The sequence below is a fragment of the Dreissena polymorpha genome, chromosome 2, assembly GCF_020536995.1.
Source record: "Dreissena polymorpha isolate Duluth1 chromosome 2, UMN_Dpol_1.0, whole genome shotgun sequence".
Classification (NCBI taxonomy): domain Eukaryota; kingdom Metazoa; phylum Mollusca; class Bivalvia; order Myida; family Dreissenidae; genus Dreissena; species Dreissena polymorpha.
In genome coordinates, this window is record NC_068356.1 from 94371380 (window position 1) to 94442657 (window position 71278).

General features: G+C 34.9%; 4 protein-coding genes and 1 non-coding gene across 5 annotated transcripts in view; 3 read left to right on the top strand and 2 right to left on the bottom strand.

The window, feature by feature from the left end:
* Positions 1-2352, top strand: part of LOC127870365 (leucine-rich repeat-containing G-protein coupled receptor 6-like) — a 3744-nt gene extending 1392 nt beyond the window's left edge. Inside the window, exon 2 of the mRNA XM_052412986.1 lies at positions 466-2352. Coding sequence (XP_052268946.1) covers positions 466-1734 — 1269 coding nt within the window. The 3' untranslated portion in view covers positions 1735-2352. The remainder of the gene's footprint in view (positions 1-465) is intronic.
* A 7580-nt stretch (positions 2353-9932) lies between these two features.
* On the top strand, positions 9933-10014 carry Trnaa-agc (transfer RNA alanine (anticodon AGC)). Its single transcript has one exon. It is a non-coding gene; the product is annotated as a tRNA-Ala (tRNA).
* A 13616-nt stretch (positions 10015-23630) lies between these two features.
* Positions 23631-31156, top strand: LOC127870366 (gastric triacylglycerol lipase-like). Its single transcript, XM_052412988.1, has 7 exons — positions 23631-23740; positions 24483-24684; positions 26029-26249; positions 28699-28857; positions 29668-29739; positions 30424-30492; positions 30940-31156. The coding sequence occupies exons 4-7, from the start codon at positions 28816-28818 to the stop codon at positions 31108-31110; spliced, it is 354 nt and encodes a 117-aa protein (XP_052268948.1). The 5' UTR covers positions 23631-23740; positions 24483-24684; positions 26029-26249; positions 28699-28815; the 3' UTR covers positions 31111-31156.
* An 18987-nt stretch (positions 31157-50143) lies between these two features.
* LOC127869912 (uncharacterized) lies at positions 50144-51149 on the bottom strand. Its single transcript, XM_052412571.1, has 2 exons — positions 51019-51149; positions 50144-50492 (listed from the first exon to the last, which is right to left on the bottom strand). The coding sequence occupies exons 1-2, from the start codon at positions 51147-51149 to the stop codon at positions 50144-50146; spliced, it is 480 nt and encodes a 159-aa protein (XP_052268531.1).
* A 16591-nt stretch (positions 51150-67740) lies between these two features.
* Positions 67741-71278, bottom strand: part of LOC127868110 (C-type mannose receptor 2-like) — a 5342-nt gene continuing 1804 nt past the window's right edge. The window contains exons 4-6 of the mRNA XM_052409721.1: positions 69290-69443; positions 68694-68845; positions 67741-68123 (exon numbers count right to left, since the gene is read on the bottom strand). Coding sequence (XP_052265681.1) covers positions 68068-68123; positions 68694-68845; positions 69290-69443 — 362 coding nt within the window. The 3' untranslated portion in view covers positions 67741-68067. The remainder of the gene's footprint in view (positions 68124-68693; positions 68846-69289; positions 69444-71278) is intronic.

Sequence of the window (71278 nt, forward strand, 5' to 3'; positions counted from 1 at the left end):
CTTGACCTTTGACCTAGTGACCTCAAATTGAGTGTGGCGTGTAGAACTCATCAAGGTGCATCTACATATGAAGTTTCAAAGTTGTAGGTGGAAGCACTTTGATTTTAAAGCAATTTGTCAAGGTGTTAGCACGACGCGGACGGCGAACGGCGGACGACACGACGAGCTGGCTATGACAATACCTCGGGTTTTCTCCGAAAACAGCCGAGCTAAAAATGAGAGCACGTTTTCATTATAATTGTACAAACCATATTGAAATAAAATGATAACATATATATATACATGCAAATTGAGCACAACCTGGTATAATTACTAAAGTAATTGTGTTTGTACAGTGTAAATCTGGATATTAGGAGTTGTAAATTAAGCGAGCATTGAATATGCCTGCACTGCAACTTACCTTTTGGTTGTAACACTACCAAAGTATAAACATTATTAATACCATCGATATTAAACGCGTTTCAGTTCGTTTGGACCATGCTGTTATCTTCTTTGTGTCCTCCAATACAAACATTTCTGCTGTCTGGAGGGGATATTTGCTTCGGAATCTGCAACTGCGTCGAAGAGATGAAGATGTGGTTTCACTACATATACGAATCCGAAGTAAAACTAGTTCGGTGCGAGGAGAGAGATCTCAGATCTATACCAAACTTTGCAATTCAGAATCTTCCTTCGGGATTCTACCCCGGTGGAAAAAACTTTACAATTGACTTGCGTAGCAATTATATACAAACTGTTCCTGATAAAGCGTTTGGTGACCTTCCAAAGCTGTCCAACGTTGACGTCTTCGGAATTATTTTGTACAATAATTCCATATCGTCCTTAAGCGATTCGGCATTTCTTGGTTTAGAAAATACTAGAGTTGTTGTAGATCTCGGACTTAATAAATTCACGACATTCCCACAAGCACTGCGTATTCTAAGAAATATAGAATTGTTAGCAATAGAAGACAATCCCATTATGACCTTAGATGCTTCCATGATTCAACACATCAGTCCCGTGTTGGACTTCAGCATAAATTTGACCTTGTATGATAGCTGGCCAGTAGCACTCAATAATCTCCATGTAAAATACGTTTGGTTCTATGGGTTCTCTGGAAATTCGTTTCAGAATTTCAATGTACATGGCATCGGTCATCGTGGGATTGAGTTAGAGATAGGAGGGACGGACATTGTAGATCTAAGTGATGTGATTTGTAACAATCAAATAAACGTCTCTAAGCTTTGGCTTTATGACAATTACAAAGTAGATATTAGGCCTTTTGAAAGGTGCAGCCAAGGAACGGTCATGCAAAGTCTTTTGGCATTTGAGCTTACTGGTATTTACCTCGCAAGAATCCCCAACTTCGTTCACACACTGACTAAACTGGAATGGCTCAGTTTGCCATTTGATAATATCTACGAAATTAATGCGAACGACTTTCGAAGACTCACAGAGCTAAAAGTATTGTATCTTAATAACAACCGAATCAAAACAATACACCCAAATGCATTCGATACAAACACAAAACTCCGCGAGTTATATCTAAACGATAACATGTTGACGCATATTCCAAATATGGTCGTAAATTTAAATCTTGAGTGGTTGGCAATGGATGCTATCGATTGCACATGCTCCAGTTTGCAGAATCTGAAACAAGTAAATGCAACATTTGCCTATTATGTACCCTGCTTTAATGTACCCAGCCTACCCTTCACTCCGTTTGTCAAAGACGCCCTCGCTGAATGTTCCTGATAAACTTGTTCAGCTAAACCAATGTAAGTCGTAAATGTTTGATTTTATCAATCGATTTCGATATAATAACACTTGGAAATTCTTTACTTCATTTTTTAAAGCAAAAGCGGATAGTTAGATGAGATTTTGCAGATTTTCTTTGCGCAATGTTTTAATTGAGTCTCTGTTGTTTTACCACTCTGCCTTGCCTCTATGTTTAACATTAACTCTAACGATTATGGATATCCATATTTTGTTTTGCGTGTTTCATGCAAATATGATTGTATTTTGAGATAGCTTAGAAATGTAATGGGTATGTGAATGGTGTGCATGTTAAAACAAATAATTGATTAGATTTGGATTTAAATCGGGATATGTATAAATTGCATTTAATTGCGCGAAAGGGTGAAATATTATCGTGATGTGATATGTTGATTCATATTTTACTCTTGTGGACAGGTGTATGTTGTTTTATATTTTATAATGTGTACATTAAAGTTTTTTGTTGATTTAGTGTTTAGCTTTAGTGGATTTGCAGATGTACAATATAACGGTGTCATTTAAATGCTGTGTACCTGTTTTTATTGATGCAGCGTATGTGCATGATATTTTAATAAACTTTTTGTCTGATTGTATAAATAGTTTTATTCAATTGCTCATCACATGCCTAGTTGCTTAAGGTTGACCAGGTGAGTTAACTGTTTTCCAACGTTGGGCATACTATTTTCCACAAGAAATTTACGGGATCGTAAATGTACATCTTTCCGAATATAGACCCGAACGTATCAAGTACGTAACCATGTAATTTTAGAATTCTACCAAATATTTGAATACCGCTGTGTGCATATGCTCATGAAATGCAGGTTTCGTTGATCTATTAGTCAAACAGCGAACTCAGAAACACTCCATTATTCATGAGTATATTAATCCAAATACCACACTTATTACTATTTTATATGTATCAATTTATTTATTTTTAAATTCTTGACAATATTGATTTATATACCGGTAGTTTACTTTTTAAGAACAAACACACACATAGAGTTTATAACTTTAATGTTGATATCAGAATAAAAAAGCATTTAATTTGAAATCATAATAATAGAATAAGACTAATTGGCAATTGGCTTCGTTGTTACAAACACTCGTTAACGGTTATTCGATCCACCTTGTCCGCTAATCATAACAATGAACGTGTGAATGGCATACATTAAGAGGGTCCATTACTGTCCCTTGATAACAAAAGACTAGTTAATTGGCATGTGACAAACAAACCCCACCTCCTGCAGTGATTCTCAAGTGTGTTCCCGCATTCGTACCACGATTTTTCGCAACTGCAATTGATCGCGAATATGTATTACACACAAATCGGATATTGACTGACGCATTTAAAAAAAATTCAAAATCAGAAATCGGCGAGTTTAAGTGCTGACGAAATCGTCATTTTTATAAAAATGACGAAATTTTGTGCTGTCGAAAATAAATGGTTTCACAGTACATTTCCAAATGTCAGTTTACCGGTATTGTCCTTATAATGATAATGAATTTCCAAAGCCAGTTAAATGGAACACAATATGTACACTCTTTGCTTATCATTAACACACTAAACAATGCATTGCGACTCATTTAAATACATTCAGCTAAACCAAAATGTCAAGTAGCAGATAGCAATATGCTTTTGTTTTGAAAATGTCTACAAACCGTTGGTTAAGCCAACACTAAAAGTAACAAAATCATCAAACGTTCACTTCAAAATATTGCATAGAAGATTGCATAACGTTACAATAGTGTTATGATCATCTCAAAAACTACGTTCCTTTAACAGGCGTTTTCAAATGATTAAAAGCTATTTGTTGAGTTGAATGAAATAACGTAGGTTCTTTTCATGGATGGTCATAAACAACAAGTTAAATTATACTTTTGTATGACAACACAATTAATAATGTATTCGCTTAGTGGACAATACTGCAACATTAAACACGATTAATAATGGTTCTGTTAGCAGAATGTATTCTCTCATTTGCGAAATGATGGAAGACAGTCTAATGTATACTCATGTAGATCAGGATCGACGTCGATTGTGAAGGCTAAACAATATGTACTACTAGTACACAAATCAACTATGTTGCGGGATACAGCCTGTGTCTGGCAATTTATTTTTTAAAGTATTTAAATAACGGACCTTTGATCCGAGGACTGAATGCTTAACATATGAACACGTGACGTCTTATCATCATATTGCTGTAAAGGTTGAAATAAACATTTCAGTGTTAAATGGCTCATATTGATGAAACAAATACATTTTATATTTAGTTATTACCGTTCCAATTGCATAGTGTGTTCTTTTTCATTAACTCTCGGAAGTAATCTTCAATTATTCGTGTTGATGTATGATTATAAGAGTTAATGAAGAAGAACACACTATGCAATTGAAACGGTTATAAAAACATAATTGCGACATTTTTGCGACAATGACGACACAAACACAAATAAAAGCGGTCAATCATAAAACGGATTGCATCAACTATCACTAATTCAATAGAAACGTAATGTTATTTTCCGTTTAAGTAATTATATAGCGCAGAAAACAATCAATGGGACGCACATTAGTTCAGATGTCTGTGTTATACAATCCTTAAAGAAACTTTAAGAGACCGTCAACCACGAATGACGAAAAAAGAAAAGTTATAAAATACCGTATTTTTACAATCATTAGTTTATATTTATTAAACTATCACGACTGGTATATTACATTGCGTGAAAAAAGTTAATATTTTCAGTATATCCGGTAATAAAATTTCTCGATGTGAAATCGAAAGTACATCGCGAAAATAGGGGATATAACGACATACACACTACACATAACGCAAGTAGATTGATCATTATATATATATAATATATACAATTCACTACGCATGCACAATTTGAATTCCTGGGTTTACCACGTGACGATGATGATCAATCTACTTGCGTTATTTATAGTTAACTGGTAGTTACCTGGTACACATACCCAGTAAAATTTTATTACCGAACATATGAAAATATGAAAACTTATAAACTTTTTTCAAGTAATGTAATATACCATTCGTGATATTTTAATCACTATAAACTAAAAATTGTAAAAAAATACGGTATTTTAGAACTTTTCCTTTTTTCGTCATTCGTGGTTTACGGTCCCTTTAAATACGTTATCTGGTCAGCAGTTAATCAATTCATATTTGAAACATGTAAAATATTATTAAATAAAAAATAGAAATACGTACACACTATATGGTAGTACATATTAGTACACAATCCGCTGAATAGTCGTTTTAAATGTTTTAAATGATGGACATTAGGAATGTCTGTACCAAGTTACGTTACATACTATATTATAGGTCAGTCTACTCGTATATACCGTGTTTTCGTTTTTCATTTTTGCATGCAACATGACGAAGTATGAAAATCAACGCATATAAGTTCATATTCCCATTTTCGAATAACCTAAAAAAACAATATACGAGAACAAAATAAACTTCTTTATATCGTTTTTCGATGTACTTATTATAAAATAGCACACGAAATGTAATTCCCTGTTAATGTTTCGTTTCAATCGTATATCTCATACAATACAAATAAATGATAAAAACTTTAAACTGATTGTTTGGTCCCGTTTACCGTTTTTGTTTGATATTACGGTTAACGAAAAAAGAAAAGGGAGTGGTAGTGCTCAAGGAAAAGGAACGCGCCATCAAGAAAGCATTCGCTTGCGTGATCTGTTTAAGTGCATGCAATGGTTGAAAAGTGAATTATTTTTCTCCTTCAATACACATTTAGTTCATTTGAACAGACATTCGTTAAGTGGAAAAAATATGTACAACAAAACCAAAACGCTATTAATACAACTAGTTTATTTGAAACAATGTCATAGTTGTAACTAACTTGGTATTTTAAATAATGTACTTAAATTAGCGTTGATTTTTCTCTTCTATTGTAATGTAATGGTCTTGTAAATAGTTTCAAATAATATTAGTATTGTTATCAACAAATTGTCTTTATCCTTTAAAGGAAGCATCAAACATAATAATTCTGATACAATTAACAAAAAAACAGCTCTTGAACTCATTGCTTAAGGCATTAAAACCTTGGCTCTGAACTTTATAACAATCTTAAGTGTGAAATTAAGGAATAATGTCGCACCCTTTATTTGCAACTTGTTGCAATCACTGATTGGACGCAAGGCCGGCCTGCGTGGTACGAGAGTAAACCAGGAAGGCACACTATTATTAAGAAATCGGTATTTGAACTAATATGCGTTGATTTTCCTTTTTCGTTAATTTGAATGCAAAACGAAAAAAAACGGTATATTCGGTCTTTTATAACGATGTTTAGATTGATCATGGTATGCGCATATTGGCGCACAGAGTGAATAGTACTTCTTATCATAAGCCGCCCAACCGAACACCGATTTGTGATCACCAATAAGCTATGCCATATCGAGTAAATCATGAAAATAACAAACATTCGATAAGTTGGAAAATCTTCTAACCTTAAGCCAGGTCGTGTAAGTATCGCTAAGGTCGCAATGGGGTTGTGGTGTAAACGCATGAAATCGGCTTTCAAATGCAAGGACTGTTTTGGAAGGCGACCAAAAGTCGACTAGATTAGACATGTTCAAAGTAATACCCTCGTCAAACCGGATCGGCGTCCTCAACCACCAAATAAACCAGTTTACTCTTGGTAACGATGACGTGTTTTTCGAAAAGAAATCCAAATACAAACAATATAATGCCGGGTTTGCTGCTATATTTTTGAGCGTACGTCGCGTTTCCACCACATGTATGGAAGGGAAAGACCGCCAACAATATTCATCACCAGAAATGTTGCACGTGTTGAATATTCAGCTCATTTGTTGTTTTTTTTCAAATGCTTACATACAACATTTTAATATCTGTTTTGTACAATTGTAAAATGTTGTATGTTCCGATTCTACAAAAGCGGTATGCAAAAAAATCAATTATGAATATGGAGCTATTTTCATTTTAATATGATCGATGTCCACAGTACACATGTGTAGACTTGTAACTTCAACAAGTTCAAATGTTTAAAAACAAACATATAACTTCTTAAACTTCAGATCTGAAAATGAAGAAGTTGATAAAAACTACATTATCATGTTGAATATTTTCTAATATGTACGATCGGTTTTAGTAATCTGCTATATGTCAGCATCTAACAAGTGTACACTTTACAATTCTACAGAGTACAAGTTGACAAATCACAATTTAACATTTTACAACGCATTTTCAAGTCAACCGGTGTTAGGGTAAAAATTGTCATTAGTAGAAGCCTGCCAGCCCTGCCTTCTGTTATCGTGGAAGAACTTACTGTCCGGCTTAAATGAAACGTCTTGATAAGTCTCAGGTAAGGATTTTTAAAATTTTTATATATCATCATCATCATTGTTATATCCATGGATGCAGATAGGTGTTAGGCACATTGGATCACACAATTACTGAATTACTAGTAGTGGTTTTCGACCACCTGCTCGCTGTAAACAATTTACCTGGTAACACAATGTAAATGAACAATTCACATGACATTTATTAATTTAGATTTTTTCTTTAACGTTTTAGGTTAAAACATTAATTCTGATTTGAGATGGAAGTCTGACTCCATTATATATTGAACACAGACCAGACTCAGCTTGGTTACGTTCGTCGTGGTGGAGTGACATTCCCATTTCAAATCTAGTTCAATTGTGTTCTCTCTTACCAAAGATGTACAATTGAGATAGGGCTTTTATCTTGTATGAGAGTACATGTGACCACAGGACGGAGATTTTGTGTGATACTGATACATTAGCTCAAAGAGTAATCATGTATTGGTCCCCTTTTCAATGTATATTTTATAAAATAGACTGGCATCTGTGTGATAGGCCTATATTGCTTTAATTATATTTGATGGTAAGATTATAGTAATTTATTTTAGGTCGATTCTGAAACAAGTTTTGGCGACTTATATTAATCACACTCAACACCTTATTCCTGATGGAATCCATCACCACAAGGGTCTCATTTCATTTTTTTAGGAGAAGCCAGTGCTTTCCTGCATAGTGGTACGCGCTAACCACAGGTAGCAACTAGTACCGCTTCTGTACATCTTTGGTATTATGCAGCTATGGATTGAACCCACAACCTCATGCACTCGAGGCCAACGCTCTACCACTGAGCTGTTGAGGCAGTTTTTAACTGTGGTTTCTTTGTTATAAGCTTGGTTTGTTAACACTTTTACAGTTAATAGACATGAATAGTACCTAAAAATTACCTATATTTTTTACAGGTCGACGCTATCCCCAACAGATCAGATAGTGCTCCAGAATGGATCCTGGAAGCCTAGAAACTTTCAAAAATCGACTGATAAGGCTGATTGGTTTGCTGTAAATATGCACATGTCGATCCATCGTTTTAGATAATCATATCAATTGTCATTTAAAATTATTGGAAATAATTGTTGTGTGTGTTTGATATATGATTAATATTGACTTTGACGTCTTGTCGGCCATATAAAAAGTTTTTTTAATACACAAATAAGAGATGTGTTTGTCAGAAGCACAATGCCCCCTACTGCGCCTCTTTGATTGATTTATTTTTGTTTTTTATTATACCCCTTTAAAAATATTACTTCCCTTGTAAAAATGATCTGTACCTGCCAAATAATAAATAGAAATTATCTCCCTTCAAAACTTCGCTTGGCTATTTTTTTTGTCTTTTGACCTTGAGATCTACATGCATTAAAAAGAAGTGAAACTCCAGCTGCTGGAGTAGTATTGTATTTTTATTATAAACAATTAGTAGGTCCTTTATTTAAGGCAAGTGACCGATTGCCCAAACAGTACAAAACAGCACAATACAGCACAATACAAAACAACATAAACACAAATAAGAATAAAGCTGGGGTCATCGCCTTGGAACGGTCAATGCAAAGCATTGGGGGTTTAAACCGGTTTTTGAGCGCTCAACCTCACACTTGGCCCAGCAATATTCATAATACATTTAAGTGTAAATAAAATTTAACCTCATAGCATTGTAACTCAAATTAAACAATAATAAAAGGGAATTAAAACGCATTTAATGTAATTACCATTTAATTACTCAATGGTTTTGAAGATACCAGAGCAACAGAGTTACAACTTTTTGAGGAACGATGGAATGAAACTATGAACAAGTGTCAACTGCATTCCTTCTTTATAGAAAACGATTTAAAAATATAGCATCATAAAGTTTATAATTCAGATCATCATCGCACAAATACAGGAAAAAGCAGCAATAATGGGTGTAAAAATTTTCATATTACATTGCTTGGTTATTTATGTACTGCTAAAAAATAAATCAAACAAGAAAATCCTGTCACAGAGAAAATAAAAATAAAATTATAAACCCAATGACCTATGCATGTAGATTACAACTGGGAAAGTTGGTGACGTCACAAAAATCAATGTACCCATGAACAGAGAAAGAGTTATGACGTACTTGAGAAGCGAAGACACAATGACTTGAACAAAATCCAGGGGTAGTACTGTAAAAATAAAATAATATATTTATGGGGCGGTACTGCAAAATTGAACTACTAATAAAACAAGTTTAGGTGATTAAATATTAAGAATCATATGTATAAAAATGGTAATTCCATTAAAGCGACATTATTGGAATCAAACAGTATGTAGGTGTTTTGACAACTGACGACAGAAATGATTTGATGTGAGTCTAAATGTAGTTTTCATGCATAATTGTGCAAACGACACAAAGACACAATTATTCTCAAATGTGAAAAATGCCCATAATATCATTAATGATTCCAAATTTTAAGAGAAGAAAGATATAGTGAATCAAAAACCATCAAGCATGTGTTTGTAAGTACATCAGCATCAGATATTTTTGATAAAAACGAGTTAATTAAATTGAAAAGTTTAATATGAACATTTTCTTTAACATATTTTAATTTGCGGACACGCTTTTAAACATCTCCATAAAATGATGGATGGGAAATTCCATTATTTGAATGCCATTTTAAAGAAACATTATATTTTGAAATTAAATCACTATACTTTGAGTGAAATCTAGCGAATTTATTTCTTAGGTTATGATACAAAAAGCCTTTTTTTATCAATTTCTTTGTTAAGGTAGTGCACCTCTAATGATTTCCCGCGATTTCTTCGAAGGTTGAAGAGCCTACTATTAGGTGCCGTAGCCTAGTGGTTAAGGCGATAGACTAGCAATCTTTTGGGATATTCCCGCGCAGGTTCGAATCCTGCCGACGACGTATACTTTTTTGCGATGCGTTTTATTTATTTTCTAACGTAATTTGATTTAATATGGCATATAAGCTATATTTATTGTTAAATATGTTGCAATTTTTATGCACATTCTTCAATTATTAAAATTAAAACAACGTTATGGCGAAATTGGGTGATTTACTGTTGAAAATACGAACCATGCATGTTGCATTTTTATTTTTATTTCAAAAAGTAAACGGTAAATCTGTCTAGTTCTTGGTATTTTTGCTGTATATAGTGTTTCTATAAAAACTAAGTTTAAAATATGACTTAAATGATACTATTTTGAATTTTATGACACTTTGTTTTTAACCGACCCAATTTTTACTTGGCTGAAATCACTAACATTTCATGGCGCTCTTCCATAGATAAAAAATTGTAAAAAATAAATGTCTGTAAAAGAATACTTATTTCATCTTGTTTAAACTTTAAACACCTTTACAGCATCTGTACACACCAACTGCATGCCCATATTTGGAAATTTGAATGAATTATGGAACTTTTATATACCCCAGGGGTGAAAATAAACTGGACAAAAGCCGAGCGTGGGGGTGGTTTTGAAAAAATCGGTATATTTTTTTAAAAAGCATGGAAAGCCTACCTACAAATTTGCATGTAGTTCAGTGAAATGATGCTGATTAAGAAAATAATTAATTAGATTATATTTGGATATGTGCCCATTAGAGGTGCGCTACCTTAATATAAGATTACGATCATTAAAATCTTTAATACATGAACATGCTCTGGCATAACGTACCAACTGCGAAATGTAAATACCATAGGAAGGACCTTTAGGGATGTTGCCATCTAGGAACGGAAAATTCACAATTTTAAAGTTAAAGTCGTCCCGTTTGTCGTATAAACTAGTTTTTTCATCATATTATTATTAATAGTTAGATGTAAGTCTAAATACACAGCGTCTGTATTGGATTGAGACGATCTATTTAATCTTGTTCGTTAGGGTAGATTTTGTGAATATATTGTTCAAAAAATGGATTATCTAAATTAAGTATGTCATCAATGTACAACTAGTAAGGTAAAAACATTGAATCAAATCTACTTGTTTAGTTTTAGATAATTCTAACATAAATTCGCTTTCATAACACAATACAAAAAGATCAGCTATAAGTGGCGCACAATTAGTACCCATAGGAACGCCAATAATTTGTTTAAATATTTTACCATTAAATTCAACAAACAAGTTAAATCCAGAAGAAAAGTAAGTGCTGCACAAAAGTCAAGACCAGTCCAAATGATGTAATTATCTAGCATCTGATTAGTAAAACAAAAGCTGTTTTAGTGTTTAAAGCTAGATATGAACACTTCTCTCTAGCAAATGTTTTTTCAATAAAAAAAACAAGTTTGGATTTTATTTAAGCGTGAGGAAGCGTTGTATTTAGTGTAGAAAAATCATAAATGCTTACTTGTGACACCTTATATTTTTTCTTTTCAATGTTATCAATAACTTTTAAGGAGTTTTTAATTGACCAAAATAGGTTAATATTACTATTTTCCTAAACTTTATTACAATATTTAGCTATATGATACCTAATAGCACGCAATGCAGATGTAAGATACACTGATAATTGCTTGGTGGTACAAGACACTGAATTAGCGATAAAACGACTTATATATGGCGTTTTATGTAATTTAGGTATCCAGTAAAGTGATGGCAATTTCTTGTCAGTAATATTGACTATTACATTTATTTTTTTTTGCATTCGGCAATATGGTCGGCAATAATTTCATTAGGTTGCTTATTGTAATCACAATATGATGTAGTTTGTGAAAGTTCTTGTGAAAAAGTTTGAATAGGAAACACTCGTCATATTATTATTACATTATTAGCAGCCTTATCAGCAGGAGCTATAACGAATTTAGATTTTAAGTCTTCAAGGAATTTACAGGGATTTTGTTTATTTAATTTAGGTGAATGTGGTAAGGCCAAAGGATTTGTATCATAAAAAATATATTTTATTCATGGCCAAACTAAATATTTTTGTTTTCCAATCATTTAGTGCAGTAATGTCAGCACTTTCCTTCCTGCACCATTTAGTGCAATAATCTTGTAAGGATGTTACGATTTTCTTAACGCAATCATCAAAATCAACAGACATAGGCAATCTATACTTAGGGCCTCTGGGTAGTAAATTTCTTAAGTTTTTATTTTGAATGAAATTAAGGTCCCCAGTAAAAACATGTCCAACTGGGCCATATATATATATTTGGAACTAGAACAGTCACATGATGTAGGACAATTTCGTATTACATTAATATCTGTTGAATTATAATTAAAAACGATACTTCTTACAGGTTTACTATATTTGTAGCAAATAAGTGGCGATTCAGTATCGCGGAAATAAGGAGGAATCAACCGACATACATTTTTATCATTGAATATTTTTGGAAGGTCAATTAAATCAAGACCTTTGTTACAAAACTCAATTTTGATACGATTTCTAGTTTTGTTAGGTGCTTTTTCAATAAATGGTTTAAGATACTTGTCAGTGAAAGATTCAATAATACAAGCACATTCATATAGAGGATCAGATTGAAGTAAAACAAGTTTATCAATATGCGCCAACGAAGAAACAGAAAGAGAGCAAAGTGCAGTAAGTAATTTATGTTTACCCCCATTTTGCAATAATGTATAGCAGTCATTTAAAGATGGCAGACGTTTACATTTACGCCTTAAGTTACCATTTTTCCTAATGCCGTGTGAACGTTTATTTCTAAGACGTTTGCTAAACAGAGAAAATGAATTAATCGATTTATTTTTAGAAATAGTTCCAACATTTAGAATATTATCATTTAATCCAAGTGGGTAAGTTGATTGCAAACGTTTAATCCATTCAAATTCCGACATGCACCCTGCTTTTAATTGGCACTGATTTGAAGTACTATTATGAAAAATAAGTTGCTCCACAGGTTAAATTGAAATATTTGTAACGCTATAACCCGTTTTAGTAAAGTGCTGGTAAATGAAGTTGTAAAATTTATTGTTATTTTTAATTAAAACAAAGGTTCCCGCAAAACGTGTTTAAGTGATCTACCAGTCTGCCCAACGTATTGCGCACCACAACAGGGTACATTTCAAGTAATGACATAAACCACATGCATAGAATTTCATGAGACATCGGATTTAATATTAACTGAAACTATGCGGTTATTAACAGATGAAAGAATAAAAGAGGACATATTTAAAAACTTGCAACATAAACACTTCCTGGAGTTGCGATTATTTATTGTAGGATACCGATTACACGGAGCTTGATTACGCTGCAAACTAGAACCCTGTCGGATTGTATCTCCAATGAAAGATGTTCGAAGTAAACTTAATTTGACTGTTGGTTTAGAAAAAAACAACTGTCTATAATTTAACGGAAAATGAATGCTACGTGCAATCGGAATTCTCAATGGGGAGTCCGGAGAGAACAACTTTAGGGTTTTTTGTTATCAATCTGTCCATAGGTTTTTTATTTGGCGAAACAACAAATCGTTTAGTTACATTAATACACATTGACAAGTCAATATACATAAAAGAGTAAAAGGCAGCTTGTCAGATAATGGTCTGTAAAAATTCAGTATAACCTGCAGATCTCTCAATTGATGAACATACACGTTTACTTTATAAGTACAGAGAATGTATAAGAATCTAAGTATAAGAAAGGTCTTAAACAAGGTTTTTTTAAAAACAAAAAACAATACCGCTACCAGCCTCTGATTTCTGAAACGTCTGAACTCTTCGTGGTGTGTTTATGACTTGAACATGGCTCGTCTGGAGTCCGTGGAGTCCAATAGAAACCTGATCATTGTGGTCATAATGGAACGAATCCCGTCAATGAAACTGCCTCTGAATATTATGAAAATGCTACGAAACGAAATTGTTCTTGAATATCCAGAAAACGAGCAATCTATTTTCCACTGTAAAGTGATATGTATACAACTGTATAGCTTCGAGAAGAACTCATGTTGTCAATGCCCTTATTGTGTACAAGAAAATAATTTATATATAAATACACAAAGAATGGAAAACATTCCATTACACAACAGATAAATCAGTGGATAATACCCGTGTACAAAATTGGACGTTCCAAATTCCAGTGTGGTGCTATTTTTACCATCTTATACTTTACACAGCTCTATTCTTAACGTGAATTAAATCGGATAGCAAATATTGCAGATTATTTATGAATTGTGCGATATTTGTATGGCTTGTTGTACATTCTTAAATGTCAAAAGTATATGCATGGATTATAAACAATGCACATTACACGAAATAAGCAAAATGTGATTTACATGTACATGTGAAATAAGAATAAATCGTCATTTTTTTTAGGAAAAGGACGCAATAAGTGTCATTTTATGACGCCATCAATCAGCTGATTCATTATACGGATGGCGAAAAATTATGTCATATGACTAGATTTAAAGATTGAAGGTCGTATAATTTTGAAGCTTAAGTTTTCTCGACTTTATTAATTATGAAAAATCATTCAGTGGAAAAGTAAAAAGTAGTCCGTGCACGTGACAGGTATATCCCACAGTGTTGAATACAGGCTTATATATTCCATAAGGTGTTATACCGTCAATGTCGCGTTGAAAATGGGATAAAGGTAAATATTATGTTGCTGTGCTGATTTGGATGTTATGTTATTGATGGTTTTTGTGTTTGATAGTCATACGAATAAAGGTAAGAGCTACTCTTGTAAAGTCTGTACTTCATCATATTAATTGCATTAAATTGTGCACTAAAACTGTGTAGGCGGTTGGCTTCATGTGTAACCGTCTTAACTGTATTCCATTATTGTATTTTATTACTTGACGGTTGTCTTGACATTGAGTGTGAAATAAGCGATGCATTTTGTATGTTTCTAAACCAGATTCTATACACATTTAGTGAAGGAAAAAGGCCAAAACTATGAAATTTAAAAGAAGACTATCCGGCTTCCTGTTTTATATATAAAAATCAGTATTTTAGCCGCGCTCGGAGAAAAGGGGGTTTAAGGCATAGAAACATTATGTTGCTGTGTTGATTTAGATGTTATGTTATTGATGGTATAGGTGTTTGATAGTCATACGAATAAAGGTAAGAACTACTCTTGTAAAGTCTGTACTTCATCATAGTACTCCATTAAACTTTGCTCTAAAAACTCTTTCTATTGGCTTCATGTTATACAATCTTTACTGTATTCCTGTTTTGTTGTTTTATTAATTGACGGTTGTCATGAACTTGGGTGTGAATTCAGCGATACATTTAAATCATTATTTATGTTGCTAAATTCGCTGTACCTGGTTCTATACACTGTTTATTGAAATGTAAAGGAAGACAAGGCTAACTTCAGGAGGGTGATGCCACAATGCGCGGATCGCTACATGGCCGAACTTGACAATAAGTAAGAACACGATTCTGTGCATGATACTGTGAGTTTCTGGAAAACGATTAATTCCTGGAAACATGGATCCGGAGCCAATCTTGGCGGCGGTATTCAATTTAATGGAACGACGTATAGAAGTCGCGAAGATATGGTTGACCAGTGGGCCAAGTATTTCACAGGCTTATACACTCCATCCAACTTACATGACTTCGATGCTGAATAGGAGCACTATGTCAAACAGGAAGTTCATGAAACGTTTCGTGGCTCGTCTCCCGATCAAGACGTTACCGTATCTCCCGCATTGGTGGCCGAGTGTATTAAAACTTTATCGAAGGGAAAATCATGTGGTTCCGATAATATCACCCACGAACACATACTATATGGTAAAGACATAATCGCTTACCCCTTATCTCAGTTGTATACTGTTATTTTACGGTCCGGACTAATCCCCGATAGAATGAAAGAAGGTGACATTATTATGTTGCATAAAGGTGGACGAAAAAGGCGAGATGAACCGAGCAACTATCGGGCCTCGATCTTGCTAAAAGTGTACGAGATGGTCTTGATTGACCGGTGTAAAGGCAATAAAATGACCTCAATAAGGAGGTTACAAGGAGGGTTCCAAGACGGACTTGGATGCATCTTGACAAGTTTATCTCTACGGGAATGCCTCAACTACTCTAGGGAGCACCTGTGCACATGTGTTTTCTGGATGCACGCCAAGCGTTTGACAGGGTGTGGCATGATGGCTTATTTTACAAGCTGTCCTCTCTCACTTCCGGTGATGACGCCCATATGCCAGCCATCGACGCTAACTCGTTAGTGGCTTTTCGTAATATGTACCAGAATGTTACAAGCCGCGTGCGTTACCAGGGACTTCTATCAGGGCCACTTCCAGTACGCCAGGGAACCCACCAGGGCGGAAAGAGCTCGCCGCTATTCTAATTGTATAACAATAAGAATTTTATCAATCAAAAGGAATTTTACCTCGGAACAGAAACTTTTCCTGTAAATGACAGTTACATTTATCTTGGCATTGAATGTAACTCATGCTTGTCAACAGGCAACAGCATTCAAGAAGCGTGTTTGAAGCTAAGAGGGACGTATATAAGCGTATGCGCTAAAGGCATGGGACCTGGGAGACTAAGCCCTATCACTATGAGTACGATATTCAATTCAGCAGTGTTACCTAAGGCTATCTACGGCAGTGACTTTGGAATAACAATTCATCAAGTGATCTATTGAAATTGCAAATTACTCAAAACTTCTGTTTAAAACACATGCAAGGATACCAGAACTGCATTTCTGCAGATTTCTTTTTAATAACAATAAATGCTATACCAATAGTTTACATACTTGAGTGTCAAAAACTCAAATTACTAGGACAAATTTTCAGATTAAATCCACAGTATCTTGCAAAAGATCTATTCAACAACAGACTTATACGATTCCTTGCTTTAGACCGTCAATGTTTCGGCTTTATTCCTGACGTGTACAAAATATTACAAAGATACAATCTTACCAACTATCTACATTCATATGTTGAACACGGAATATTCCCCTCCAAAGGACAGTGGAAGCAAATCATCGAACGCAATATCGTGACGCGTATCAACAAAGACATGGTAAAACGTTTAAATGATAGAGACCCATGGGGCGTAACGGCGCATGTAATTGAAACTAACGGTTACTCCCCTTTATGGTTAATCGCAAAGGACAATAAGAAACTCTTAGCTTTGTGCAAACCCTAATGAATGGCATCGGCTTATTAATATCAAATCAGTTCAAGCAGATCTGCAGAATGGGAAGCCTGATTATTCACAAGTTGTGTTATTGTACTGCTATTGAAGCCGAACGTGAGAAATTGTGGACACTTATTCTTGAGACTTGTGGTATTGATGACTTTAAACGCTTCATTCAGATCAGTGCCTTTGAGCAATGTGTGAGCATATTAAAGTTGGGTTCTGAAACATCTCAGAAGCATTTTTTGCACCTTGATATTGCCGTCTCAATTTGCAAAGTGCTACATTAATACAATGATGGTGCTGCCAATGATCAGAAACATGTCCAGATGTTTTATGTTGTTCTTTTTTTTTAATGTGATCGTTTTACTATATTGCAAATATAGCAAATATCTGTATGCGTATTATGTCTTTATTTTCGTTTTCGCTTTAAGACATATTCTAGGCGAATACATAGTATCATAGTATTTAAACTAAAACTCGGTCACTATAAACGTGCGCATTGGTGTTTAATCATGCGGCATTATTCTAGGTATTCTTATATCATTTGTGTATATTTAAATTGTTATGTTTATATGTTGTCCTTATCTGTTTTCTCTTGTTATGTTTGTATGTGTTGAATGGTGCCCGTACGTGTGTGCGGGTGCGTGCGTGCGTGCGTGTGTATTATTGAATTAATGAACTAAAATCATTATCATTGACTTTATTATGTCATTGACCAAATAATTATACATATATATATATATATATATATATATATATATATATATATATATATATATATATATATATATATATATATATATACTCTATTATGTTACTTATCTTTGTAAATAATGTATTTAGTTGCTTCACTTTGATCTCTTGTATGTGATATAATCGATTGTATGTAATTATTTATAATCTCTATTACATGTTATGCTCTTCATGAATGGAGGAAAGTAAAAGTGTATCTATCTGTACTTCATCATAGTACTCCATTAAACTTTGCTCTAAAAACTCTTTCAATTGGTTTCATGTGATACGATCTTTACTTTATTCCTATTCTGTTGTTTTATTACTTGACGGTTGTCATGAAATTGGGTGTGAATTCAGCGATACATTTATATCATTATTTATGTTTCTAAATTCGCTGTACCTGGTTCTATACACGTTTTAGTGAAATGTAAAGGAAGACAAACAGGCTTCCAGTTTCGTCTATAAAAATCAATGTATATTTCCTTGTCCAACAGTCTCGGTCTTGAGATAGGTCGGAATGGCAAACGAAGTCTACATGAAGACTGAGCGTTATACATTATAATTACACATTAAAATATAATTGGGCTTCGCACTGGAAAAAAAGGTCTTAATGCCATTGCGTGAAGTGTCGTCCCAGTTAAGCTTTTGTTTAAAAGAGGTCTTTTTAGCGAAAATCCAATTTATGTCACAAATTGTGAAGTTTCGCCTCTGATTACGGGTCAATCTTGGTCGACAATTAACGCATATGCATTATTCCCCATTTTCCTATAACGAGGCTCAAAGTAATGAATTTAACATTTTATATGAAAGATTACGTCATTTAACCGGAGTTCCTCTTGTAGAGCCACTTTCTGCATGTACATTAGATGTTATAAAGTTTGACATAAAAACACGAATCGACATAATGTAAGGGGCCTTTTCACAGATTTAGGCACATATTAAAGTTTGCCATTAAATGCTTTATATTGATAACTGTAAACATTGGATCTTAAAAGCTCCAGTAAAAAACAAGAATACAATTTTAAAAAGAAACAAAGTAACCCTCAACTGGACTCGAACCACTGAGCCCTGGAGTCCTGGAGTAAAAGTCTACCGCTTTGACCACTCGTCCATCCGTGCTCATATAATGAAGGATGGATTTAATAATTAATATAAGCAATCCACTTAGTATCACATAATATCACGACAAACAACAGAGCTCTCCAAATTATTTAATCGTTTTGCGTTGCAACGCTTTATGATTTTCAGGTTTTTAAATCGTCAAAAGATGCGTATAATGAATATTTTTGAGCATGGTAAATGTTCAGTATTACTGATTCCCCACAAATATCATACCTTAAACGGAAATTTACGAATCTGAAACAACTTTTTTTATATTGTCCATTAACCGAAACGTGAAAAGGCCCCTTTAAAAAAAAATTTTTTTCATCGAAAATCCAGATTTTGCGTCTCTGATTACGGACTTGCATTACGTCCCATTTTCCTATAGCGATGCTAAATTTTAATGAATTTAACATTTGACATGAAAGATAACGTCATTAAACCGAAGTCCTTCTTGTAGAGCCACTTTCTGCGTGTATATTAGATGTTATAAAGTGTGACATAAAAACACGAATCAACATAATTTAGTGACCGCTGGTTCTATAATGAATGGCATGTTCTAAATATAAACTTTCAGATAATGCTGACCGCCGCATCGGGCTGGAGTTCTGATAAGAGGGTACTTAACCCAACCAAGAGCGAAAGCTGGAGACATTAAGAGAGGAAAAAAATATCACACGCACCATGAGAGGAACGCTGTTTCTGCTGTTATTAGCAGCAACATTTCTGCACCATCAGGCCGCAGGGTTTTTCTTCCAAAAACGACAGACAGGACCCGTCGATCCCGATGAAAAATATAACACGGTAAGCGCCGTTGTTTATTTGTTTGCAATATACCGAACGTGCGCTATGTTCATATGATCGGCTAAATCATTACGCAATTTAAATGGGATGTGATTTTAATAAGATTGACATGTTTGTTGCTATTGCAATAACAGTAAATTATAGACACAAAATGCTTTAGAAAACTGCAGAGGGAGTGTCGATGTTCTACATTGTAGACAAAAGTGCATTGCTACATCATTGTTCTTAGTATATGAATACCTGGCACCAACCAACTGGCAGGTTAACTAATATCTTCTGCAAGTGTATCAGAATTGTTAGGTCCCTTAACAGTTCTTTAGAAAAGATGTCTATTTTAAAATACTTTCATTAAAAATGGATTGACTTGCACATTTGTTAGATGTTATTCATCTCTTTATGAAACGGATAGTAAGTAGGAAAACTATTACGAGATTAACATGTAGTGTCAACTACGAAACCCGGTTAGTACGGAATCCAGACAGTGCCAAGTTGATTTTCGCGTGTCGACCTTCGAGGTCGACGCACGACATTCAAGCGACGCACGATATGACACTCAACATTTGAAGTCGACATGCGACAATCAAGATCGGAGTTTCACATATCGCGCTGGGTTTTAGAAAAAAATATTGCAGACAATCTTGACTGACGACTGAATTGTCGACTGTCATATCGTGCGTCGCTCAAATGTCGCGAGTCGCTTCGCATGTTGACTTCAATTATCGTGTGTCAACCTTCGAGCGCGACACTCGACATTTGAGGGACGCACGAGACGTCGTGCGACATTCGATATGACACTCGACACTATATCGAGCAAATGTCGCGCAAATGTCGCGCAAATGTCACCTGTCGACCAGAGGTCCAGATAAGATGCGTATTTGCGTAAAATACGCATGATAAAAAAGAAAATACGCATGGCTTAAAATTTTGTAGAGTAAAAAAAACTCCTGGCTAAATTCGGATTACGTATCGTGTGCAATTTCAATGCGTATTAACCGTTTATACATGAATATAAGTTCATGTAATCATGACTGGTTCCCGTCATTGTGTCCAAACCAGTAAAAACGTAGTGACATCACCATCTATGTACAAAATGTGGTTCCCGACCTAATTTACTCCTCAGTCAGAACGGTATCATTTCATTTTGGCCCACGATAAAGGCTGATGTTGACACAACGGACTCTCCGCTGCATTTTTGAAAATCGATATACGCTAATGGTGAAAACATTTGACATCACATTCGAAAAAACCCAAATCGCCCAACTTCAAGCATATAAGTTTTGCTATCAGTTCATCTCTTGTGTGGCACGATGGAAAAACCTTTTTCCTTCAAGCACTTTTTAAATGGCAGCCGTAATACACATATATAATAAACAAGTTTTACGGATACCACCCGCTAACCATTCAGATAATGTAACTAAGCACATGTTTAAACTGTTAGATATATTAAAATCCGGTTTGCAATCAATGAATCCACTAGAATCATTATGTAATGCGAAAACTTGCTGCTTGCTTGTTTTTCATATGACCGTCACGATCTGTGCCGCCCTGACCGGCAGTCCCTGTCCCGAAAGCGCTTTTCTTTTTGTGACATGTTCAGCAGCGTCTGCATGTTTTGTGTTTTATTGTCATGTAAATAAAACAAAAATTAATGGCGAGCCAGTTATAAATGGTCGATCTCTATTAAGTCGACATCGTCAATAGTAACACCAGAAAAAATTGTACGCCCTATTATTGACAGTATATTAAATAAAACAAAAGTTATAGCTTTATTGTGTACAAAACTGCTTGTAATAGCAAGTTAACACTACAAGTACAATTTATTATTAATTCAGGTCCTTTGAACATAAATACTCCTTAAAATTATCGGATTATGATTTTTACTCATCAATTAAAAAGTTCATGAGTGAAATACCCCTCGGCTGAAAAAATTATCTGGAGCTCTGCTGTCGACCTAAAATTCCCTAGGTCGACACGCGACATTTGCTCGACGCACGATACGACGCGAGACGCACGATATGACAGTCGACAATATATAGAGCAAATATCGCGCAATTGTCGCATGTCGACCGGTGTGGGAGTAATTTTTTCAACTGAAAGCACGGTTTTATAGTAATTTTTTCAGCTACAAGTAAAAAAAAGGCTGAACAAATTGATTGTCACGTGTGGGAGTAATTTTTTCAACTGTAAGCACGGTGTAATAATAATTTTTTCACGAACCGCTGCTGCAAGATGCCGAAATTTTTTACTTGTAGATGAAAAAGTTACTGTAACACAGTGCTTGCAGTTAAAAATTACTCCCACACCGGTCGACATGCGACACTGGCGCTCGAAGGTCGACACACGACAATTGATGTCGACATGCAAGGCGACACGCAACATTCATCGCGACGCACGATATGTCAGTCGACAATTAAGTCGACAGTCAAGATTTTTTGCAATATTTTTTTTCTACAACCCAGCGCGATATGCGACACTCAAATCTTGATTGTCGCATGTCGACTTCAAATGTCGAGTGTCATATAGTGCGTCGCTTGAATGTCGTGCGTCGACCTCGAAGGTCGACACGCGACAATCAACTTGGCACTATACGGATTCCGTAGTCAACATATTAGTTGCATGCATATACACATATTATATTCCACAGATAACGGTATATTGAAGTTGTGTTTGTTTTAAACGAATCCGGGTTAAGATTCTAGGTTAATTTATGTCTCCTCAAAACCACATGAAGTATTTCAACTTTAAGGTAAAATACACTTTACATAGCCCCCATTTACTGCATAAGAAAAAAAGTCCTGTTTATTTATTATGTTAGCCAAGATAAGTGATGTCCCTTGATTAAACCAATCGCAATATAATCATATGGATTGTATAGCAACTTTCCGTTGTGTGAAATAATCCTACTTTTTAGCTCAGCTGTTTTCGGAGAAAACCCGAGACATTGTCATAGCCAGCTCGTCGTCCGCCGTCCGCCGTCCGCGTCGTGCTAAAACCTTAACATTTTGTAAAGGTTTTGAACATTGGCTCTATAATCAAAGTGCTTCAACCTACAACTTTGAAAATTCATATGTAGCTGCACCTTGATGAGTTCTACATGCCACATCCATTTTTGGGTCACTAGGTCAAAGGTCAAGGTCACTGTGACCTCTAAAAAATATTCTGACAAGCTTTCATTCATTTAAAACTGCTCCCGCAGCCGAGCATTTGGCACCCGTTATGCGGTGCTCTTGTATTTAATTAGTGTAAAGGTTTTATATTCGACCTAAACATATTGCATTCTTAATAATGCACCTGACATGGAGGTATCATACCAAATGGCTGCGTTAATGAAAAAAGAAAAGTAAAAGCACGAACCATTGCTCGTGTTTAAGTAGATAGTGTTCTAAGAGCTAAACAAATCACTACCACCACCAGCAACAACGTGAATCAATACCACCACCAGCAACAACGTGAATCGCGTTTATTGAGCTGTTGACGTAACGCTTAAAAACACCAATGTTAAAAAAAAAATTATTATACACTATATATAGTTTACTAATCTTCATTTGACCTTTTACAACCAGAAATGATCAGACAAAGCTTTTGAAAACTGTTACAAAATCTCCGTATATGATTGGGCTACCTTGCATTGACTTGTTTCCAAATAAAACAACATTCTTACTTCGTTTCTATGTTAATATTTAATATGCTAATACTTTCCCAAGGCAAAACCTTCGAACATGTTGTAGAACTATTTGATTCACACTTTTTCTTGTATGTATGTATGAATGGGCCAAATGTATACATTTGTAATAATGTCATAATTTGCTTTTGGAAATAAAATATGTTACAAGTAATGTAACTGATCGCGAGCAAGGGGTACCCCGTAGAGGAGTATGACATGGTCACAAGTGACGGCTACATCCTCACCGTGCAAAGGATCCCCGGGGGTCGGGATGATAAGCCGTCAAGTAGGCATTGTGTGTAGTCAATAACCTGTTGCGAAATATTGTCATATCTCGTGATGTCAGTCAAAATCTCGTCAAATCCCATTATATCTCGTGGTGGCAGTTAAAATCTCGTCACTTATCATTAGATATTGTCAGTTGAGATCTTTTCAAATATCATCTGATATGAATATCATGAACATTTAAACCTCGTCAATCTAATAACATTTCGTCTTTTCTATTAATACCTCGTCAAATCTAACCAGATGTCGCCATGTCATTGTAAGTATCGGCAAAGCTCAGTAAATCACGCCTGATCACGTGAAGTGTCATACGATCCTGTCAAGTCTTATAAAATCGTAACAAATAAGGTCCTATACTGAATTGTTAAAATAATTAACTTGCATGTGGACGATTGTTTCTGGCAAATCACATTTGTCCGATACTTTGTTTAATTCCAAAAGTTAAAGTGTTATCGGTGTAAGACGGAAATCCATTAATTGTTAATTATATTTGTGCTGGCATTAACGGGACACCATAACACAACCAAAAAATAAATGTTTTCAGATTTTCTACGTCACTCTTTACTCTCGAAGAAATATGTATACTTTCAAACGTTAACAATTTAATTTCCTGTTTTTAGGATGAGGACTTCCAGAAATCCGCAAAAACTGAACTTTGTCGCTTGACTTGCCACAGACCGTCGATCCCCACCCTCGGGAAACATTTTTATTTTGTATTAAATTTAACGTTTTCTAATTTGTAGAAGCCGTTCGTCCGGTAGTGCTTCTTTGGCACGGTTTGCTTTCGATTTCATCCTGCTGGGTGAACAATTTCGCCAATGACAGCCTCGGTTTCATGCTGGCGGACGCCGGCTTCGACGTGTGGCTTGGCAACAGCCGCGGGAACACGTACGGACGCCGCCACAAGACGCTGAATACTACGGACAAGGCATTCTGGCAGTTCAGGTACTTGAATTGAAGTATAGGAAACAAATACTGAAATGATATTTGAATATTCGATTTAAATGTCCGAACTTACGACCGTCCAGAGCAACGTACTATTCCCGATAGCCACAATTACCAATATAAATTGTATCTTATTTGCAGCTTTGAACAACTGGAAAGAGTAACGCCTTTAAAAAACGATAATTGATTAGTATGTTCATTTTTTATTCTAAATACATTTTTATTTTTTAAAGATAAAATATATGTCCCAAAACACATCGCTGTAATTCAAATTTATTGCAATACTATCCTAATTGATTTGGATTACTTCCCGTAGATAATATGTATGCTTTCGTTTTCGTTTTTTGTTTTAAACGGACTCGAGAACCACGACCATTTAATTGCTTAACATTTGTGTAACTAAATTCTGAGACTGTAATCCTGTAGTTCATGTATAGATAAAGCAATTGCAATGATTGGTAATATGAATGAATCGCAATAGGTAGTTTTTTGTGTGGTGTTTTTAATTGCGAGGCGCAATAACGTGTCAATTTTCTTAGGCAATATATATATATATATATATATATATATATATATTCACACATAAGGCAAGTTACGGGGTCTCTGATTTAGAAATAGGTTATGGGGTTCCCACATAAAAAACCTGTATCTCCATACCCTTTTTTATCCGATATTAACACGAATTAAGGTATATAAGGGTACCTTATATATTGTTATTTATGAACACGCCATTTATTTAACGTCTTATACAAGGAAATATATAGCGAACTTATTTGCGAGGTATATACAATTTCAATTTCAGACGTGATTGTGGTTTTCGATTTAAGACCTTATTGTGAGATTTGATTGCATTACCTCCCCTACACCCCCCTCATAGTAATTAAAGGAGCCTAGAATGCGGGGTTGTATATAGACCCCGTTTTTTATATTGACCTCGTAAGTACAGTCTGAAAACTACCGAGACCGCGTAACTGGCACTATATATTGGTATATATATATATATATATATATATATATATATATATATATATATATATAAATGTCTTTTAACGGCTATAACACCCGTGTAAACTCCCAGATAAAAAAATAAGACACTATTTCGAAATGAAATCCCTAGTTATGATTATATGTGAAAAGCTAATGCTGAAAACATGATTTAAAGAGGAACCGAATAATTTATTGGATTATCAGATACCAACTTTAAGAAAGTTATTAGTAATAGCTTTATGAATATTTTGTCAAAACAGCGTTCAAACCACTATTAACAACTGGTAATGCAATTATTTCATTCGCATGTATTTATTAATCTCATAAAAATACTGACTTGTTCTTAATGTGTCTAAGCTGGGACCAGATGGCGCAATAGGACCTCCCGGCCGCCATTGACCGGATACTAGCTATCACCGGCGCCAGCAGCCTATTATATGGCGGTCACTCGCAAGGGGGCGCCATCATGTACGCGCTCATGTCACATGACCCATCATACGCCACCAAGGTGAAGCTGTTCGTCGCCCTTGCCGACGAGTCCTATCAAGTACCTCGCGCCATTCTCGAAGGGTCTAGGCGTAAGTGTGCATAAAAGCGAAGAAACGTTTATTCTTGCATCGGTCTGTGAAAATGGGGCTTAATGCATGTTCGTAAAGTTGTGTACCAGATTAGCCTGTGCAGTCCGGACAGGCTTATCAGGGACGACACTTTCCGCCTTAACTGGATTTTCGTTTACCAATGACTTCGTTTAAATGAAAAATACCATAAAAGCGTAAAGTGTCGCTCCTGATTTTCCTATGCCTGTGAACTTCACATTTTTATCTGGGACGACAATTTACAAACATGCATTATGTCCCGTTTTCTCAGAGCGAGACTCAATTGAATGTCTTTAGTATGCCGCTTTGTATTCTTCATGGGTGTTTGGTCAGTTTGGTACCGATACAGTAGCCTATTCCCATCCCTTTTTCCATCATTTCTGGGAATTTACGTTCACTGTAGAAATCGGTGTAAATGACCCTTATAACTCACAAGTAATCACCTTTTTGTGACGCGGAAGGAGGTCTACACAAATACGACGCAAATTAAGTATCTCTGAAGTAGAATCAAAATCAATGTGAGTTTGAAGTTCCTTTTATAAAATAAAACATTCAAAGAGATGCATTGAAACACAAATGCCTCACAATTCGCTTTATACGTTCGTTTATTTCTGGACAACAGTTTTTAGCATAGGTGCAACGCACCTATGCTTAAGGTATAAGCTACATTTCGAAAACCGACATGGAACAGTTGACCATTATGAAGCCTTACCTGATCAAAAATCAGACGAAATATCTATTTAATATAGTATATGGTAATTCTTACAATTTTTTTTTTGGAAACGTTTTTCTAACGTTTTCTTCCAAGAATATTGCTGACACCGTTTTTAGTGAATTTTTCTAAGACCGTTTTACGTGAAAAAACCTTCTAAGAAACTAAAACAAATTTCGTTCGTAAAACAATTCTGTTCTTGTTGATAGTGACCTCACACCTAATTTCTATTTCCTTTGTTTACTGTTCTGGGAGAGGTCAAATGTTTACATAACTGAATTCATAAGGCCCTGGTTTAAGGATAGTTACATTTCAGCGGTTAATTATAAATAGAAATTAACATATTCTCAGCAGGAAGTGGGGCATAAAGCACTTTTATTCTTTGAAAATGTATAAAAAATGGCGGAGTACGATGAATGTTTTCTGATTTATGACATGGATTCTGACCTGCCTTTCTATGGATTTGATGAAGTAGAGTTTGAAAGTAATAGAGATGTGTTAATTGAAGTTAAAATGATTTATTTTGAGCCAGAAATTAACGTTACGAGTAGAGCTAACGGTTTAAAAGTGGCATCGGATTTAATGGATTCGCGCGAATTCTTGACGAGTGTTGTGTCTGTAAAATATTAAATGGAAAGCTGTAAATGTATCAAGTCGGAAAAGAAAACGGATGGTTGCATACTGGTATGCGTGAAATTATGTAATTCTACGTATTTATTTTCATAGTTATGTCATTTTGTAACCATTCACATTCGTCACTATTTGGAATTCCCGTTTCTAAAAAAGAACATTTTGGTAGCAACAACAAGGGGGGCGACTCGTGATGTCAGAAATCGTTAAGGTTACAATAAACTAAATAATCGAGTCATGAAGGGCTGTACTCTCTAAACAAATCATCATATTTTCCTCGAAGGCATGTTATACACTTTAGACTGTTGTTCTGGTTTTATCGTTTGGAGATATTGATAGGGTAAGCATAGGTGTTCACTACTAAATCCCTGAAATAGGATAAAGTTAGAGATTAAAGTAAAAAATGGCACTGCAAAAGGTTACAATCCACTAGAAAACGGCCGAAAAAAAGGTGCAAAAACAGTCGATTTTGATTTGAGTCGAATTCTTTTTTGGTTTGAACATGACATATCTTTTTTATTGCTTAAATCGATTCAGCTAAGAATGCCCGTCAAGAAAAGGTATGGTTATGGGGATCTCTATGTGCAAAATGTTGTATTTATTTTCGCTCAAAGTTGTCGCTTTTACATCGAAACATATAAGGAAACTATTTAGTATATTTTGACCTAAACATTTACTTCAGCAGCAACTTCCCTGTATCTTGCAACTATGCTTTCAGCGCCATCGGCGCTCTCGTTTCCTCTATCTGCGCTTTGATTCTCATTTTCGAAACTAACGGCAAATTGCAGAGCTTTAGATGCACGGCGTGTCGTTTCACATTTTCACATTTTTCTGTCATACAGCCTAGTCGCGAACGTCGATTTTTTTCGAGTTTTCGCCATATTTTTATATACTTACTACCCACCGGAAAGCCGTTGGCGCATAGCGAGCTTTTATACATTTGTCTATTACAGCCCATTTGAGAACTTCTGACGCTTGGTACATTTGTTCACGTTTTCACGTATCTCTCTCTCTCTCTCTTACAGCCCATTTGAGAACTACTGACGCACTGTGCATTGGTTCACGTTTTCATGTATCTCTCTCTTACAGCCCATTGGAGAACTACTGACGCACGGGGAGTTGCTACCGCACAGCGAGGTGTACGACTATCTCGCCAAGAACGTGTGCAATCAGGCCATCATCCCTGTATTGTTCTGCGAGAACCTGATGTTTGTCGTCAGTGGCTTCGACGTGGAACAAATGAACATAGTAGGTGACAGTAGGACTTCTTCTAAGACTGATTGAATGTATAGCTTGTTGTACATTGATGCTAATAAAAAACAGTTATGAAAATATTTTAAAACGTATATCAATGAAGTTCCAAAAGTCAAAAGCTCATAGTGCGTATCTAGCGAATGAATGATTGAAAATAACAGTCTGTTTTGTGAAGTAAACATCAAATCATGTGTCAGAATGTAACTTCATTACGTTTTACACATTGTTATAAACTTTCGTGACATTTATCTTTCCATAAAGTGTTAACTATTCCGAGTACAAGACTTTGTTGGCATCAACCCTGCAGGCACAGAGAGGATTATCGCGTGATAGTCAAGATGGCGACATCGATGCCGAGACAGGTATTTATCGCCGTTTTAAACCCTTTTTTAACTTTTTTCAATTTTTTAAATGCCGCTCACTTTTCAGCCCTATCAGAATGACAGTGATTAGTGTTTATTTCGCTTTACGTCTTGACTTTACTGTAAAATTGTGACCCCGCTGAGAAATTGCGTAGCGAGTAAAGTCGAGATAAAGAGCGGTTACTAACAAGGAATAATCTCTGATAACTTTTTTTGCTGATATTGCTAGAAATTGAGCGGCCTTTAAAAAATAATAAAAGTTATAAAGGGTATAAAACGGAAAAAAATACCCGTCTCTGCATGGACATCGCCATCTTAAGTATCATGTGATTACCCTATTTGTGCGGGCAATTCGATTCATAATATTTTGGATTTGAATTAAATTAAATTATATTTTCAAATAAGATTACTCATTTGTGGGATTTTCATTCCTTATCTTAAGTCCCGTGTGCCAGTCTATATGGGCACTCACCCTGCTGGAACTTCGATCCAGAACCTGCTGCACTTTGCTCAGGTAATAATATTATATCCGTGATTGTTTTCAACGCATTTCATAATAGTAGCATTCATAGTGAATGGCTCTGTTGAAATTCTAAGTGCGTATGGTTATTTTGATTTCGTATACACTCTATATGCACATCTATACGATTTTCTGTTTAAATGCTCTATTTAAAAACGAAGGAATAAATTGAAGATTCATTAACACGCTCATAGTGTGATTGCTTTAATAAATATTCCTTGCTGTCAATTGAATACCAAACGTGTCATGCAATGCTTTTTACACTGGCTGTGCTTTCTGTTCTGCATTGGCATGTAAATAACGTCGCTTGATGTTGCACCTCGAATTTGCGGATTTCAAAATTTAAAGCGGTGTTCAAAATTTAAAGCGTGTTCCACGTTGTATCGTTCATGTTAAACCGATTGACATATACAGAGACACAAAAGACGCGCTAGATGTGGTGATGATGGTGACGGATTTGTTGCTTAACCTTTCACGAGTAGAAAGAATGGAAAAACTTGGGATATTTAAATAAGTTAGATACAAAGAATAGCAACGGCAACTATAAAGGCCTGTTTGACATATGGACGAACAGTCGGTCCGTCGTACTTGCCAAATTACACAGTTATATATTAAACCTTATTGTGTCCCTTTATATTATTCCATAAAACATGTGTGTAATTTCAAACCATATTTCAGATGGTAGAGAACCCCAACTTTCAGATGTACGATTATGGACCAGCAGAGAACATGAAAATCTATCACCAGGTAGGTATGCGCATGCGCAGTCTCATACGTACGCCAAATTAATTCGTATTGGCTTTAGTGCGTATTCTGCTGCATTGCACTGGCGTGGAAAAAACTTGTTTTAATTTAAGTTTACTCCACCGTAAAAAAATAGGGTAGACATTTAAGGATTTTTTTTCAATAAAAGGAAAATTTAAAAATCCTAATCTATGTTCAAAACGGTTATATCCTTTTACATTGTTAAATGCTTTTTTTCCGCTTTAACAGTTCATATGTCTTAAAATAACCCTGAACAAAAATAACATTAAGCAAAAATTGAAACGTAGATTTAGTTCAAAGTTGTATTCCCGTGCATGTATTATTTCGTTTTCATTATTATGTAAGCTCATTCTTGTATCAAACTACATTTGAAATATTATTCCCCCCATAGGCCTTCATGTTTATATGTTGGTATCTCGTTTGTCACAGAAAACCCCGCCTGTGTATGACATGAGCAAGATCAAAGTTCCCATCGCGATATATCACGGCACAAACGATTGGCTGGTTGGTCCGACTGACGTCACAAGATTGATAGCAGCCACACCCACTCTTGTGTCGAAGAAGTTGATTAGTGGATGGGAACATCTCGACTTCATTTGAGCAATGGAAGCGCCGCAGCAATGCTACTATGATGTCATAGCTTCGTTTAGGATGCCAATCATATATTCATTATTAAATACCTTCGTGAAGTTGCTACTTGTTTGAACGTTCAATGTTTTGTATCAGTCTGTTTTATTGTTCACGTTTTGTATGTGTTACTTATGAGACTCCTGTCGTTAAATCCACAATTTGCTCACAACTTTACATGTTCGGAATTATTTGAAAATAGAATAAAAATGTTATTGCACATACGTTGATGTCATCGCTTTTTTTCAAAACATCTAATCATTTTTAACATTTACCGATGGTATTATATCTGTCGTTTTAAATGAAGTTAACAACTGTCCAGCCAAAGCGTGGCATAAGAATTGGATTTATAAACAAAACATATACTTGTTATTATTCGTCTTTAAATAATGCTTACACCATAAACCTAAAAGTCAGTATGTGTGACATCGAGTAAAATACAGTTCCGTTGGCAAATGGACTTAACGCAGCAGAAAACCAATGTCCGGTATTTCCCCTGTAGTTTTGACCACAACTTATGTATGCATATAAGTATCGTCTCGTTAAATAAAGAATACATGGTTGGTGCCGAGAAGGAGAAAGTTTATCCGGTGTGGCTTAGAAAAAGAAAATAGGGCGAACTTTAGCGAGCCCTATTTTTCTTTTTCGGGCCGAACCGGATAAACTTTATCCATCTCGGCACCAACCATGCATTCGATTTATCCTGCTTCATGCCGTTGACACGTAAAATTATTATTGTCGAGCCTCCTACATGTAAACAACATTCCAGACGACCGAATAACTACCGATTGTGTCACGTACACATTAGATCTACTTTAAACTGTTCCTTTTAATACTTTCCTATTGGAAATATGGGAAGAAATAAAAAACGAATCGAGAATGTGATATTTTTCTCCTGGTCTACAATTACAATTGCAGCCGATATTGGTAAAATACTACACCCTTGTGTAGTGTATTGGAAAGGTTACAATCAACTATGTGTCACAGCGTGCGTAGAATACACAACTTCCTGCAATCTGAACGCATCGGACAGTGGGCTACACCACACCGTCTCTCTGATGTACGTAGGCGGCCGTCATATTGGATTTGGAACTACTTTAGAAAACAAGATGGCGGCCCCCTCGTAAAGAGGAAAAAATAAAATGTGTGTTTTAGCTCGTCTTTTTCAAGATAACATTCTTTAAGTAATAATTTAATGAAGATCTGTGAATTCCCACAACGTACTTAAAAAACTTGTTAAAATTTAAAGATGTCATTACTGACATACTGACAGGAGTACTTATAATATTGACATCGAGTAAATTTAAAAATTAAATCGACTGTTTTCGTTATATTTTGTGAGATACGAGGATTGCTTACATAAACTTGATAAAGTATGAAACACATCACTCATTGTATGAGCATGGATGGCCGAGTGGTCTAAACGGTAGACTTTTGTTCCATGGGGTCAATGGCTTGAGCCCATTTGAGGGTTACTTTTATATTTTTATTCAATTTTATTATTGTTTTTTTTTATTGCAGCTTTTTAGATCCAATGTTTGCATTTATCTAAACAGCATAGAGTCTATAATGAAAAAAATAATTTGGGGAGTTCTTATGTTATAGTTAGATTTTGTGACATTACAAGGATTGCTTATATAAAGTATAAAATAAACCACTGACTATATGGGAGCACTGATGACCCATTGGTTTAAACTTTTACTCCAAGGGTCAGTGGATCGAGCCCAGTTAAGAAAGACTTCCTTTCTTTTTTTTTAATTTTTATTGTTTTTTTTTTATTGAGGTATTTTGCTCAAATGTTTACTTATCAATTTAAAGTATTTAATAACAAACTTCAATACATGTCTAATCGGTGAAAACGCCCCTTTGAAATTGCTAGTTTTCCTCTTACATGCCCTTGTATTTTAAGATAGAATACTTTCCTCTCCAGAGGAAAGAGGTATGGGTTTGAATCCCATCGGGGGCTTCAGAGGATGATTCATTTTGAGACAAATGTTAATATTTGCTTTAGTGTATCCAAAAATTAACCTAATATTAAATATATAACTGTGAAAGATAATTCAAAATAATGTTTGTTTCTATATACATTGTGATCCATGGACATGAACATTCAATTATGCAAGAAACATGTATGATTTGAGGGAAGAATACGACAGTAAACTTAGAATAGACATTCATTTTAGATTGTTAAGTAACTAAAACTATAAATGTTGTAAAGCTTGTGTATGCCGTCCTTGCTTCTGGACAGCAGAACAGTTTAGGCATAAATGATTACTCTTTTTCTTTAGAATCAACATTGATGCATTATTACTTACGCAAAGTTGAACTTTTTAAAAACTCGATGAATTGGGAACTGAACTTTTCATGTTCGTTGCTTGCAATTTACCATTACTGAACATAATGTTACTGGTGAACAAATGCCTTCTCTCTTTACACTTTACAGGGAGATGGTGTTTTTCATAAATATCCAGGTTAATTTGTATAAATAATGGGTAAGACCTCGTAACATATTTATATACATGTAAGCAATACATTTATGATGATGGCATTATGTGTTTCGCTGTAAATTTACAGAGAAAATATACTACAGCCGCATGTCAACAGAGTTGTTAAAAGGGCATTTAGACAGTATTGTCCCTGACTTTTGCCCATTTTGACATATTCTTATAAACAAGAGGGCCACGATGGCCCTGTATCGCTCCACTGCTAAAAAAAAGCTGAAATAAATATTATCGGCATGTGCAAATACTTAAATATAGGCCCTATTTAAGCACATGAACACTTTTGTGACCCCCTGGGCTGGGTAGAATTTAACCCCAGGGGCATAATTAGAGCAAACTTTGTAGAGGACTACTATAGCCCTAGGTCCTAGAGTTAAGAATAAGAATATGTTAACAGTTTTCGCAAAATAAGCAAGATATAAGCGTATATAATGTTCAATTTTGTGACCCGCGGGTCAGGGTCAAATTTGACCCAAAGGTCATAATTTGAAAAAAATTGGTAGAGGACTATAAGATGTTACTGCATACCAAATTTAGTAGCCGTAGTCCGAATGGTTTTCGACAAGAAGATTTTTAAAGATTTCACAAAATAGCCGCTTTATAAGCAATTATTCAATTTTGTAACCCCCGGGGCAGGGTCAAAGTTCACCCAGAGGCATTATTTGAACAAATTTGGTAGAGGTTTATTAGATGCCACTACATACCAAATTTGGTAGCCCTAGGCCCAATGGTTATGAACAAAAAGATTTTTAAAGTTTTCACAAAATAGGCCCCATATAAGCGTATGTTCAGTTTTGTGACCCCCCGGGCAGGGTCAAATTTGACCCAAGGGGCATAATTTGAATAAACTTGGTAGAAAACTATTAGATGTCACTACATACCAAATTTGGTAGCCCTGTGTCTTATGGTTAAGGACAAGAAGATATTTAAAGTGTTCACAAAATAGGCACTTTATAAGCATATAATCGATTTTGTGGCCGCCAGGGCAGGGTCAAATTTGACCCCTGGGGCATAATTTGAACATACTAAGTAGAGGACTATACAATGTCACTACATAAAAAATTGTGTAGCCCTAGGCTTAATGGTTATGGACAAGATTTTTTTTAAAGTTTTCACAAAATAGGCATTATATAAGCATATGTTCAATTTTGTGACCCCCGGGGCAGGGTCCAATTTGACCCCAGGGATAAAATTTGAACAATTTTGGTAGAGGACTATTAGATGTCACTACATACCAAATTTGATAGCCCTAGGCCAGATGGTTATGGACAAGAATATATTTGAAGTTTTCACAAAATAGGCCTAATATAAGCATATGTTCAATTTTGTGACCCCCCGGTGCAGAGTCAAATTTGACCCTAGGGATAACATTTGAACAAATTTGGTAGCGAACTATAAGATGTCACTACATACCAAATTTGGTAGCTCTAGGCCCAATGTTTATGGACAAGAAGTTTTTAAAGTGTTCACCAAAAAAGGTTCCATATAAGCGTATGTTCAATTTTGTGACCCCCAGGGCAGGGTCAAATTTGACACAAGAGGCATAATTTGAACAAACTTAGTAGAGGACTATAAGATGTCACTACATACCAAATTTGATAGCCCTTGGCCCAATGGTTATGGACGAGAAGATTTTGAAAATTTTCACAAAATAGACCTTAAATAAGCAATTTTCAATTTTGTGACCCACGGGGCAGGGTCAAATATGACCCAGGGGCATAATTTGAACAAATTTGGCCAGTGGAGCTAAAAACTGATTCTTTGTTTAGCGTGCAAAGGGGATGGAGGAACATTTGTTGGTGCCTTTTTAAAAAGTTGCTTCATTGTGTGGAAAATTGAGTTTAAAAATGTATGCACAATGCCTAATATGTGGCAAATTCCAACAATGTCTGTGGTTTTTCATGTTAAAACAAGAGATGTGTTTGTCAGAAACATAATGCCCCCTATTGCGCCGCTTTGAAGCCGTATATTTGACCTTTAAGGATGACCTTGACCTTTCAGTACTCAAAATGTGCAGCTCCATGAGATACACATGTATGCCAAATATCAAGTTGCTATCTTCAATATTGCAAAAGTTATAGGAAATGTTTAAGTTTTCGGACAGACAGTTAGCACATATAAGTTGGTTTTACAAATTCACTGAGTGTAAACATTGGGCACTTATATAGCTCAAAGTGACCGGGAAACAAATTCTTGTGCTCTGATTTACATACATATATTTAAACTTGCAAAATTCAAAATTAAGAATGGTAATTGTTCTCTTATTGCCAACAACTGCATAAATCTTAACATTGTAAACTGGATGTTTTGTCTCTATTACTACTTTTGTACATTCTTTTTTACATTTTGTATTGCCCTCTTTATATTAACTTTCAACATATATATTATATTCAGTAATTGTAGATATCATATGTTTTGTGATGTAAATGTGTAGGGTTCTTGTTACTTGTCACACCATTTCCATTTCATAATGCCTTAACACTGATATAGGATATTAGTGATTTTTGATTATTGTATTTATGTAAACTTATTCTATATGCTGATGAAAGTGCCATCCTTTATTTTCACAAAGATCCTAGTATCATCAGTAGTGTTTTTTGTAAAGAACTTGAAAATTGTATAACATGGTTAGTGGATAACAAACTGTCTTTACACCTTGGAAAAACTGAATGTATAGTGTTTGGTTCCAAAAGGAAATCTAAACTTCATAATTTTAATGTAAAATGTAATGATCACACTATTGTTTCTCAATCATCTGTTGAACACCTTGGTTCAATATTCGACACTGATCTTTCTGCTACATCTATTGTTAATAATATAATTAAAATGGTGAACTCAAGAATAAGATTATTCAGGGGCGTAGTTAGCATTTTTTGAGCTGTAGGCCCGAATATGTTACATAAAAACGGGGTGGGTGTGCGGGGGGGTGCTCCCCCAGAAATTGTTTAAATCCTATAACGCCTGTGGTGAGATTTAAAGCATATCTAGAAAAATAATAACGTAAGAAAATATAAGACTTTGGCCTGTATTTCTTTGATATTTTACTTTTTTATCTCAATGTCAAAACACTAAATTTTACTGTATTATCTTTATACCAGAGAACTAAATTTTGAAACAATATGGAACAGAGAAACATTTAAAATTGTAACACTCACTTATTCACAAGTCAAACTATGGGAATTCTTTCCAATAATACTGTCTGCATGTCTATATAGAAAGAAAAAGAGTTGATAATTGGAAGATATGTCCTTTGAACAAGACCAGAATCCATTGCCTAAGGATCATGTCAATATGAAATGCAGATTTCTTACACCTCACCACCTTCAGGGTCAACATTTTAATGCATTTTTGAAGTTGAAGCAATTTTTATTTTTTCATCTTTCAAAAAAGCAGCTACACCCCGGTTCTTGTATAGACAAAACCACTGTTCAAATATGGAATTAAGAAAATTGTTATGTAACTCATTGCTTCAATGCCATTTTGACTATGCTAGCTCTTCATAGTACAATGGTATTAGTAAACAGTTTAAAAGTAAATTACAAGTTGTACAGTATAAGTTGTTAAATTTATTCATGGATATGACTCTAGAACATCTTTGAAAGTTAAAGATTTTAGTAATATTGGTTGGTTAAATGTTCAAAACAGAGTTAAGCAAATAACACTCATTTTGGTTAAATGTACAAAACAGAGTTAAGCAAATAACACTCATTCATGTTTATAAAATTGTTAACAAGAAATGTCCTTCTTACATGACCTTTTTTGTATAATAATTTTAGTTGAGTGTCTGATATACATAGTGATAACAGTAGACATAGTAAAGATAACTTTTATTTACCTCAATGTTCTCAAGTGAATGGTTTTACCAGCACTACTTTTAATTATAAACGATCAAAGACTGGAACTGTTTACCTGCTGATGTAAAAATTGTTATAAAAGAATAAATATGAATTTTAAAACAGAGTAAAAACTTCTCTCACAGACTATATGATTGAAATTGAAAGAAGATGCTGATTTTATTTGTTACTAGTAGTCTTATTGTTTAAATATATATATATATATATATATATATATATATATATATATATATATATATATATATATATATATATATATATATATATATATATATATATATATATATATTGGTTTGTTATAATATATATATTACTGTTGTTCAAATAAGTCATCAATAAAGTATTTGCATGTTCATTTAAATGTGATGACAAGATAGTAGTATACATTGTGTAACTAATGCTCTCTAATAATATATGCTAATTACTATTTGATCTCAAGACTATAGTCTCAAGTTTAAATTAATGATATTTTTATGCTTATTAATGCCACCATTTTTGTACATTTTGCACCCATCTATAGGGCCCCATTGGAAATAAGTTGCAAACCTTTCATGTGACATCCTGTGGTATATATATCATGTCTTGATTTCAACATCTTGTAACTACTTGTTATTTCAGATCTCTGCCAAATACACTGACTATTTACTTGTAACTGAATTTAAATAATTATCTTTGACTGTGATATTCAAAATGTGATATATCAATGCATTGTGATCCAAATTCTGTGATAATTGTTTTCCAATTGTTAAATGTTGTAAATTGACTGTACTTGTATGACATATATATACATAAGCATGAATAAATCAATATTAAGAAAAGTGTGACTGACACTGTTTCCAGAAATATTACAGTTAAATTACTTCATGTCAGTAATGGCAGTCATGGATGGAAAATATCTTTTTACAATTGTTGCCTGCACTGTCGACCATATTTAGTGTTTTTGTTTCCCATCTAAAGAGTACCGACCCAAAACCATGGGCATGCCTGTGATATGTATCTTAAAGTTTCTTAAAAGATAAATAATATAAATTTTAACAACACCACTGCTCAGTTTTAACATTTCCAATACAGTATGTCTTATTTTGAGAGGCCATTCTGAATTGAGTTCATTTCCAAGGGCAAAGTTATGCCTTAATATATTAATATTACAAAACTGAACATTTTTACACTGTCTCTAATTTTAATGGCACTGGATTGTTTAAGGCTTTGAAAAGCTAGTTGTCTGGCCGGGATTATAACAACATATGGAATTAAAATGCCTAGGATAAAGTATAAACAATATCTGCCAGAAGTACTGTATGGTTGCCATCATCAAATGTGCAGAAAGAATCGTTTTTCAAATTCAATCAAGCCCCACTCATTCCATTTCATGAAACCTTTCAGGTGTCTCAATACTGATAATAGCCCCACTGAGGGCCGTATGGCTATGGTCCATATACAGTTTGTCACTGCCTGGCTGGTCACTATAATGCCATTGGGACCAACGTGGAGTTTACTATTTCTTATATTACATCGAAGAGTTTTCTCTGTACCACTGTACAGTGTTGTACGATTGTTTATGGTATAGAACATAGACATAGTGATTAAATTTCAAAGTTTGTCACCTGCAGCCGATCATCGGCAATGTTGCAATGAATATAATTTAAGAAATACTGATTCTTTTAAGTTTGAATAATGTAAATGTTTTCACTTCAATAAACAACTAATTGGCTTTCTTAGCATTTCATTTAAATTTGAATATTTTGCATGCAATAATATCTAATTTTAAACAATAACATTAATAAATATCCTATTATATTACTCCCTTAAGATATTGGTCCTTATATATCTATATTATCGGTTGATTTAGTGCAAATTTATTGGTGTGTAACCCGAACTATATTTTCGTTGTAATATCTTCCGCCTAGAGGCGTTAGACATATCCTTCCACCAAATACACCCGAGAGACGATCGCCGATATGGCGGAATTGTCCGAGGTGTCCCGATTGAACTTCCTGTTGACCGGAGATAGGAAAATATATTCGACCCTGTTTTATAAAGTCAATGTTTGCAACAGAGGCAGGATAAAAAGCGTATCATTGTCTTTTTAAGGGCACAGTTAGTAAACTTACCAAAGTACAGCCCTTGCTGACGAACAACACTTCACGCAAAAGACCTTCTAATGTTCTGCATCTACGCTTGCAAATTTTGCACAATGTGTGCACAAACTTGTAAAATGCTTTTACAATGGCATAAAGCAGAGCAAATGTGAGAGCTACTAATTAGACAAAATCTCGTGTACTAGTTTTAGGACGTACAAGAGCCAGTGCTTAATTAAAATGTCAATGTTATTCTAAGTGTTTAAAAGCTTTAAACGCATGAACGGATTAAAACAATGATGATGCAATCATTACACGAACGGATCATGTATGTACCGAGCAACTAATGCCCATACTGTTTATCGACAAATGTTTAAAATACCAGAAAAGAACAAGTTTGCATCTCACATTCAGATAACTTCATATGTTTGTTTGTTAATAATAACTCATTTAAGCATTGTTTATATAGTTCAATGCATTTTTATAGTGATGTATTAACTTAATAACAATGAAAATACTGTATTCGATTGGGGTAAGAATAATTTATGTCCACGTACAGTTATACATAATATACGACATTTTAACAGTTTTATTACTAGCTGATCATCCGTTTGTATTTATTTACATCCATCATGTTATATAATGGCATTATGTATAAAAACAATGGACTAAACACTGAGTACGCCCTGTTTCATAAACTAATTTCAATCCGATTTCAATATCCGGTTGACAACTAGCTAACGAAAATAATTATATGCGATGCATCTGTATCATATTAAAAGCGTTCTTTTTTAATTACTCAAGCGATGCTTATTAAATGACTAAACTACTTTAAGCAGCGCTTCTTACATGTCGGCTCTTCCTTTTCAGAGGGGGTAATCACCTAACAAACAAGGTGGCGACATCCTGCCGAGGCAGGTATTTTTCGTCGTGTTATACCCTTTATTACTTGTATTATTATTTTTAGTCCAGCTTTATTAGGAAGAAAGTTACTGGCTTTTGTTTCATTGTAATATTCGCTCTATATTTCGACTTTACTCGGTGCGAAACTTCTAAGCGAGATGGCCTAATTCGGGCTCCGCTTAGAAAATTTGCGGGGGGTAAAGTCGAGATATAAAGCGAATTTAAATACGAAATAAACACTAATTACCTTTTTACAGATATGGCTGGAAAGTGAGCGCCATTTAACATATAAACAGAAGTAATAAAAGGTATAAAACGGCGAAAAATAACTGTCTTGTATGGACGTCGCCATCTTGACTTTCATGTGATTACCCCCTCTGCTTTTATGAATCGCAAAAACATAATTGCACCGCCTAATCTGTGACGACAATGTACGCGCATGAATTCAACCACGTTTTCTTATTTCATTTTACTGTAGTTTTCTTGCTCCTCTTTATATTCAAATACAGCGTTAGATTCACATAATTTATGTAAAAAATGATTAACGAGTAATTATCACAAAAGGCTTGATACAAACTGTAAGTTCGCTTGTAATTAAGTTGTGTTTATATCTCAACAAAAAGTGTTACATTTTTATGTAGAGGATCCAATTACAGTTTATGAGGTGCAACTGGCGAAATCGTTTAGATGGTGCAATATTCTGTATAGTGGTAAATTTAAAATGCCAGTAATAAAATTGATGAGTGAAATGTGAATCCATGAATTAAAAAGCGCAATATGTTTTCAGTTTCTGTTCGCATTTGTCATGGTAAATAATAGTATAATATTCCATCTATACGGTCATCTTCATGTAATCGATCAATCTACTTTCAATACGATACGCCGTTCTTCGTGACATTCTATCGAATTCTAATGAACCCATTCATGTATAGGTATGACTCAATGCCACGACTTTGGTAAAACAAAGTAGGTTTCCTTTAAATCTATTCTTAGAGGCATATCACCGAATCATTCGATACCACGTTACAAAAGAGATCGATACCGTATTACATCGAATAGTTTGTACGGCTAATATTTAGTTCACAATTATATACACAGCACGATATAAGACATAGACATGAATACATACGCACTGTTAATAATTTTCGTATTACCATTCTAAATTGCTCGCAAGTTACATAAAAACTACGTAAGAAATATCGGGTTTAAGCATTATTCAATCACATTTTCCATCGTCCGATCAATACAAAACAAGTGCGGTTGAAACCTATTAAAATGCATACCTGTCACTAAATCATAGAGTTAATCATAGACACACAAAAGTGTATAAAACATTTGTCTCAAATCCTCAAAATTAAAATTTAAAAAGCAGTGATTGATCTCAACTTGTCCCTCTCTAGCATACACGTAAAGTAACTGGTAAAGTCTAGTCACTACAAGTTAAACCATATTATCCATAATAATTTTTTGGTGGCACGGGTTTAAGTAACGATAACATATTTATAGTTTTATCCCAGATCTGTCTTACTACCAAGCTAAGCCAATTTCTTAGTGTTACTGATGATACGAAACGTTCTTTGGTTCCCAGGGCTCTTAATTTGTGAACCCATAACGGAGCTGTCTGTCAAATAATGCACGTTTCCCAGGATATATAACCAGCGCTCCTTGCTCCTCCATCACGCAAATAGCTTTGCCTACGTCGCTGGCCTCGTAAATGCCTTTAAAGACATCTTTTTAACCCACGACGACATTCTTCTCTGCGTATTTGCCTATCAGAGAGGCGCACTGATGAGATGCAAGGGTACAGAGCACGTACTGAACATCACGAGGTACGCCTGTTCGTCATACCCGAATTCGTTGAAAAATTCATTTAACATAGCTTCTAGGAAATCGCAACTTTCTTCGTTGTCGAAGTTCAGACCTGTTCGAAAATAATAAATCAACAGTTTGAGGTCAAGCAAGAGAGGGATGCTATTAACAAATTCTCCGGCCATTCATATGAATACAGCGATCACAGCAAATACGGACAACATAAGACAAACTGTAACTAACGGACAGGGGTCAATCTGATGCAATGCGACACTGCAAGGGACTTAAAAAAATAATTCATAATAATTAAACAGAAATCTTGATAAGCTTCTAATTGTGCTAGTTGTTTTTAAATTATTGCTCATTAATGCCATATTTGCTGTTCTACTCTGAGAGGAAAGGAAATATAAAACAATGAAAATGAACATGTATGCAAATACTAATGTAAAACAAGAATAATAACAAGCTTACCGAAAAGGTAAATACGTTCTCCGACGCAATGGAGCAATCTCGCCTCTCCGTGTGTGTGATGCCTTTCGGCGTTCAACACAAAAACTAAGCGACCATACCGTATTTATCGAACTTAAACTGGTTAACACCACGTAGAATAGCGATATCATCCTAAAAATATTTGTGTAACTCACGACGACCATATGCATGCTTTGCGTGGCGTTTCGACCAATCAGTGAGGCGCGCTAGTGAGATGCAAGGGTACAAGGCACAAAGTGGCTGAACATCATGAGGAACGCCTGTTCGTCATTCCCGAATTAGTTGCAACATTTGTTGTTAACATTTAAAAGCATTTCATATACTGTTACGCGTGTTCCATGCTTCAAATGTATGTTATGTTTCCAATCTACTAAGAAATGACATAAGAAAAGCTACACACGTTAACACTCACGCCTTTAAGGCAAAACTAATATATATGTCCCATTTAAAATGCTGTTTATGCAACATTTGGAATATTTATTAGATAACCATTTAACGCGTACTTGAAGTAACAGCAACCATGCCTCTGAATGATAATAACAAAGAGACATGTCATCTATAAATTCAATTTAAACGACGATTTCAGGTGTCCCTTTTATCCCCTGATATTTTATTTCGATCTTAATTATAAAGGAAAACACATCGTAATATTGTATTATTTATTATTTATGCTTGCATATTCATTTCCATGTCTTTAAATACGAGGTCTACCTAAGGACATCTGATAGAGATGCTGTAATTGCTATATATTGATTTTAAATACATGTCAATTTGATTAATATTCAAATGTTACATTCTTTCGAACGCAAGCATTTTTTAAGTAAACCATTTACCATACCATCATAATAAAGCGATTGCCAAAATGTTTAAAAATATGTTTCTTCGGGGGGCTATGGCTTCAACCTCTATGGAATAGTGCTGTCCAACTCAATGCTCCGCTGTCCTATAAAACATCTTAGCACTTGAATGTTGCAGCCTGAGACCCGCTGTCATTTTTAGGTAGCCGTCATCTACAATATCAAAAATGTTCTACAATAAACTTTAACGTATTTTATGAAAACAGAATCCTTATTTATACGTGTGTTCAGCCAATACATCATTTGCGTACTTAATAACTAATTTTAGTTCAGACATACGAATGGTGGTTGTTTTAGTTTGCATATGAAAACATATAAAAAGGAAAACGACCGAAGGCGACCGTATATAACTCATGAAATAATTTTTTTTACAATTATCTAGTGCTCAAGAAGAACATATTTACTGTTAAATAGTCTTCTTTCGTTTGTCATAGGTCGCACTTATACATTCATTCAAGTACTAGACATGAATATGAATTGTTTAAGGTCTTATTCACATGATTGCATCACAGTCTTTGAATTGTGTATGGTATTCATATATAAAAGATATTTATTTCAATAGATATATCAAATGAACAACTTAAATACTTGTATTACCGTATATAATCTCTATTCAAGAACACCATTTCAATAGTGTTAAAAGCCCATAACACTCAAAATAAACGAATATTTCGTACAATATTTAGAAAAATAAAATTGACACATAAGACATCAATGTTCCTTATAGCAATAGCCAAAATGTCAACATCAGAAATTAAATAAATTCTGTGTTCTGGTAAACTAGATTGAACAAGATACAAAATGCTCATTTTGTGTGTGTGTTTTTTGTGTGGGAAAATATATCCAACACATGTTAATGTACCATGTTAGTGTTCGTATGTCGTAAGAATAGGTATCGTTGTGGGAAATTAAAATGGAATACACTGCAACAAAAAACGAGCATGTATCTCGTTAAATCTATTTTATCATACCACATCTAGCATTGAAATTGTGGCTATTGTTATGAAGAACACTAATGTTTGTATGGGTCAACTATATTTTACGAAATAGTTTGCGAAATATTCGTTGATTTTGAGTATTATATTACTTTAAGAATTTGTTTTTACCGTTTGAACGGCTGATGTAATCGTATTGGTGGTCTTCGTGTGAAGCGCCTGCAGAACATTGGTCATAAGGTGTCTCTATGGCGAGTTGTGATCTTTCTGTTACTTCACTGTGTTGACCAGCTGGCGATCTTCAAAGCATGTATTCTTTTTTAATTCACATGTTTCTATTTTGGCCATAAACAAGTGACAACCATGGTTTTAAATATATGTTGCACGTTGTAGTAAGAACATCAATATATTTACGTTTTATATAATGATATCATCCGCTTAGAATCAAAACTGTGCATTACATTTGAAATAAATTCATTTACCGACGTTTCTTTCTCATTATGCAACTGTAAATAACTAAGATGGCCGCCAGAAGTCCAACCACCGACGAAACGGACGCTAACGCAACGAAGCCGATGCTTATGTTACCACGAGTTTCCTGTCGGGCAGTTGTAGGCGCGTCTGACGTTTCAGTTTGGTTGAGTTTCGGACCTTTATGCAAATATAAGCAACGTGAAACTCAAACTTCACCAGCTCGAAATAAAAATGTGTATAATATTTAAGCCAAATTACACACGAAACAAAGAGTTACATATTCAAAAATCATATCGATTACAAAAACTGATTACATCAAATTTAGATTAAATCATAAGAAATGCGTTGTACTTAATGCTTTTTTTTGAAGAAGGGCCTCTTAAACGATGTTTACATTTTCATTCGACGTAACAAATATATATTTAGAGCTGCATATTGTTCAGCCCGATTGCTGGAAATGAGTCATATTTTAAAATGCGATACATTTATAATGCAAAACTCGTATCAACCATACACGTGTGTTTTGACGAAGGATTAACAATTTCATATTATAATGCATCATAACTATGCAATGCGTTTTTCAGATATTATCACCGAGGGTCTCGCAGGTTTATACAGAAAACACGTTAAACGTGTCGGTATCAGCGAAAACTTGTTCTTCACTTACAAAAACAGTTCAAAGCACTCGAAATAATACGCAATAGGCGTGTACTGCTATCAAAGCGTTCAGATCATCTCGTGACATATTGAATTAAGTTGTACATACTCATTACACTTGTGGGTAATGTTTGATTCGCGCGTCACGTTTTGGTATTAATGGTTCCTTTTTGGTTTGTATACGTACATTTGATTACAATCATTACTGAAGTGCTTAAAAAAATTAATTCTAAGAAGTGTGAGGTTAAGCTAGTCCACAATCGGTTCTAACACCCCATGCTTTCATCGTCGTTTAAAGTCGGTGTTCCTATATTTACTCTTTTTATGTATATACATGTAGCTCGTGTTCTGTTATAAAAGAACAAGAATTTATCTACTGATATATTTTCTGGGGTATAATTGTTTTCTTTATTAAACGCTTATCTAAGGAAGTACACTTTGAAACCACTCTAATCAGTAAACAGGATTTGTGAAACGTGACACCTTTTTCAAACATTAGTTTACTCGAGTTATTAAGTACGTTTATGGTAAAAAAACAATGCATACAACTAAATCAAAACGCTGAAGGCACTAAAGTTGTTCGCTATTGCATAATCTTAGACGCAACTCAGTTTCCAAAATTATGTTATTGCTTTTCGTATCGCAAGTTTGAAATGAACACAACGTATTCAAATTGATAAAGAGCGTGTCTTAAAGCACAGGTCAAGATATGGGTGCACTGTTTATCCTCATATTTATGTTATAGAGATAACTTAGACAAAATAACAACAATATGTCTCTTTTTTCGCAATTGGTTGCTGCACTGGCAACCATCTTTAGAATTGTGGTTGCCTTGCAAAAGAATAACAAGCCTAGAATAATGGTGTGTTGTGTGTATCTAATACTTTATTTATTTTCTTTAAATTATTGAGCAACCATTTTGCCGACATGACAGACTTATAATGCATCATGTCTTGTTGTGAACCGGATTTGAATAATTTCCTAGGCTCATTTGATCCACAGTCGCCAATTTGTATTCTATGTTTAATTGGATTCAGTTGTTGCAAGCTTTGAAAAAGCTAGTTGCCCTGCTTTTTAGCCCAACTGTAACAAACTTTTGAAATTGAGTTTCCTGGGCTTAAATCTACTGGCCCCAGGCTAACAGGCAGCCACTTAACCTGTAAGTTATTCATGATGTAAGATCTGACAGTGTATTGAACTCATTCAATTTCCAAGTCTGAAGACATTAAAGGGACCTTTTCACGTTTGGTTAATTGAAAAAAATTAAACGATTTAATAAATTGGAGTGTTTTGTTGTTGTCGTTATATGTTTTTTCATATTACGAGGATTGCTTATATAAAGTATAAAATACATCTCCCACGGATGGCCGAGTGGTATAAACGATAGACTTTTATTCCAGTGGTAAGTGGTTCGAGCCCAGTTTAGGGTAACTTTTTTTGTTTCTTTAATTTTATTCTCGTTTTTTTAAAGGAACTTTTAAGATTCAATTTTACATTGATATATTAAGCATTTAATGACAAACTGTGAAAAGGTCCCTTTTAGATGTTTACAAATGCCACAAGGTAAAAATTTAGAACTCATTGGTTGTTTATTTGATCTAAAAATGATTTTGTTTGTTTGCCTTGTCAGCGTGGTTACTTTGAAGTAATTCTCAATTTTATCTTTTTATTTCAAATCATTAATAGAAAAGATAAGTAAAGCTTCATTTTGGGAAAACAGGGCTTAATGCATATGCATTAATTGTCATCCCAGTACCAGAGACTCTCTTTAAGCGAAAAACACCATAAAATCAGAAAGTGTCGTCCTTGATTAGCTTGTGCGCACTGCACAGGCTAATCATTGTTCACAGGACACCACTTATTTGACATGCATTAAGCCCCGTTTTCCCTGAACGCAGCCAATATGTACATATTTCAATGACAAACTGGCCAATGGCGTCGCAAAGCTGTTAAACACTATTGATTGCATACACACACTCGCTGTTTGCAGTGTACCAGTGGTGAAGTATAACAGGCAGATGCGGAGGTTATCGTTCTTAGCGTAGTTAAGAGCAGACTGACTTGCAAAACTTAACATTAGTTGTCCGCTAGCGCGAACAACTAAAAACTGTTTTTATTTTTTGACAAAGTGACGCAGTTACGGGTCGTATGATCATAGGACTAATGCAAGTAACGGTGCGAATACTGAAGAAGTATACATATCACTCCGCGGCGTTTTGTTCTTGATTAGAAACCAGTTATGTGTCACTTTTAAAAAAAGAATTTCTTAAAATGATGTAATAATCCTAATATTTCAAAATAAAAAGCATCTCATATTGATTAAAAAAAATCAAGAAAACAACGTCTAACTTCAAAAAGTAGCGAATTTAAGTATTTTTGACCATTGCCTGTTCATTCTTTCACGTGTTATTTATTGTTGAAACATAATTAATTGGGTATGATTTTATATGTGTCTGAATAGAAAATTCAGTAATATTTAACAACCGGTGTAGAAGACGGCTAATGTAGTTAAACTTCAAACGAGGCTGCCTCAAAATACGTAACAGAGATAGTGATTGGTGTGTACCTACCGTCGACAGACTGCGGTTTTAACGTTGACGACGTCGGCAATGGAGTGGAACTCGTTTTTCCTGCAGAAAAATAAATTAATTAACCTATATATCAATCAAACTTTATATCAATAAACCGATCAATCAATTAAAATTGATATTTCAATCAATCAAATAATATAATTAATTTTATAAATGGTCAATAAACAATTCGATAAATATGTAACAAACGCTTTATCAATAACAATTTGAAAAACAATCATCGATCTATCTCTTTTTCTCATTCAGCATGGAATTTGAGAGTCAGTCAGGCAGGCAATAAATTGATCAATCGATCAAAATCAATCGATTTATTTTTTAATCCAACTGCAGCATGGGAGTCAGTCAATTATTCGATTCACGTTTTAATCGTCAGTTCAACAAAAAAGTCAGTCATCACTCAGTCAATCGATCAATCAATCATTGTATACATGTATACATCAAAAATAATAATTATTCAACAACGACAACCTTTTATTAGCATATAAGCATAACACAATGCTTTTTTGCCACGAAGAAGAAAGTTACGCAGTGTGTATAATAATATCAATACATTGATTCAATAAGAGAAGTTTACAAAAACAGTAATACAGCAGTAATCAATATAAATATATATTCAACTGTAACACGAGGAAATTGTAGAATTTTTAAATTATACAAACATATTCAATGAAAAAATCAATTAACATGGCTATAGTCTTGTAAAAGTTAACAATTATAACTGATTGTCTATAGTATTACGCATTTCATTAGCATTAAAAATATATTTAGCACGATTTATAATGTCTTTTTTATTTGCTCACTGCATTAGACAGTCAAATTTATTTAACGTTGGCCACCTTTGCAAATATGGTTTTAAATGTTCCTTTCTATTTTTTTTATATAAAGGACAAACAAGTAGAAAGTGATACTCGTTTTCTATAGCGTGTCCGTTGCAAAACTTACATTTTCTATTTTCGCGTAGTATGTTATTATAACGACCTCTTTCGATTTCTAATTTGTGTGACGATAATTGAACTCGTGTAAGTGATGTTTTGTATTTCTTATTTGTTATTAAATCAAGATATGGTTCTAACTCAAATGTGTTTTTAAATCTACAATAGCTCATGAGTCTATTCAGTATGTAAGTCATTCAACATCTTTTTTAATAAAACTAAATTTTTAATTAAATCATTTGATCCATAAGCATATATCAATGAATTGTTTGTCATGGAACTAAATCAATCAATCAATCGAGGATACTAAAACTGCGTTAATTAACATTTACGGATATAATACGACTGTGAAACATGGAGTATGTATTCAATGACCAACACTCACTTTCTCACTCAATCACTCGCATACAATTTAAATAAAAAATGTTTAACTCACACACTCAATTATTCGATCTTTCCCTCAATCATTCAATTCTATTCATTCACTAACAAATTAATAGATCACTCACATACTCAATATATCATCAACCAATCTGTCAATTAATCATAAAAGTTATAGATCAATTCATATCAATCCACAAGAAATCTTAATCATGAGCAAGCCACGTACCTTGCAGTTCAAGTGTGTTTAAAAGCACGTACTTTGCAGCACCAGAGTTTTTAAACGCCCGTACCTTACAGTACCAGTGGCATTAAATGCCCGTACATTGCAGTACCAGTGTGATTAAACGCACCTACCGTGTCGTAACAGTGAGATCAGATCATAGTTAATCCCCGTACTTTGCAGTACCAGTGTGATTAAACTCCCGTACCTTGCAGTACCAGTGTGATTAAAATCCCGTACTTTGCAGTACCAGTGTTATTAAACGCCCATACCTTACAGTAGCAGTGGCATAAAACGCCTGTACATAGCAGTACTAGTGTGATTAAACGCCCGTACCGTGTAGTAACAGTGAGATCAGATCATAGTTTATCCCCGTACTTTGCAGTACCAGTGTGATTAAACGCCCGTACCTTGCAGAGAACCAGTGTGATAAAAAGCCCGTACTTTGTAGTTCCAGTGAGATTTGATCGTAGTTCTTATGAGCGTGGTCCACTTCGTCCTCTATCAGGCACATGTAGCGGGCCCCGTCAAGGGCCTCGGACATGGTCACCGTGACCTTGCTCTTCCCGTGATACCAACAGTTGCATCCCTGCCCCAGGGCGTTGGACTGACTCACCAGGGTTGGGTCAACGAGATTCCAGACGCCCGTACCATTCTGGGAGTATTTCCAGCTGAAATGACGTTGGGGGCATTAAACAGCGTTTGATGATATAAATCGAAGATTATATACCTGAGAATTGAACTATTGAAATTATAATAAAACTCGAATAAAACGTCTTTTTAAACGTTTCAATATAAGTGAGCTACATGTTTAGATATATTATGCATAACAACGTCATTAAGAAAGCATGATATTCATTGTGTGTTTTCGGTCATTATATTTTATTGTTTTGTAATGTAACATAATTTTATAACAAAACAAAACGTACATTATTGAAATGAATACTGTTTTAAAAAGGCATTGATTGTAGAATTCAAAAATATGTTGGGTGGCAATATAAAAAGTGTTTATTATAGTATACAAGAAGACCACTTATAAAACAAACTGGAAATGTTCTTTATAGTTGAAATGTATCAAACATACATTGTATCTCTTTGCGCATGTTTTATGAAAAAAATCTCTATTGAATACGAAACTCTATATTAAAAACTTTTACCCACATAACATGTTCCACAAAAATACAGGTTTAAACTTACTTTATGGTTTGTGGGGGCATTCCTACGTTGCCAGAGCAATGCATGCTGAAGGTCACTTTTTCTTTGGCCTCAAAAACATCCTCGTTGATTTCGGGTATCCCTGAAAAAAACTGTAATGGAGGCAAAGTCATGATCGAGTGTTTTCCGTGTTTTCGTAACGAATTTTAATAGGACGACCTCGCTATGGAAAAACAGTTCTTAATGTGCGTTAAGTTTCGTTCCACATTAGCCTCTAGAGTATGAACAGGGTAATCAGGGACGTTTCTTTCCGCGTTATGGAATTGTACGTTCTAAGGAAGTCTCGTTAGTTAAGGCGAAGCATGACGTCTCTGATTACCGGTAGTCTGTGCGAACTGCACAGGCTTATAGGAACGACACTTTAAGCATATGCTTTAAACCCCGTTTTCCAAAAGCGAGGTTCAGTTTTACCGTGTTTCCAGAATGTATTCGTGGGTATTTAACTTAATAGTAAACGGTATAATTTGGTATTTTTAAATAAGTTATGGTGGCATAGCTTGTATAATGCTGGACTACACGTACTAAAATCTCGGACCCGATTCCCAACCCGACATAATTATTTGTGCTGGAATAGGCTTCAATATTATTTTTAGTGCCAACCAGGCGTCTTCCTCCGATTCTGGAACATATTTGAGCCTAGCTCTGTGAACACGGGATTACATGCATGTTCGGAAAGTGTCGTTTGAGATAAGCCTTTGCATGGCGTATATGCTAATCAGGGGCAACACTCTCCGCTCAAAATGGATTTTCTCTAAAACAAAGACTTGCTTAAAACGGAAAATGCCATTATATCTGAAATGGTCTTCTCTGTTTACATGTTTTTCCAGACCGAGGATCTTGTACATGTTATTAACATCAGTATGTGTAGTACTAACATCAGTATGTGTAGTACTAACATCAGTATGTGTAGTACCGTGTATCATGTTACTAACATCAGTATGTGTAGTACCGTGTATATTGTTACTAACATCAGTATGTGTAGTACCGTGTATCTTGTTACTAACATCAGTATGTGTAGTACCGTGTATCTTGGTACTAACATCAGTATGTGTAGTACCGTGTATCTTGGTGTTCAATACTAACATCAGTATGTGTAGTACCGTGTATCTTGGTGTTCTTACTAACATCAGTATGTGTAGTACCGTGTATCTTGGTGTTCAATATTAACATCAGTATGTGTAGTACCGTGTATCTTGTTACTTACATCAGTATGTGTAGTACCGTGTATCTTGGTGTTCAATATTAACATCAGTATGTGTAGTACTAACATTAGTATGTGTAGTAACGTGTATCTTGGTGTTCAATATCAACATCAGTATGTGTAGTACAGTGTATATTGGTGTTATTAACATCAGTATGTGTAGTGCTAACATCAGTATGTGTAGTAACGTGTATATTGGTGTTTAATACTAACATCAGTATGTGTAGTACTAACATCAGTATGTGTAGTACTAACATCAGTATGTGTAGTAATGTGTATCTTGGTGTTCAATATTAACATCAGTATGTGTAGTACTAACATCAGTATGTGTAGTAATGTGTATCGTGGTGTTCAATATCAACATTAGTATGTGTAGTACCGTGTATCTTGGTGTTATTAACATTAGTATGTGTAGTACTAACATCAGTATGCGTAGTACCGTGTATCTTGGTGTTCAATATCAACATCAGTATGTGTAGAACTGTGTATCTTGGTGTTCAATACTAACATCAGTATGTGTATTACCGTGTATCTTTGTGTTCAATATCAACATCAGTGTGTGTAGTACCGTGTATCTTGGTGTTCAATACTAACATCAGTATGTGTAGTACCGTGTATCTTGGTGTTCAATATGAACATCAGTATATGTAGTACCGTGTGTCTTGGTGTTCAATATTAACATCAGTATGTGAAGTACCGTGTATCTTGTTACTAACATCAGTATGTGTAGTACCGTGTATCTTGGTGTTCAATACTAACATCAGTATGTGTAGTACCGTGTATCTTGGTGTTCTTACTAACATCAGTATGTGTAGTACCGTGTATCTTGGTGTTCTTACTAACATCAGTATGTGTAGTACCGTGTATCTTGGTGCTCTTACTAACATCAGTATGTGTAGTACCGTGTCTCTTGGCGTTCTTACTAACATCAGTATGTGTAGTACCGTGTATCTTGGTGTTCTTACTAACATCAGTATGTGTAGTACCGTGTATCTTGGTGTTCTTACTAACATCAGTATGTGTAGTAACGTGTATCTTGGTGTTCTTAATAACATCAGTACGTGTAGTACCGTGTATCTTGGTGTTCAATATCAAGTTAAGGGCCAGCACTAACATCAGTATGTGTAGCACCGTGTATCTTGGTGTTCAATATCAAGTTAAGGGCCAGCACTAACATCAGTATGTGTAGTACCGTGTATCTTGGTGTTCAATATCAAGTTAAGGGCCAGCATTAACATCTGTATGTGTAGTACCGTGATCTTTGTGTTCAATATCAAGTTAAGGGCCAGCACTAACATCAGTATGTGTAGTACCGTGTTTCTTGGTGTTCAATATCAAGTTAAGGGTCAGCACTAACATCAGTATGTGTAGTAACGTGTATCATGGTGTTCAATATCAAGTTAAGGGCCAGCACTAACATCAGTATGTGTAGTACCGTGTATATTGGTGTTCAATATCAAGTTAAGGGCCAGCACTGACATCAGTATGTGTAGTACCGTCTATCTTGGTGTTCAATATCAAGTTAAGGGCAAGCACTAACATCAGTATGTGTAGTACCGTGTATCTTGGTGTTCAATATCAAGTTAAGGGCCAGCACTAACATCAGTATGTGTAGTACCGTGTATCTTGGTGTTCAATATCAAGTTAAGGGCCAGCACTAACATCAGTATGTGTAGTACCGTGTATATTGGTATTCAATATCAAGTTAAGGGCCAGCACTAACATCAGTATGTGTAGTACCGTGTATCTTGGTGTTCAATATCAAGTTAAGGGCCAGCACTTACATCAGTATGTGTAGTACCGTGTATCTTGGTGTTCAATATCAAGTTAAGGGCCAGCACTAACATCAGTATGTGTAGTACCGTGTATCTTGGTGTTCAATATCAAGTTAAGGGCCAGCACTAACATCAGTATGTGTAGTACCGTGTATCTTGGTGTTCAATATCAAGTTACGGGCCAGCACTAACATCAGTATGTGTAGTACCGTGTATCTTGGTGTTCTATATCAAGTTAAGGGCCAGCACTAATATCAGTAAGTGTAGTACCGTGTATCTTGGTGTTCAATATCAAGTTACTAACATTAGTATGTGTAGTACCGTGTATATTGGTGTTCAATATCAAGTTTAGGGCCAGAACTATCCAATAATGCCTATATTCGTTGATGCTTATATCACCTTGGGTCTGTTCATAGTTAACACCACGCAGCTGTACTGCCCCACATCCGATCACTTCAGTCCGTTAATGGTCATAGTGAACGTGTAGTTCTTGTCCTGGACCCGACTGAAGTCTTGCTTCGCGTGATTCTGAAATACAAACATAAAAAAGTTGTAAATAACATTCCGCCTCTGGCGCTACATGCAAGTCTGTAAAAATATCCACGTCTAAGGCTTCATAAAAGTTAATTAATTATTTTCGCGCCGGATGAAATCGTCAAGTTTTCGAAGTCCATTCTCGTCAAAGGCTACATACACGTTTTTATTGTTCTTCCTTCCGGCCCTTAAACTACCTACAAGTGTATCAAGATCTTCCAGGCCTGATGCTACATATACGTTTATTGAGTCCTTTCGCGTGTCAGACTACATTCAAGTGTATAAAGACCTTCCGGGCATAAGGCTACCTACAAGTTTATCAAAATTCTCCAGGCCTGATGCTACATATAAGTTTGTTAATTCCTTTCGAGATAGAGTCTTCAATAAATACCTTTCAAAAGCCATTTGGCTACTTCCAGCCCATCGAAATTGGTTACTTTCAGCCCCTCGAAATGTTCTAAATCTTTGATTTCATCATCAAACCATGTCTTTGTTACGGATCCCAAATATGGGGATATGAGCACGTACGAGCAATCGAAAGTGTTCACATCACTTTTTGTACAAAACAATCATGAAGCTTAATACAAACACAACTAATTGTATTGTATTGGAAAAATGTTGTAGACATACATTGTGTGTTAATTATTTTACTAATTGTATTTGTAATTGGTGTAGCCTTTCACGAATGCACGCGCATCTTTATCCGAGAAATTGTTTTTTTACTGTTAAAATCACAGATGACGCTGAGCGAATTTGCTGGGCACTAAAAATAAGAACTATATTGTTCACATACTGATTTGGTAATGCTTGGATAAGTATATATGTTGGTGATAAAACCATAGTTATATCATCGTTAAGCATAACAAATTAACGTATTAACATACAAGTTTATGATGGCCCTATGCGTCTGATACTTGACGATAATAGGGAAACAAAGAAGAGTTTGTGATCCTTCCGCGTCCTACACAACATCTAGCTAAAATAACTTAACACCGATTTTCGACGTAATTACTTAACATGTAGTCAAGTGTTTACACGGTTGACATCCCATATTATTCTCGCCATTTTGTAAATGTGTGTTTGTGTCGTGTCGTCGTTGTTGTGCAAAAATTGTATATTAAAAAAATTATAACCACGAAATTCTCGGGCGCTTGGGTGGCCCATTCCGGAACCATGCTGCTCATGAGCATTGTCGTCATGATGACGTCACCTTTTTTCCAGCGCATGAAGATCAGTGTGTCGCCTGTGACGTGATCATACACGCACGTCATCTCCACCCGGTGTCCCATCTGATAAGCACCACCAGGCGGGATTTTAAGGGCGGCTGGAAATAGATGAAACGGCAGGTGTTAACCATGCAAGACACTACAAACAAGTAAACGATGAGTTTTGCTCTTGGAAAACGGGGCTTTATACATGTGCTTAAAGCGTCGCTCCAGATTAACGTCTGCAGTCCGAACAGGACAGTCAGGGACAATGCTTTTCGCATAGACTGGATTTTCGTTTAGAAGAGACTTTACTTAAACAATTTTTTTTTCATAAAAACGGCTTGTCATGTCCCTGATTATGCACAGACTAATCTGGAACGACACTTGACGCACATTCATTCATCCAAGTTTTCCCGTATCGCGGCTTATACGTTAGTGTGTTCCTCTTACAAAATTAACAAGTTCAACTGGAATAAAAGTATATGTATAATGTAAGTTTCATTGTTTTATTTTTCTTTATTTACGCTGGTTAAAACAATGCGGGACATCTTTTCAGCGTGACGAGAGTCGCAATATGTGAATTGAAGAATTGACTATTATGCTGTTTTGCAATTGGACCGTATATTTATGACTTTACTTGATCAAAGAGCTGAAGGCACTGAAGTTGTTCGCTATTGAATAATTTAAGACGCAACTCATTTTTCAAAATTAATCGCAAGTTTGAAATGAAAACACGCCATTCGAATTTACAAAGAGTGTGTCATCACGCACGGGTCGAGATTTGTGTTCACTTTTTATCATCCTATTTATTTTACAGAGATAACTTAAATTAGACAAAATAACAACAACATGACCGTTTTTTGCCGTTCTGAAAGCATAGAAAGTATGATGCAAATGATAATGAGAACTGAATATAAAGACAATTCGCAATCATCATTTATGTTAAATGAATATTGTTGGAATATCGAATACATATCTTACTAAGAATATAATTTCTTGATGGAAATTCCCTGTACAAGACTTTGATTTTTGACACCATATACAAATTCAACATATACAGTACGATAATTGATGAAAATAAATAAAAAATAAATCTGCGAACAATACTTTTTTTCTCACGAATTAGGTAGTCATATAGACAGCCCTGTTGACCCTTAATTTGTTGTTTATGCATTACTTGTTATCCTAGCAGTTCACACGGTGTCAACAACTCTGACCAAAACATAGGTATAGAGCACTAATGCGTTTTTTCGGCGTAGCGGTTTTACCCAGCCATTCACCTTAAATTACTTTTACATAATGCCAGCAGACACGCATGAATATTTTCGAATATTTTATAGGCTGATTCGAGATAAAACCTCTCGAACTTTGGCTACATCACTGTGTCTGTGTTCAGCGAAAAGGATGTAGTACTGTTCAGTGTTAGGAATTCCGCTCTGTATGTTCAAACGACACAAATTGTGGCAAAGTTACAATTTCGCGTTAAAATCCAGCAGAATTTCAGGGTCAGTACTCGTTCACTAAATCGTCCGGGGAATATATTATTGACTATCGATAAACACAGTTTTGATTTCAAGATGAGAAAAAAACATTACCGAATTGTATAGTGTCACGATAAGAGGAAAATCGTTTAATTATCCAACCACAAATGTTTGCTCTACTCGGTCAGCACGTCTGGAAATCGTTCCTGAACGCCTGGATAGGCTGCCCTTACTTACAAGTTTGGTATGTTGAAATCAATTTTGTACCAAAAAGCATTGTGCTAAAATGTGCCATTTACAATTCACAATGAGATTTTAATGACCCTCGTCATGCGAAAATGGGTCTTATTCCACATGCGCCAACCATATATATAGCCCACCCAGCCTGCGCATCTCTCAGTCTGGTACCAAGATAAATAATGAGGCCATAACAAATTGAATTTTTTATAGCGAACAGCATCGCCTCTGACCAGACTGTGCAAATGCACATGTTGGGCTTAAGATACGCTGGCCGAAACGCATAAGACCCATTTTCGCATGACGCGGCTATGAAAGTGTGATTTAAATGTGTCGAAAGAAAACTACGTGTAAATCAAATATGAACATACGATATATTTCTATGGTGAAGAAATATGCTCATAATAAGGCATGTGAGGACACATATGATGTGCCATTTGATAACCACTGAAGCATGCACCTGGTCAAGAATAAAGAAACAACATCATAAATAGTATTTTAAATAATATACACAATATAGCAATATGTTGTGATAATTATTACTGAACAGATCTGATATAACCAACAAAAAAAACAGTGCCAGTGTGATGTTTTCTTATTTCCTTTATAAATATTTGGAAAGATTTTATTTCTGTTTGAACTTAGAATATCATTTTCGATTCATTTATTGATTACTGCTTTATATTGAAGGATATGCCGGATCTATACACATATGAACTAAACAAATTACACTATTTGTGTGTGATAATACGTACCCATGTATTGTGATTCACATTTTGATATCACACTTAAAAAGAAACCGAATACACGTTTATGGTTAACGAAAGAAATATCCATTTTAGAGTGTGTCTTATTCTTGACAATAATAGAGTAATGACAATCATTTTAGTTGTATTATTGAATACGACACGGAATACAAGCATTCATATATTTAATGAAAGGCAATATAATCACACAACTGTTGCTGGCAATGATAAAACCCGGTTGAAGTGCTCCTATCCGACGTTAATCTAAAGTCTTGATTATAAACTACACTTGATTATTATCCGGAAGTATTCACATTTGATAACGAAAAAAGAAAAGTGTGCGTGCAAGGCAAAACAAAGAGGATCTTGTTTGTGAGTATTCGTGGTATGATTCACAAAGAGGAGTTTATTTATATGTTTGTAGAACTGAACGCAGCGCTGTTGACAATTCGTTAGTTTTTGTTGATGTCCTTTTATATCTTTTTTTAGCTCACCTGATTGCTAATGTGAGCTTTTGTGACCGGTCTTTGTCCGTCGTCCGTCCGTCCGTCAACATTTGTTCGTAAACACTCTAGAGGCCACATTTATTGTCCGATCTTCATGAAACTTGGTCAGAACATTTGTCCAAATGATATCTCGATCGAGTTCGAAACTCGGTCATGCTGGGTCAAAAACTAGGTCACTAGGTCAAAAAAAAGGAAAAGCTTGTAAACACTGTAGAAGTCACATTTAATGCCCAATCTGCATGTAACTTTGTCTAAATGTCTGTCTTAATGATATGTTGGTTGAGTTCAAAAGTGGTTCCGGTCCGTTGAAAAACATGGCCGCCAGTGGGCGGGGCAGTTTCCTTATTTGGCTAAAGAGAAACCTTGTAAACACTCTAGAAGTCACAATTTTGGCCCAATCATCATGAAAGTTAATCAAAACATTGGTTTAATTGATATGTCAGACGAGTTCGAAAATGGTCCAGATCGGTGAAAAAAACATGGCCGCCAGTGGGCGGGGCATTTTTCTCTATATGCATATAGTGAAAACATGTGAACACTCTAGAAGTCACATTTTTTGCCCAAATTTCATGAAATTTGGTCAGAACATTTGTTTTCTTGATACGAGAGTTGAGTTGGAAAATGGTTCCAGTCAGTTGAAAACATGGCTGCCGGGGGGGGGGGGGCAATTTCTTATATTTATATAGTAAAAAAAAGCTTGTGAACACTCTAGCAGTCACATATTTTGCCCAATCATAATGAAACTTGGTGAAAAGATTGGTTTTATATATATCTCAGATGAGTTTGCAAATGGTCCCGATGGGTCAATAAACATGGCTGCCAGGGGGATGGGGCAGTTTTCCTTATGTGACTTCATAGAGAAACCTTGTGATCGAACACTATAGATGTCACATATTTTGCCTAATCATCGTGAAACTTAGTCAATACATTGGTTTTATTGATTTCTTGGAAAAGTTGGAAAATGGCTCAGATCGGTGAAACACAGTTTCGGTTTAAGGATTGGTCTTTGTCCGCTGTCCGTCCGTCCACATTTGGTTTCTAAACACTCTATCATTCACATTTCTCAAGCATTCTTTATCAAAATTGCTGAAAGATCTCAGTCAAGTTTGATGATGAGCAAAATCACATAATTAATGCCATAATTATTGCCCTTAGATTGTCCAAATTTTCATTATATTATACAAAATCCTTGAAAGCAAAGTTTGATGTTGGTAAGGGGGGTCAACTCAAAATATAGGTCACCATTTCAAATCTTACAAAAACAAAAACACTCCCTACGCCAGAGTTTTGGTTTAATAATGATGAAACTTGACCAGGATGTTTGTCTGGTCACTATCTAGGTCAAGTTTGACATAAGGTAAAGATTGAATGAACCGACTCCTCTCAGGTGAGCGATCTAGGGCCATCTTGGCCCTCTTGTTTCTTTTGGAACAAGACTTCAAAGCTCCGTTGCTTTTAAACACAACGATATTTGGCTTTCTAGCGATGCATCTTGTTACAAAAAACGCACACTCTAAGTCTCTGTATGTTATTTAACGGTTAAAAATAGTTTAAATATTTGTAATAGTAGGTTGTTTTCAACAGGATGAATTTGTATGTGTTAATTTACTATTAACTGTATAGTGTTATATTTTGTACACTTTAAAAGTATGTACTCCGTGGCTGAGGATGCATTAATTGTCGACGCGGTTTCGTCGACGACGATTTCATCTAACCACCGTGAACCGCATATGGTAGGGAAAGTGAGATGAAAACCTGACTAACTCTTAAGAAGATTGGACAGAAGATTTTAGAAGCGCAATATATGTTTGGCTGTTTTTTTATGAAGCCCCAGCTATATCCATTTTGAATTGGTGTTTTGTTTTTGCTTTAAGGTGTTTACATTATCGGCGTATAAACACCGGCTTGAACCCAGACTCTGCAAGCCATAGGCTGAAGCTCGATAGATGGTTGTGTCCCCTTATAAAATTATCCACAAGAACATTGTTTTGTTCTTCACAGGCCGGTTTTACTGATAATATTTCACTTAAATCAACATATATAATATACAGGGAATATCCCAAAGCCATATGTTTGGTCCAATGAACTAACATTGTTTATTTTGTTGACTTCGATGGCTAAAACTCGTAAAAAAGTTCTAAGATAAACCGCATTTTAATTGTTTTCTATTTAATGCGAATTTATATATTCACATTTAGTGTTCCGAACATTTCAATTCAATTACACAAACAATAAAGATACTGAAAACATTAGAGGACCTTTATTTTCTACCAATATGCAATAAACAAATATAACCCAATAAACACTATCAATTTGGCCGGTGAATCGTTGTAGTATTAAGCTACGTAAAATATCAATAACAGTCGATGGTCGTAAGCGCACACCTAAACACTGCTTGAATATTAATAGATGAAAAGTGCCATCTCTGGGAGGCCATCTGCACTCTTTGGACCAGACCCTTCAATCTTGGAACTGACCATTTAGATTGACATTGGACAAACAGACATTGTTCTTGTCTGCCAGATGTTTTCGCAGAATTAAAACTTTGGTGCAAACATATTAAAATCAGTTTTGCTTGTAGAACATAGTCTTTTTAATTCTAAGAACGGTGTTGATCTTTGAATTGGAGCCCTAGTTTTTGTACGACATACTTTTGTACTATTTTCTTTTCTATTAAAACCTAGTCACTTTATTTTGGAATACAAAATGCAAGCCCGTGCAATTTATTGGTATATTCCAGTAAATTTGTTAATTCTAACCTTTAATTGTGACCTTGTTCTTTGCCAATCAAGAATTAGCCTTGCGTGCGAACAGTAATCAAATAGATCGTGCGAGGATTGGGTCTTACGAATTAGCCGTGAAAGATAGCTGGACGGTTTTGGGCAAAAGAAGAACCTATTTTATCGGATCGACACATGATACAAGTAACTCAGATTTTCAACGTCGACCTCTTAAGTCATAACAATACATCATTTGTTATTGCAGCATTAGCGGGTTCTTTTTTCTTCGTAACGAATTTATTTACTTGGACGGTCGCAAATGAGACATCTGATTGAATTAATAGGTTTTTACTGACAATTTAGATTTCAGACAATAAGCAGACATCTGCAATAAAAAGAACTTGATATTTTACAATAAAAACAAGATATTTTCGATTTAAAACAAGGTCAAAATAACGGATAAATTAATAAACGTATTAAGGGATTTGAACAGAACAGAATAGTTTATTTTGAATTATGCATGGAAAGTCCGTCGTCATTTACATACACATACACTAACAGCATGCGTTTGAAGTTAAAGGGACCGTCCAACAAATTAAAGCGTCGAACGACGCGAATCGATATTTTGGGAAACTACAAGGATTGCATAGATAGCTACAAAATACCCCCGCAGTTGACGTGAGCGTGGATGGTCGAGTGGTAAAGTCGGGAGACATTTTACTCCAAGACTCCATGACTCTAGGGGTCAGTGGTTCGAGCCAAGTGGAGCTTAATGTTTTGTCTTCTTTTTTTAAATTGTATTCTTATTTTTTACTGGAGATTTTTAGTTCAAATGTTTAAATTTATCAATATAAAGCATTTTAAGCAGTTAATGACAAGCTTTAATACATGCCAAATCTGTTGGACGGCCCCTTTAATACATAACATACATGATTTTGAAAGAAAGATCAATTGATATAAACATATATATTGATATATATGTTTTCGTGTTTTCGTGAGAGTGGTAATACATAGTTACAAAATAAGCGTAGGTTAATCATTGCAACAATTATTACATTGTTCTGTACTTATCCCTTTAATAATACATATAATTATTTCAAACTAAATATATAAGATATTTGCGTTTAATGTATGCTTAACTTGTAGTTTTGTATTAGTGAAATGCATATATGTGAAGATATGGCACATATTCGCATAAATCGAACTTGGTGGTTATGTGTTATTTTCATTCGTTTAACATTAGAACTATAGGATTTTGAAATGCTAATAACGTAACAGCTATATGCTATAAAATATAACACCTTCATCCATGTTAGACTTAATTATTGATAAAGAAGTGACTTATTGATTTGTATTGTTTTATTATTATCCGATTGTTGACCACCTATAGGAAAACGAAACTATAGTTGATCTATATGGATATGGTTCCTTAGTGAATATTAAATACTGTCATATTATTTAGAAAACTAAAAGGTATAAATATTATATCTTCGTAATATCCTTTTTGGTCATATTGGCTCGTATGAAATTAAATTGTATCGTATGATTTAGACAATAAAGGCAAGAACATTTCCTTAGCAACAATTACACAATACCTTCAATAATAAAACGTAAATTTAAAACCAACAGCAAATAACATAAACATACCTAGCACAATGAACAGTCAACTAATTTAAGACTAGGGTACGTGGAGTACTATATAATCGACCGAATTTATCATTTAAACTGTATACATTAACCTGACTCTTAACTGCACAGCCTTATGATAGTATGTCGCCAATTTCTTTAAAGTTGTTTTGTTTTCGCTTTGCATTAAACGTTTATATTTAATCACACTCGTAAGTGTATTGAACTTTTTTGGAATATACTCTCGTCAAATATGGATATAATTATATCGGACACTTAAGAACAAAAAGGGAAAATATCAATATCTTCAATATCATTAAGATTGCAGAGGTTACATTGTGTATCCCCTCTTGGCAAATTATTGCGACGACCGATCTTAACATATAATTTGTGGGATGATAACTGTAAGTTGGCTAATAAATTTCTGTATTTTGGATTATCTAACTGCCATATGTTTTCTGATTTTTCCAACTTAAGTGGTTTGTTTTGCTAAACACGCAACGATAGACGTTGGGTCTTCTTGTACTGACCGCTATTTGCTTATATACAAATATAGATATCGCAAAGTTGGGGTTTTAGCTTTAGAATGAGTATTTCTATTTTACTGATTTCGGATACAAACTAGCCTATTTATATAGATTACAGGTCACTGTGTAATACACATACTTGGTGGTTGAACCAGATTAATTTGCATGTCGGTCCTCATATCCCATAATTTATCAGAAACACACATACGTGTATATAAACATTAATTTTACCTCATAACATCACACTCAAAAGAGTAATAATTAATAATATAAATTTCTTCATTACAAAGTGGTTTATTTTTTCACCACAGAGACATAATTTTATTTATCTGATGCCTTAAACTGGCAGCATTCTAACTTAGAAAACATATGTTCAATAGCCACAACAATATGGAATGGCTAACCAAACGCCAAATCATGAGGCCGGGTTTTCAACTCATGAATCACGAATTTACATGTTTGTAATCTCCCAACTGAGAACGTCGCATCTTCATATTATCCCATTTTGTGGCAAAGGTTTCAGTAAAGAAAACAGGTCCATTAATAAATAGCCCACCTCTGTCTAACTGCAGAGCTAAACGCCAACAAGTTTTATGTTCTATCCGATTTCTGTCTAACTTCAGAGTTAAGCCAATGTCTAAGAGTTTCAGGTCATATAACAAGTTCAACGTTTTCCATGGTTCTTAATTGTTAAATTCAAAACCAAGCTTTCTTGCTATTGTTGCAAGAGATCCAGGAAAGATAACCAGCGCTCCGTGTTTTATCATCACTTTTTTAGCTTTCTTTTCGTTACTGGCTTCTTTATCGTCTTCAAAAATATCTTTGTAACCAACGACGACCCTATGCTCGCTTTGCGCTGCGTATTGACCTATCAGAGAGGCGCACTGATGAGATGCAAGGGTACAAGGCACGTAGTGGCTGAACATCATCAGGTACGCTCGCTCGTTACACCCGAATTCGCTGAAAAATTCATTTGACATATCATTCAGGTAATCGAAACTTTCTTCGTTGTCGACCCTCAGTCTTATCCGAAAATAACAAATTAACAATTTCAGGTCAAGCAAGAGAGAGATGCTTTTAACCAATTATCCGGCCGTTCATTTGAATACAGCGATCAAAGCAAATACGGACAACCTTAAACAGACTGTTATTAACGGCAATGTGACAATGTACGGGATTTAAAAAATATAAAGCATTATAATTAATCACAAATCTGGATAGCTTTGATTATGCTGGTTGTGTTTATATTATTCCTCCTTCATGGCAGATTGTTTGTTCTACTCTGAGAATGATGAAAATATGAACACAATAAAAATAAACATGTATGCAAATATTAATGTAAAAAAACAACACGATTACCGATTCTCCGTCGAAATCGAGCAACCTCGCCTCTCCGTATGTGTGATGCCCTTCTGCATCCTCAGAACAACATCGCGACGATGCCATATGAATCTTTCATCGAACTTAAACTCCTTAACACGACGTAGAAACACCTTGTACTCATCCAAAACCCCGGTATCGCACTGCCATATTTCGTCGCCCGTCACCAGGCAGGCTATCAGAAACTGTTCGTGGTCTCCGTACCCTCTACCGGACAGATGTCGGGACATGATTTGGTTCGTATAGAGACCCATCCCTCGTAACCGGAACATGAACTGCGCGTATTTATTTATGCTTATACCATCCAACCTCTTCTTTCTAAACAGTTCTTGACAGATAAAGTCACTTAACGCTTTCGTTTTCTCCAATTTATAATATTGCGATTTCGCTGCCGTGCACAAAGAACAGGTTTTTGCGACGTGGCGAACAGAGTTTGGTTCTATTTTTCTGGTATTATTTTTATGGGATCCTTACTGTTGCGTGTAAAACAACTACGTCAGATATTTTATGTTTAAATAATTAGTATGTGTAACACGACACCTTTTCTGATCTACGCAGTTTTGTACGAATATTATAAAGTTAAATCTCCCACTCGCTATGATGAAAACACAATAAATACATTTATAATAAACCTATATATTTTTGTACAGGTATCCGTCAAATAGTTACGGGAAAAAACGGCGTGGGAATAGTTTATATCGATCGTCGACCCATGTGCACTTCTATCTACTGGCAGACCGGTATTAATTTGAATTATTAGATATATAGGAAGACTTACAAAAATGAATAGAATTCCACATATGTGATTTTAATTATTCCGTTTTATTGCACTATACAAATGCTACTAATGGTTTCGTTACTAAACCTATTAATGTCATTTCTATTCCAAAAAAAGTCTTTCTTGTCAATAGCAAGATACGGTGTTAACATCACACACTAAATAAAAAATAACAACAACAACATCACTGGTGTATGGCCTATCTGTACTGTTTTATTTAAATAACTCAACTTGTAAAATCAATGTTTATGTGAACACATAATTAATATTCCAATAATGTTTCTTACGCCCGGATCGATTATAAAGCAGGTGTGCGTATACACCGATTTAAACATCGTCAATCCTCGAAGAAGGGCAAACTGTCAAAAGATCAATATGACAACTTGTTTTATTGTGGCTGTTGTCAACCGAATGCAAAATCTCAAACAAAAATTATCGCGAAAACACGTTACCGACGCGGTACTTATTGCATTTGAAAATCAAGTACTTGCAATGAGTGATTTGACGCGACTGAGAACAAAAACACTGTACGACCTCTGGCAAATTAACAACACACGGACAAATGTGAGGATCATATTAAATACAGGTGCAGGATCACATGACTTTGTGGGCTACCCCTTATAAACTTTAATGGTTGTAAACACGACGGTAAAGGGTGTTTAATTTCAAATACGTATTTCTTAAGAATTTCAACTAGTGTATAAAAGACAGAATTTTATGCTGCTTATGGCTATGTGAAATACATGAGAAATAATTTATTTAAACAACATGTGTTCTTGTTCAAAATTCTATTTGTACTACACGATTATGCTTCACGCAACGTGAACTTGTGTCACCTATTTCAGACGTATCCACATATGTATTCGTACCCCTTAAGATATCGGTACAAACTGCAAGAAACACTGTCTTTTATGCACTGAAGATTTTTGCAAATGTATTTAAATAACTTATATATTTGCAAAATTAAGATCTTAACGGTGTGTTAACATTCTGTGTAGCCCGTGTGTAAACCCCTGAAAACCCCTGAAAACCCCGTTGATTCTGCACCCTGAATAGTCTTGTGAAACTAACTTATTAAGTTACGACACTAAGATCGTCTCTCTTAGCACGTATTCTCCTGTATGTGCAATCTATTTGGCGGTAAAAGCATCGTTCAGTTTATTACCATGTTTTATTTGATGAAGTGTTCTAATTATTTCTGAACAAATGCAATCCTGCTTCGAAAAATATTTCTTTTGGCACTAATAAGTTCATTGTAGATTGCTCATAATCATAAGTATAGTCTGGTATATCGTTATCAGGCAATACTTGAGAACGGGTAAATTTATGTCGTATGCAAATGTACGGATCGTTTTTTTTTAATTAACTTATCCTACAGTGGCCGGGCAATGTTCACCATACAGCGCATTGTCGCATTTGTACTTATATTAACCATATTAAAACACAGACTATATCTACTAGCGGTATCATCCTCAAAAGTATGTGTGTAAACCAGGACGACCACATGCTCGCTCTGCGCGGCGTATTGACCAATCAGAGAGGCGCACTAGTGAGATTCAAGGGTACAAGGCACGTAATGGCTGAACATCATTAGACATGCAAGTTCGTCATTCCCGAATCAGTTGCACCATTTGTTGTAAACATTTAAAAGCATTTCATATACTGTTACGTTTATTCCATGCTTCAAAATGTATGTTATGTTTCCAATCTACTAAGAAATGACATAAGAAAAGCTACATACATTAACACTCACGCCTTTAAGGCACAACTAATATATATGTCCCATTTAAAATGTTGTTTATGCAACGTTTGCAATATTAATAAGATAAACCTTTAACGCGTACTAAAAGAAACAGCAACCATGCCTCTGAATGATAATAACAAAGACGGGCCATCTATATATTCAATTTACATGACGATTCCAGGTAGACCTTTATCCCCTGATATTTTATTTCAATCTTAATGATAACGTCAAACGCATGGTATTATTGTTATATTTATACTTGCATATTCATCTCAATGTATTTAAATACGAGGTCTACCTTAAAACATCTGATAGAGTTGCTGTTATTGCTACATATTGATTTTAAATACATATTCATTTGAATATTTTCAAATGTAACATTCTTTCACACACATGCATTTTACATTTTTTAAATTTACCATTTACTATACAATCACTAATAGTAATTTGATTGCAAAATGTTTCAAAAATATTGTTTAACAAAGCTGCAAGTCTTCTGGAAGATATGGCTGCAACCATCGTGGAATAGTGCTGTCCAATTCAATGCTCCGCTGTTCTATAAAACATCTTAGCACTTGAATGTTGCAGTATGAGAACCCGCTGTCATATCCAAGTAGCCGTCATCTACAATATCAAAAATGGTCTACATTAAACGTCAACGTATTTTAAGAAAATAGGATCATCCATTATTCATTGATCTCCTCTATTTAGATTAATACATGTTATCAGCCAATTAATATTGAATACCATGAATAACACATTGAACAATTCACATTCATGTCTAGTACTTGAATGAATGAATCAGTGCGAACTTAAACAAAAGAACGAAGACTTTTAAACAGTAATAAGCTCTTCTTGAGCACCAGATATTTGTGAAAAGTGTTGTAACATGGGTGATGTTTGTGAAAAGTGTTGTACCATGGGTGATATTTGTGAAACGTGTTGTACCATTGGTGAACCAGGATCGCACAGAGTTGTTTAACGTTATATGCGTATACGTATGCAAATTAAAACAACCACCAATAGTACGTTTAAACTACGATCAATGATAAGGGACTCACAGTGTAAGTTATTTATAGTTAAAGATATTAATTAAAAATATATTTTTACTGAACAACTTATATACTTAAAAGGTAGTGTATATAATATATGTTTGGTATAACCATTCCACTTGGGTTAAGCATTTGTATTTACCGTCTGCAGGGATGACGTAATCGTAATCTGCAGGGATGATGTAATTATACTGATGGTCTTCGTGTGAAGCGCGTGCAGAACATTGGTCATAAGGTGGCTCTATAGCGGGTTGTGATCTTTCTGTTACTCCATTGTGTTGACCAGCAGACGATCTTTAAAATATGTATTCTTTTAATTTACATATTTCTATTTTGCCCTTCAAAGATGACGACTAATGTTGTATATAATATATTTCACGTTATAGTGAGAGCATCTATATATTTACGTTTAATATAATGATATCATCCGCTTACAATCAAAACTGTGCATTACAGTTTAAACAAGACTATTGCCAAGCAATATATGTCCCATTACGGCTCCACCATTGTGAGTTTTTTTAATATGTGTTGCCATAGCAAACATAATTTTTGACGTAGGAACACAATCGAATGACGTGCATAATGTCCATATTACCATCTATCCATTTTTCAAGTTTCATGAAGACCTTTTAAAGTTATCGCAGGAACAAGAAAAGTGTGACGGACTCATGGACACACAGAGCGCAAACCATAAGTCCCCTCCGGTTAAACCGGTAGGGGACAATAAAATTCACTCACCGACGTTTCTTTCTCATCAGGCAAATATAAACGCCTAAGATGACCGCCAGAAGTCCAACTACCGACGATACAGACGCTAATGCAATGAAGCCGATGCTTATGTTACCACGAGTTTCCTGTCGGGCAGTCATAGGCGTTTGGTTGAGTTTCGGACCTTTATGCAAATATAAGCAAAGTGAAACTTAACCTGCACAAGCACGAAAGTATAATGTTTAAGCATAATCACACACTAAACAAAAAGTTACACATATTCATATACACATATAAAATATATCCATTTTACATAATCTAATTACATCATATTAAGATTAAATAATCAGAAATGTGCTGTACTAATAGCTTTTGATTCGAAAAAAGGGCCAGTTAAACGATGTATACAATAACCACATTCGACATAATAAATATATGTTGTGCTGCATATTGTTCAGCCAATTACTGGAAATGAAACATGTTTTAACATGCGATTAATGTAAGATACGACCATACACGTGTGTTTTGACGATGGAAAAAAAAATTATGATATGATGCATCATAACTATATAATGCGTTTTGCAGATATTATCAACGAGTGTCAACACTGATTTTAATTCGCAAGTTTTTACAGAAAACAAGTTAAACGTATCGGTATCGGCGAAAACTTGCTTTTCACTTACAAAAACAGTTCAAATCACTAGCAATAACACGCAATATGCTTGTACTGCTATCAAAGCTTTCAGATCATCTTGGGACATATTGAAATAAGTTGTACACACTTGGTATTGTATACCAATAACTTGAAACCCCATTGCCCTAATCTTTGCAAATTTCCGATACGTACGACACTTAAACACATAAGTGTGTAATATTTGATCCGCGCGTAACGTTTTGGTATTCACGGTTCCTTTTTTGTTTGTATACGTACATTTTCTTACAGTCGTTACTAAAGCGTTTTTTTTTTAAATTAATTCTAGGACGTGTGAGGCTAAGCTAGTCCACAACCGGTTCTAACTCCCAATGCTTTCATCGACGTTTGAAGGCGGTTATCCTATATTTATTCTTTTTATGTATATAGTTCGTATTCTGTTATAAAAGAACAAGAATTTCTCTACTGATATATTTTCAGGAGTATAATTGTGTTCTTTATTAAATACTAATCTAAGTAAGTACACTTTGAAACCACTCTCATCAGTAAACAGGATTTGTGACACGTGACACGTTTTTCAAACACTTAGTTTACTCGAGTTATTAGGTTACATGTTTACGGTAACAAAAACAATGAATACAACTAAAACTAAATATGAATAAAACTGACAATAGTAGTTATGGCACAGATTTACAGCGTTAAACAGACAAATTAATTGCCTCTTTTTACGCCTTTTCTTTTGTTAGTTTTAGACTTTTAAACTACGAACTAGTCTGTGGACCGTATACATTTGTATTATTTATCATGTTCACAATCAGAACAATTGTTTGTTTGTGGTAAGACTGTGAGAAATACCTGTTTTAAAACAGAGGAGAGCGTGTTTGTAACACAAGGTCTTAATGGAATTGCCCAAATGCCAAAACGCAAATCAGCATATAGCAAAAGTACTTAAAAACAAAAAAAATCACTTAAGGTAAAGTAAACTTTTGAGTATTACTTCAAAGTACATTAGATTCTAAACCCCCTATTTATACCTGAATTGTTAATTTATCGTTTGAGATAAAATGCCATTAATTATAAGTAATCAACGGTTTAAGGCAACTTAAGGCAAACTGGACGGAATACGTTACTTTCCTAAACACTTACAACATACTTCCACAAGTGTGTATTTTATAAAGCATAATCCAATCATGCATGTTAAGGAGGTCTTGTTTGCTCAACCGCTCCCGCAATTGCAATACAGCAGATCTGAGTATTCTTAACTATCTGACAAATAACCAAAAAACAACCATAGCATACGAATGTTTGTTCGAAATTACACGGGGCGTTATTCAGGTAGTTATTCAGACTGACCATTCAGTCAGCAG

What these genes read in the sequence shown, in the direction of transcription:
- LOC127870366 (XM_052412988.1), top strand. Translation starts at nt 28,816, where the DNA reads ATGTTTGTCGTCAGTGGCTTCGACGTGGAACAAATGAACATA. An exon ending in ACGTGGAACAAATGAACATA is followed by an intron (nt 28,858 to 29,667) that starts GTAGGTGACAGT and finishes CCTTATCTTAAG; the next exon opens with TCCCGTGTGCCAGTCTATAT. An exon ending in ACATGAAAATCTATCACCAG is followed by an intron (nt 30,493 to 30,939) that starts GTAGGTATGCGC and finishes CGTTTGTCACAG; the next exon opens with AAAACCCCGCCTGTGTATGA.
- LOC127869912 (XM_052412571.1), bottom strand. Translation starts at nt 51,149, where the DNA reads ATGACTTTGCCTCCATTACAGTTTTTTTCAGGGATACCCGAAATCAAC. An exon ending in ATGCCCCCACAAACCATAAA is followed by an intron (nt 50,493 to 51,018) that starts GTAAGTTTAAAC and finishes ACGTCATTTCAG; the next exon opens with CTGGAAATACTCCCAGAATG.